Genomic DNA, 70,001 nt, shown 5'->3' with positions numbered 1-70,001 from the left:
ATTTCTTATTTTTATTTCCAACCCAATTCAATTAAAACAACACACTTTATTAAAAAAACACAACATTGAAAAAAATTACAACTTAAACTTAAAAAAAATAAAAAACACACAATTAAAATCCAAAAAAATAAATAAAATACACACAATAAAAAACACACAATTAAACGTGGGAAAATAAAAAACTACTCCGCCGGCTAATCATCCTCCGGAGGCGGTCGAGGTTGAGGGGGAGTCGGAAGGCCAAGTTGTGCTGCCATATGCACAATTCCGTTCCACCAGGCCGAGAATTGGGCGTACGAGAAGCGGGAAGTGTCCGCCATTGTGGCGGTCATGTACGCCACCATAAGTGTGTCCGAGCCTCCCCGCGAGCCCGATCCCGAGGCCGGCTGGCTTGATTCGCCTCGGCCCTTCCTCGCTCTAGCCGCCTTCGCCGCCTTCGTCCCTTGCGGCCGATGGCACCCACGGCTGGATCCCCCGTATTCGTCGGGCGTTGGATACCCCGTACCCCCAAACACCTGCGGTTCACCCTCGCTGGCCTCACCGGTGTCACCAGACGAGTAGTTGCCGGTCGCCGTGTGCTTCGTGCGCTTTGAGGTTGAGCCCGAGCTCGAGCGGACACCGCCGGCCCACCTTTCCTCGTCCTTGACGAGCTGCCAAATATCAACAAATTTGAACTGTTGACCGGTGTCCTGGTGGAAGGCGCGCAAAGCCGCCCTCAGAATGTCGGCGCCCGAAGCTCCGCTTTGGTATTGTGCCGCTTCGGCCGAGTAGATGCCGCAGAATTTTTTGACCTGTACGTCGACTCGGCGAAAGTGAGCACGGAGCATTGTATATTTTCGCTTCCGGGTCCCTTTCGGCTTAGTCTGGTGGTAGACATCACGGACCTTTTCCCAGAAGCACTTGGCGGCTTGTTGATTCCCGACGATGGGATCGTACGAGACCGTGAGCCAGGCGTTGTACACCGCCTTTGTTTCTTCGTTGCTGTACGGCCGACCCAGATCCTCCGGTTCATCCTCCTGCTCCTCGGCCGCCTCAGACGCAGCCCTGGAGCTTCCACCGCCTCGGCCCCCTCCCTGGGTGGGTGCAACGGGGATATCCTCCCGAATCTGGGACAATCCTTGAGAAGACCGCGAGGCGGCGGGTCGAGCGTATGCATCCACATCGAAAGTGGGTGGTTGATACCCACCCGGCGTCGTCGACCCCTGGGTGCCCGGCGTCGACGAACTGGAACCACCAAGTGTGTTGTATATGGTCTCCCAATCGCCGAACGCGTTGAGATCCCACCCACCAGAGCCGCCACCGCCGTAGTTGCCGTCGCCGGACATTTTGTGAAGAGATTGAATATGAAAATTGGAGAGGAAATGAAGTTGATTTAGGAAGAATAGATGTGTAGTTGTGTGTGAAATGAGGATGAATTAGGAGCATTTATAGAATAAGAAAATAAAAATAAAAAAATAAATTAAAAAACGGTATAAAAAAACGGTAATAATACCGTTAAAAATATTTTTTTTATAAACTCGAATTTTTTTTTTAAAAAAATAATTATTGCGTCAGCACGTGACGTCGCCCACTCGCGGGCCGGCGAGTGAGCGACAAGCACGACGCGGGGAGAGCCACGTCGCCGAAGCGCGTGGCGGCACGGACCGTGCCGCGGGTCGTGCCGTCGGCACCCGGCACGGCTTGGGAACGGCTCCTCGACGACACCATGCACCGCAACGCGTTCCGCTGCGAAGTCGTTCCGGCGGAACGGCCGGTGGAACGCCGACTGCCCGCGTTTAGGGTGCTCTAATAGAATTATAGTAAGGAGTAATTATTCAAATGAAGTCTCAAACGTGAATTTAATTGGTCGTTTTTTTTTTGTTTCATTCAAATTTATTCGGCGTGTTTGGTATAATAGATTTTGTTATAATTTCATGAAATAAAATTTAAAATTATAATATTCTAATTAAATTGTATTGGTTAATAAATAATTGAAATTTCCAATTGTTTGCTAAATCAAAAAAATAACCAAGATTTGACATTAAATTTTTTATTTATGTAACACTATGTTTGATGTTATCGCGAAGAAATCACACCCGCAGGGCGTAACTCAATTGGTTCCGGAGGGATAGATTTGCCTCAATGAGCAAGGTTTGAGTCCCGCCGCCTGCAACGTAGGAGCTAATATCGTTTCCCAGGCTCTGATGGTGGGCTCCTTGTAGGTTCATGGGCAACTAACCTCCCCATTACCGCCGCTGAATACCTGATTTACATTCTCTCATATATCTCGTCGGATTGATGTGTAGGGATCTCCATGGGTTGGGGATTCCAACCTTTTGCCCCAATCATAATAAAATCATAACATTATATTATCTCTATTCATAATCAGAAAATCTCTTTCTCCAACATGAATTTTAAGCCGAACATACAAATGTGACCTAAAAAATTAGTAAACTATAAAATCTCATTTAGAAGTTAAATTAAGAAAATATAAAATTGTAAATCTACTTGTCTTATCAATCAAACTATCATACTATATAAACTTCAAATTGGAGGTTCAAATACAAATTCAAAGCCTATAACTCCACTGACCAGTAAATACGAACACGCGTATTGTAGTTACAATTTAGATTTATATTTAAGTCAAATCATAAAGCATTTTCGATTACGATGATAATTAATAATTATACTATCAAAAGAGTGGGAAGTCGGTTGCGACTCATCTTGAAACTGCTCCTATTAAATAATGTTATACTCCATATTTATGAATTATGATCGTCCAGCAAAAAAATAAAAACATACCAGTAAATTTTTGCTCAATTTAGAGTTTGATTTAGGTACTTTACTATATAGCGTCTTAACAATATGGTTAAGTCGTTAATCAAATTGAACCAAAATGTATTTTATGTGGTTTGTTTGATTTATGGTCCATATCAGTCATCATAGTGTCAATATCTTGATTGATTGCAAAATCATAACAAAGTAAAAGTTTAATAATTGAGAGATTTTAAAAACTAATATCCAAAATTTTGCAAAAAGAATTAGAAGTTTGCATCTAATTAATACCCCATATAAAAACAATAGAATAAATAATACTTCGTGCGTCTTAAAAAAATAGACAGATTTATAAATGACACAGATTTTAATGTTCGATTAGTAATTAAAGTAAGAGAGAGATGAGAAAAAGTAACGAAAGAAGGAAAATATAGTGGAAGCAGTGTTAGTGGATTGTGATCCACATTATTAGTGGCATGTAATCAGTCAAAAACTTTACATATTTAGACTTGATCTAATTTTGGGAGACGACTCAAAATGATAAAAGTTGTATGGAAGAAGCTGTAAATATAATTGCATAAAGATAGTTGATGGCTGTGAGAAGTAAAACAATGATCTTCTCTAGAACCCCTCAAGTTCTTCCGAGCAAGGACGGTACGAGAAGTTCTTCCGAGCTTCCATTTAAGATTTAGAAGTTAATGTTTTACAATATTCACTTTGAAGTTTTAGAATCATCTTTCAAAAGTACATAAAAAATTAAAAATCACAAATATAGTAGTGTATAAAATAACAAAGGAAACACGGACAATGCATCAAAGGCCTAGATGGTAAAACAATGTGACTTTGTGTGATATAGAGCTACTTTTTATCTATGAAATGTATTTCATGTTTCTAAACTTGATTTTGTTCAAAATTATGTCTATTTCTGAAATTTTGAGGCAGAATCTCGGTCGTAACAGCGTGTTTGGGGCCGTTAAATCTAGTTTTATGGCAAAAGTGTGAGGTTTGATCAGTCATGCATTCACTCATCTCTAAACTGATGATTTTACTGCCTTTGGATTCACCTGATCTCACCATTCTATAAGGCCATCCACAATGGGGCGGGCGATAGCGCGTCCGATGCACCGGGCGTGCTATCGTCCGCCACTGTGGCACCGCGGACGACGGACGATGCGTCGTCCGCGCCCGACGCTTGGTCCGAGGACGAAGCGCGGACGATAGAGCATCGTCCGGGTCATCGTCTGCCCACTATGGGCGACGCGGACGATGCAACGCGTTTTAGTTCTTTTTTTTTCTTTTTTAAATTAAAAATTTTTGTTATATATATACCCCAGCTTCACTTTTCATTTGTAACGTTTCGATTAACTTTTAAACTCTCAAATTGCGCTATAAAATAGATTCTGGTGGATACTCAAGTCCTAGTAGCCCGATGTTTGGAGATGGCGCACTGTGGCCGGGTACACAACCTGGAGAATATCGGTCGTTCGACGCCAACACGCAGTACGATCCGAACTTCAGTACGGATTCGTACGGTCTCTCCGACATGGAGCCGTCTCCAACTCGCCCTACCGCTGCTTCTCGTCGAGTCGACGCCGCCCCCTCTGTCGCCCCCGCCCCCGCCAGAAAGAAGCGGACCAAGTACCGGGAGCACAAGTTGCCACCTCCGACAACTTGTGAAGAGTACGCCCCCGGTCGTACGAACTACCAGTTGGATGAAACCCTCGTCTTGGCAAGGTGTTGGGTGAATATATCGTAGGACCCGATATTCACGAACAACCAGAAGCAGCTCGCGTACTGGGAACGCATCGTCGAGCGCTACAATGAGGCGAAGCCGCCGAGCGCGTACAAGCGCCAACGGGAGCAGCTCCGCAAGCACTGTGATCAGGTAAAGAAGCAAGTCAACCTATTCGCGGCGGTGTACAAGAAGTGCTCGAGGGATCACGGAAGCGGCGAGAGCTTGAGCGACGTGCGCGATAGAGCGCTGTTGTCGTACCATTCCATAATGTGAATTTTAAGGATTCAAGACACATATGTTTGCCCCGGACTTGCTCTTGTAAATATTTCAATAACCCAAACAAACCCAACAAGAAATGAAACAATAAAAAAGGTGGAAAAGGGAGAAGGTGAAGGTGTTATGATTTAGAAAGATGCTTGGAACCTATGGACCTTCTACAAAACAGTGAAGACAACCCAAGGCAACTTTCACCAAAGCAAGAATCTAATGGCTCCACAAAACTAGCAACACCAGAACTAAAATTGCATACCTTAACATTCAATCTAAGCCCGGCAATAGATTAAAATGCAACCACAAGAGATTTTGATAAATCTTCAAAGATGAAGAGGAATACTCACAATGGAGTCTTTGGTAAGTTTACAAAATGTTCAAAAACTGCTAGCAAAAACCCTAGACATGGGTATTTAAACTAGAGGATAAAAGTTCTAAACAAAAGAGTCAAAAAGAGTTAAAAAACGCAAGTCGGGCAAAAAGCCCGGTCGGGCGTTTTTACTCATACAAAAAGCCCGGTCGGGCGAACTCTGGGGAGTTCGCGACCAAAAATTGTCAGAACGCCTGGTCGGGCGTTTTCCCTTGCAAATCGCCCGGTCGGGCGTTTTCTCTGGAATCCTCCAAAAACACTATCTTCGTCTTTGAAAGGGCTTCGCGTGAGTATCTTGCACGCCCCCGTCGGAGTCCGGATGAGAGAGTTATGGCCATTATACGAAAGGCTCGCAGTGAGGAGCAAATGACTCCATAAGAAACGCTTGGACGGGCATCGCTTCCGTTCCCTCCTCCCACGAGGCCTTGAGCACCATGCTTAGCTTCCGGTTGTTCCCCACTTGAGCATTATCTTCGGAGGAGCTTAATCTACGGATGAATGTGCTTAAGTTATCTTGCATCTTCTTTGTCATTCCCCTCGTCATTGGTCGATGGATGTCCTTGGTGGGGTTGATCAAATGATGTGTGACTTGTGGATTCACATCATCCCCCTCTTCTTGTGAAGAATTTGTCCTCAAATCCGGATCTAATCCTGAGACGTCATAAGGGCTCAAGTCAGAGACATTGAATGTAGAACTAACATTGTACTCACCCGGTAGGTCGATGACATATGCATTGTTGTTAATCCGCTTCTTGACTTGGAACGGCCCATCACATCGTGGTGCAAGTTTGGATTTCACCTTGTTTGGGAAGCGAATCTTTCGGAAGTTCACCCACACCCAATCACCGGGGTTGAAAATTACTTCCTTACGCCCTTTGTTGGTCACTCTCGCATTGTGCTCATTCTTCTTTCGAATATTCTCTTGAACCTTGACATGGAGATCCTTCACAAATTGCGCCTTTTGGGCACCATCTACATCACAAATAAAAGAAGAAGGCATGGCCGATACCGCAAGGTCCATCGGGGTAAGAGGATTAAATCCATACACAACTTCAAAAGGTGAAAAACCGGTAGTAGAGTGTGTTGTGCGGTTGTAAGCAAACTCAGCAATTGGTAAACAAGGTTCCCAAGCTTTCCGATTCTCACCCACTAAAGCTCTAAGCAATTCCCCTATAATGCGATTCACCACTTCGATTTGGCCATCGGTTTGGGGGTGTGCGGTGGTGGAGAACAAGAGCTTTGTACCTAGCTTAGACCAAAGTGTCTTCCAAAAGTAACTTAGGAATTTGACATCCCTATCACTCACTATGGTTCGGGGAACCCCATGGATCCGTACCACTTCCCTAAAGAAAAGACCGGCTATGTGTTTGGCATCATTATTCTTCCTACATGGAATGAAATGAGCCATCTTGGAAAACCTATCCACCACTACAAAGATACTATCATTTCTTGCTTGGGAAGGGGGTAGGCCTAATACAAAATCCATTGACAAATCAACCCATGGGTGTGTAGGGGCAGGAAGTGGAGTGTAAAGACCGAAGTTATTGGTTCTAGACTTAGCTTGTCGACACTCAATGCACCCCCCATAAAACCGTCTCACGTCTCTCCTCATTTTGGGCCAATAGAAATGTTCACTCAAGATCTCATAGGTCTTAGCTACCCCAAAATGACCCATCAATCCCCCAAGGTGGGACTCCCTCACAAGTACCTTCCTCCAAGACCCTTGAGGGACACACAACCGATTTCCCTTGAACAAATACCCCTCATGCTTATAAAATTTCTCAAAAGAACCCTTTGCACAAGCAACAAATGTAGATGCAAAGTCATGATCATGCTCATAGAGTTCCTTAAGACCATCAAAAGCAAAGAATTTAGATGCACATATTGCAAGCATATGACTCCTCAAAACAAGAGCACCACTAACATGCATATCACCACAAAGTATAGCTAAAGTAGGCTTACATGATAAGGCATCGGCAACAACATTCTCATTTCCTTTCTTGTACCTAATGACGTATGGGAAAGTCTCCAAGAAAGCACTCCACTTGGCGTGTCTCTTGTCTAACTTGTGTTGACCACCCAAGAATTTGATGGACTCGTGGTCCATGTGGATGACAAACTCCCTATGCATCAAAAAGTGTTGCCAATTTTCCAAACATCTCACAATGGCATAAAGCTCTTTATCATAAGTGGGATAGTTCAAATGAGTTTGATTGAGTTTTTTCGAAAAATATGCAATAGGTTTCCCTTCTTGCATCAACACTCCCCCAATCCTTACCCCACTAGCATCACATTCAAGCTCAAAAGTTTTCTCAAAATAGGGTAAGGCAAGTAAAGGTGCATGTGTGAGGTCGTGCTTTAAAGTATTAAAAGCATGCTCTTGTTCCTCCCCCCATTTAAAAACAACATTCTTTTTCACAAGATAGTTCAAAGGAGCGGCTTTGGTTGAGAAGTCTTTCACGAACCTTCTATAGAAACTAGCAAGGTCGTGAAAATAACTTCATCAACACAAAACACACACTTAGGCAATTTAGCATACAACTTGTGTTCTCTCAAAAGCAAAAGTGCTTCCCTAAGGTGCCTAGCATGCTCTTCAACATTTGCACTATATATCAAGATATCATCAAAATAAACCACAACAAATTTTCCTATCAAAGGTCTAAGCACATGGTTCATCAACCTCATAAAAGTAGAAGGAGCATTAGATAAACCAAAGGGCATGACTAACCACTCATACAACCCAAATTTAGTTTTGAAAGCCGTTTTCCATTCATCACCTTCTTTCATCCTAATTTGGTGATATCCACTAGCAAGATCAATTTTTGAAAAACAAGTAGCACCACACAAATCCTCAAGCATATCATCAAGCCTAGGTATGAGATGCTTATACTTAATGGTGATTTTATTGATGGCTCTACAATCAACACACATTCTCCAAGAGCCATCCTTTTTAGGCACAAGTATAACCGGCACGGCACATGGAGAGAGAGATTCACGGACCAAACCTTTGGCAAGGAGTTCCTCGACTTGCCTTTGCAATTCCTTGGTCTCGTTCGGATTGGCTTTGTAGGCAGCCCGATTTGGTAGAGAGGAACCCGGCAAGAAATCCATTTGATGCTCAATTCCCCGAATTGAGGGAATCTCGTTGGGGAGCTCACTTGGAAACACATCTTCGAACTCCTGCAAAACAACTTTAACAATATCCGGGACAAGCTCAAGGTTAGTGTTAGTCAAGCAAATCCGCCTTGGAATGGCGAGTAGCAATGGAGAGTGGCTTCGAAGTGCCCACCCAAGTTCGGATTTAGTGGCTATGAGACACTCTTTTCTCTCACGGGGTTTTTGGGTGTCACTCTTGTTGGATTTGGAATTCCTCTCACCACCCCCACACTCACTTGGCTTTTTTCTTTCACTCTCTTGCCTTTTTTCTTTCTTTCACTCTCTACTCAAGTGTTTATGAACTTCTATGATGTCACTAGGGGACAAGGGCTTCAAACGGATCCTCTTCCCATGGGACACATAAGAGTATTCATTAGTGTACCCGTTCTTTGACACCTTGTTGTCATATTCCCAAGGCCTACCAAGAAGTAAGTGGCAAACGGACATGGGAATAACATCACAAAGTACCTCCTCCTCATATTCCCCAATCTTCAATGGTACTTGGACTTGGGCCGATACCTTGAGATCCCCACTTTCACCCAACCATTGAAGTCGGTATGGGTTTGGATGTCTCGTCACCGGCAATTGCAACTTTGCAACCAACCTTTCGCTCACTACGTTGGTGCAACTTCCTCCGTCAATGATCACAAGGCAAGTCTTGGATTGAACTTTACACTTCATATGGAAGATATTGGAACGTTGCTCTACACACTCATCTTGCTTAGGTTGGGCACTTAACGTGCGGAGGACCACAAGATTGGTCACCCTTTCGGTCAACTCGTCTTCACTAGAGAACCCAATATTTGTGTTTGGGCAAGACTTCCTCATCCGCTTCATCTTCCTCCTCACTATAGATTTGGCCATCCGCCCCAATTACCATAACTCGTTGATTGATGCATTCCCTAGCATAGTGGCCAAATCCCTTGCATTTGAAGCATTGAGTTCTTCTTTCACCGATTTGTGGGGCCCCTTTGGTTGGTGGAGGGGCCGTTAGTGCTTTAATTGGAGTTTTTGACAAAGTGCTAGGAGTGGTGGGTGCTTCTCCATTCCTTTGAGGTGTGATCCACTTGCTTCCTCCTCCCCCACCCGAAGTAGGATTAAAGGTCGCCTTCCCCTTGCTCACGGATTTCTCCTTGCCTTGTCGCTCAAACGTCTCGGCAAACCTGAGAACCTCATTCATGGTCAAACCTCTCATGGCTTCAACTTGGACCTTGTGCTTGAGGTGCACATTGAGCCCGTGGATGAAGCGGTCTTGGGTAACCTCTTCGCTCTCCTCGATCCCAACTCTCCCCTTGAGTGCTATCAACTCATAATTGTACTCCATGACGCTCTTACTCCCTTGCTTTAAGTCTTGTAGCTCTCCCCTCAACTTATGATAGTATGACCTAGGCACGAATATAGCCCTCATTAGATCGTTCAACTTGACCCATGTTCTCACCTCCCCTCGCAATGCGGCCCTCCTTTGCCTCATAAGGTCGGACAACCAAGTGTTGGCATGTCCTCAAAACGCGGTGATAGCTAACTTGACCTTATCCTCCTCCGAGTAGTTGTGAAGGGAGAAAATCTTGCCTACTTGAGACTCCCATTCTAGGTACGTGTCGGGTTCAAACTTCCCATGGAACTCAGGAATAGTGTGCTTGAAGTTCCTTGAAGGGTCATCATACCTTGGCACCTCTCCTTCATACCCTTCACGATGGTTTCTCCTTGGCACTCCATTGAATCTATGGTTACCCCGGCCTCCCCCTCTCCCATTTTCGTTTTGGAAAGGCATTCGCCTCAAATATTCTTCATCGGTATATTCATGATGACTCGGATGATGAGAATACCCGGCTTCACTCCCTCCTCTAAGAGTCCGGTAACTCCCGCTACCCTCCCCGGCTCGATGTGTAAGTGGTATTGAGGCGGAGTGGTGTTCGACCCGAACCCGCAATATAGCCACATCCTCATGTAGGACGGTGAATTCCCCTTGCACGACGTTGATGTCGCCTTGCATCTCATTCACTCTTCGATCAATTCCGTCCACCTTATCCAAGAGCATTGTGAGTAGCTCCTTTATAGATCCCTCGGATGACGACGCGAGGACCGGCACATCATCTCCTATAGGCGAGTTTTGCCTAGAGGCTCCATTTCTAGTGATCGGTGGCATCTTGAGTACCTACAAACACAAATTTTGCAAAAGACTAAGGACAAGTCCCTTTTGTTAGTAACACAAAAAAACGCACACACCCGAGAATTGAGGTTTTAGTGAGGAGCTCACTTCCCACAATGAAAATCTCTTTCCCCCAAAACTCACACCCAATGTCACTCGGAAGGCTTAGAAATTTTGGTGGTTATGATACTCTCCCTCACTTGCTCTCAAGATGTTAATCCACAAGGGTAGCACAATTCACAACTAAGATATGCAACTAGGCAAGTAATTACTAGTTCTAGAAGCCAAAAGATAAGTGAAAGTAAGGTGCTAGGCCAATGGGACAAATAAACAAACACTTTGTGTGCACAAATTCACTTAACAACAATAGACCCAACAATTGATGCACTTTTGGTCTACAACTTTGGAATAATCACATCGACATACCCAATGACACATATAACAATTTATAGCTAAAGCCCATGGATATTTTTTTTGTATCTCTATTTTTTTTTCTCTTTTTTTTGATAATTTTCTAACAATTACAAGAACAAGAACCAAGGGCTCTTGATACCAAATAATGTGAATCTTAAGGATTCAAGACACATATATTTGCCCCGGACTTGCTCTTGTAAATATTTCAATAACCCAAACAAACCCAACAAGAAATGAAACGATAAAAAAGGTGGAAAATGGAGAAGGTGAAGGTGTTATGATTTAGATAGATGCTTGGAACCTATGGACCTTCTACAAAACAATGAAGACAACCCAAGACAACTTTCACCAAAGCAAGAATCTAATGGCTCCACAAAACTAGCAACACAAGAACTAGAATTGCATACCTTAACATTCAATCTAAGCCCGGCAATAGATTAAAATACAACCACAAGTTCAAAGATGAAGAGGAATACTCACAATGGAGTCTTTGGTAGGTTTACAAAATGTTCAAAAGCTGCTAGCAAAAACCCTAGACATGGGTATTTAAACTAGAGGATAAAAGTGCTAAACAAAAGAGTTCAAAAACGCAAGTCGGACAAAAAGCCCGGTCGGGCGAACTCTGGGGAGTTCGCGACCAAAAACTGTCAGAACGCCCGGTCGGGCGTTTTCTCTGGAATCCTCCAAAAACACTATCTTCGTCTTCGAAAGGGCTTCGCGTGAGTATCTTGCACGCCCCCATCGGATTTCGGATGAGAGAGTTATGGCCATTATACGAAAGGCGCGCAGTGAGGAGCAAATTACTCCATAAGAAACGCTTGGACGGGCATCACTTCCGTTCCCTCCTCCCACGAGGCCTTGAGCACCATGCTTAGCTTCCGGTTGTTCCCCACTCGAGCATTATCTTCGGAGGAGCTTAATCTACGGATGAATGTGCTTAAGTTGTCTTGCATCTTCTTTGTCATTCCCCTCGTCATTGGTCGATGGATGTCTTTGGTGGGGTTGATCAAATGATGTGTGACTTGTGGATTCGCATCAGTCCATGTACGGCGACTTCAAGTATTTCAACATCTGGGCGCTCTTGAGGGACAAGCAGAAGTTCCAAGGCGGGATTCTGCACACCGGTGCGGCGAAGAGGACGAAGACCACCGACACTAGTGGTTACACGACTAGCGAAAGCTTAACTCGTCCGGTGGACCTCAACCAGACGTGCACGGAGGAAGAGAGTTCCGGCACACCGATGTCCTCCCGGCGGCGTCCCATAGGCGTCAAGGCTGTGAAGACCAAGGGGAAGGCGAAGGCGACATCCTCCTCGGCAGCCGCCCCCCCATCGGCGATCCCGACCCCGACCCCGGCGACACTTGCCTACGCGGATATGGCAACGGCCTCGATGGCGCGGACGTTGTTGGATACACAAAACGACCTTATGAAGTGTACGGATCCGGCCCAAGCCGAGCGCCTCCAGAGGTTGAGCGATGAGTTGAGCCGAAAGTTGGGCTTTTGTAGGATAGTCATTTTTTTTATTTCTAACTCGTGTAACTTTTTTTTTAAATCAATGATTTTTTTGTCGTTCTTTTAGTTAATCGTTGTGTTTTTTAATAAGTTTGCATTTATATATTTGAAAACATTTAAATTAAATAACAAAACAATAGTAAAATGCTTAGGGCGCCTTAGGGCGCCCCACTGCAGGTGGAAGGGCAGGAGGATAAAAATGCTGACGTGGTGATGCATAGGGCGGGCTTTAGGGCGCACCTTAGAGCGCCCCATTGTGGATGGCCTAAAGTTTAGACTATATTTAGGAATTGGATTATCATGCATTTTCACTCAGATGAATTATCTTTGTGTGATTTCAAATCTTGTTACCAACTCGATGTGTGATTTCAAATCTTGTTACCAACTCGATGACTTCTTCACTCTCTTATTTTTTTTCTTTGCAGCTTTCAAATATCTTGTGCAAGTATGTCGTGATAAGTTGATATCCAAAACTTTAGTTGATCTTCTTCTAGCATGCCTCGTGGTAGTTTGCCATTAACACAATATCCAAGGATGAATTGAATCACTTGGTTCAATATAATGTGGAAGACTCACGCCTGGTCATTTTTTCCTTTAGTTTGACAACATATATAGAGACATGAATTTGGATAATACTACCTTCTTCCCATAAAAATAAGGACTTTGGGTACTACAAAAAGTGATTAAAGTATTACTCCCTTCGTTCTGCAATAGTAGAAGTATTTCTTTTTGCCAGGTGATTTAAGAAAAATTGTATTAAGTGAGTTAAGAAGAAAGAATAAAGTAGAATATGAAAAAGGTAGAGGGATGACGAGAGAATAAAGTAAGATGGAGTAAAGTAAGTGAGAAGAAATTTATTGACTTTTACTAAAAATGGAAATGACTCTACTACATGGAACGTATCAAAATGGCAAAATGACTCCACTACGATAGAACAAAGGGATTATTAGTGAATAATGATGCTGAGAAAAGACTTCCCAAAAATAGAAAGGGTCTATTTTTATGGAACGAACTAAAATGAAAAAATAAAACTATATTTATGGGACGGATAGAGTACTATTTAGGAAAGGATTGTTAAGATTTGGATTCGTGAAGAGTTGCTGAAATGGGACTCAACTTTGTAAATTTTGGATGATTTTTGGTTTTGTCACCTTTTTAGGTTTTATTTTAGGCAATGAATTGAACATCCTTGTTTGGATTTAGAATTAGGAGTACCAATTTGGATATTTAAAATTAATTTACAAAATATCCTGCATATTTAAAATAGTGAACTTTAAAAAATGTATAAAATTTAATCAATATTATAAATAACAACACACCACATTATCTATTTTTATTATGCAATCCACTTACTCTGCCTGCTTCTAGGATTAACTTAATTTTTCACTATCACTCGATTCAATTTTGACACTTTCTATTTCAAATTTTAATGCGCATTCCACGTAATTAATGAGTTAAATTAGATGAAATTCCTTTCCAAAACCGCAAAACATGAGAAAGAAAGAATTATCCCTTTTTACTATCTGGATTATCTCTGTTTTAACAACAATTATTTCATAAATTCAGCAATCTGAAAATGAGCTTTTCAGATGGAGCTTCTAAATCGTCTTCCAAGAGTTCGACGAAACCCACTTGTACATTTCTTTAATCTCTCTCACTTTTTTACTGCCAAATCTTCGTCTAATTCGATGCTTTATCAGAATATTGAAAATTGGTGTAAATGATCAATCTGATAACCTCTTAAACAATTTCATACCAGTCTAATTTTTTGATTTTATTCAATAGCATTTCTTTCTTCCCTTCATTTATCATTCACATTTTTTTTCTCTCCAGATTCTAGGTTTACCCAACAAGAACTTCCTGCTTGCAAACCAATCTTAACTCCTGCATTGGTATATCTCCCTATATAATGTTTTTTCCAATTAAAAATTGCTTGACTATATAAATGTTGATTGTGTTTCAGGTTATGACAACCTTCATTATGATTGGCATAACTTTCATACCAATTGGCCTTTCCCACTTGTCTGCTTCAGAGAATGTAATGCTGCAATACATTGCTAAGTCTTCCTTATTTAAGTCACTCTGTTTTTGTAGAAAAACAAATGCACAAATATTTAAAAATTTACACTAATTTATCTTACTCTAATGTATTAGTACTACATAAATTGCAAGAGCTTTATCTATGGATTCCTATTTCCTTTGCAAGATATGGATATGAAGGATTGTGAATACGAAAACGTGTAGGTGGTTGAACTCGTAGATCAGTACGACGAGGTCTGCATTCCTGCGGATTCTCCGGATCCTGATGTTGTATATTCGAAGAGGATAGGATACATTCAGGATGAATCGACGGACAAAACCTGCATTAGGACTTTGATTGTTAGTCTAACTCTGTGATCACAATGCTTTACCTATGTTGTCTTAGTGCCTTTTTAACTTCCTCTAGTTTGCCTTCAATTTTTATTTGGTTTCCTCAGGTTCCAAAGAAGATGAAGCAGCCTATTTTTGTGTACTATCAGCTTGATCAGTTCTATCAAAACCATCGCCGGTTGGTGAAATGAAAATCATTTGCTTAGTTTTCATCTCATTAGTATTTTTTAGATACTATACTATTTTGTTTGCACAATGTAGTAAGTAGTGCTTTATGCTTGTTGTTTGCAAATAATGGCATGTTTTGCAAGCTATAACTTGGAAATGAATGTGGAGACTTTCTTTGAGTTAGAATTGTGTTGTGAATGTATGGTGCAGTTATGTGAAAAGCCAGAATGATGAACAGTACAGGGATCCTTCGGCCAGTGCCAAAACCACCAATTGTGAACCAGAAGCACAGCTTAGTGAAGGCCAGCCTATTGTCCCTTGTGGCCTCATTGCGTGGAGTTTGTTCAACGATACATACACTCTGTCGAGAAATGATGTTGCGCTGCCAATTAACAAAAAAGGAATAGCATGGGAAAGTGACAGAACCCATAAATTTGGGAGCAATGTCTATGCTAAAAATTTCCAAAACCGAAGCTTGATTGGCGGTGGGAAGCTTATTGACAACATTCCTGTAAGCCAGTTAGCTCATTTCTCCGGCACTTATTACTCTTTTCCCAGTTTATGCATATGATTAGGTGTCAATAAAAACCTGTTCATTAAAATGGTAAATGCTTATATGATATCCTCACTACTTTTCTCACTGGTTTGATACATAGAAAATAGGAAGGTAGAAAATTTGATAAATAGTCGCTGTTGTCAAGTCATATATAAATGAATTTGGAAGCTTATCAATGAAGGAGCTAGGCTCAAAACTCTGAATACTCCAGCAATTATAGTTTTGTTTTCTATGTTTATATACCCCGTATTCGCTAATACATTTTTTGGTGTACAACAGCTGAACCAGCAAGAGGATCTTCTTGTTTGGATGAGAACCGCAGCATTACCCAATTTCAGAAAATTATATGGCAGAATAGAAACTGATCTGGAAGTTAATGAAATTATAAAAGTAGTGATACAAAACAATTACAATACTTACAGTTTCAATGGAAAAAAGAAGTTGGTGATATCTACCACCACCTGGATTGGTGGGAAGAATGATTTCCTTGGCATGGTTTATATCATTGTTGGTGGAGTTTGTCTGCTCATCGCCTTAGTTTTTATCACTGTCTATCTCATCAAACCGAGGTAATCTTTTAACTCAATTTTCCTTATATTATCTTTCCAACTACATATGCATGAATGTAACATGCTTTCTACATACTTGAGGAGATGTGTATAGCAACCAAATACAAGGCGCGTTCGTCTTTCAAATTGCATTTCATAAAACCTCTCTGTCTAACCAAAGTTCCCAATTTCTTTGACATAAGTAGTTTATTTTCACCAACCTTGTTCTCTGTTTTAGTTTTTGTACTTGGATCAAAGTTATACACATCTAAAATGATGTTGAATCATATTACAGGCCACTAGGTGATCCATCCTACCTATCCTGGAACAAAAATCCTGCGTCCGTGCAATAGCTTTTCTTTTCTTATTCGAAACGTGCATTGAGCGTACGATGATGAAAACTCAGTTTGCATTGTTTTTCTAGCGATGGCTGTACCTATAACACTATCCTTCTTTGCCATATTCGAAATGAAGTCCTTTCAAGATTATGGTTTTCTTTTGAGTTTCAATCTATGATAATGTGATATTGCAGCTTAATTTATCTATAGCTCTTCGGCCGTTTATTATTTACAGTAAAATTATATTTTCATTGCAAAATAGTACTCCATTTATTATACTCCATATAAATAAAAACCTGCAAATGTTCTCGAGACTTTTAATTTAAGGCATATATTAACCGAAAGGTAGTTAGCATATAGAGCTATTACAAAATTATCATCTTCAACTTTCCTCCGAAAAATGTAAAATCTGTCGAAGCTTAATCTTTTGGGCTTAAACTATATGAGGTCCAAGGTCCAAGTTGACATATATATGTATTGTGTCTAAATTTTATAAGAAAAAACTTGATCAAAATGAGATTTTAATCAACTTTAAAACTTAAAATGTCGTTATTCAACTCCGGATTGAATAGAGAATTCTCACAAATATAGACGTCAATTTCGTGTCTTCCACATCATAGTTTGAGCCCAAAGTACATGTACATGCCATTTTTCAATTATATGAAAATTCAGAACATTTTTTGAAATGTTATGACTATAAAACAAAAACCTTTAATCGAATTAATTAGTTAGGTGTCCTGTAAGAACAATTATATGATGTGACTATTTTTTCATAATTATATAACATACTCCCTCCGTCCACGAAAAATAGGACACATTCTGAATGATATGAGTTTTAATGTGAAATTGGTAAAGTTGAGAGAGGGAAATAAATAAGAGAGAAATAGTGTGAATGGAATGTGGGGGTCCATATTATTAGCAAGAGAGAAGGAAAAAAAGTAAGAGAAAATGGGAAAAAGTATGAGAGAGGTAGTATTAGTTGAATGTGGGGTCCATATATTAGTAATAAGATAGAAGGGAAAAAAAGTAAGAGAGGGGTTGTTGAAAATATTTCTTTTTTAAATGTGCTCTATTTTTTGTTGACAACAAAAAATGGTAAATGTGCTCTATTTTTCATGGACGGAGGGAGCATGTATTATTGCAATTTGCAAACTTCACTCATGATAGATAGGAAAAGAACAAGTTAGTATGTTTTATTGCAATCATCGGCGCATGCACACAAATAGAGTGATTAGGGGATAAAGCTGCTACTATGTCTATCTTTTATCATATAGTAGTAATTTTGAAATTTATGTGAATTATTATGTGAAGAGCTCGTGCCAATGATCCAAACGAATTGAGTTTTGAAATAACCTCTATTAATTAATTTAATTTATTTAGCGTCGGCTCCTAATTGGTAAATTGGTAAATGATGCCATGCCGACTTGTTTTGTTCACATAATTGAAGTATGGAATTCAGTCGAAGCAGCAGCAAAAGCCCAAACTCTGGCACATCTTCATCAACACCATTATGATTTATGAAAATGACTTTTACATTGAATGCAACAAATTTGCGAAACTTCCCTTTACTTTCTCCATAGGCCCATTAAATCTTAACCTGTCATCACTATTTATTTATTTTTATTTGGTTACAAACGATCACACACTATCAATAATAGAAGAAGCTACAATGATTTTGTTATGATTTTCGAACAATTAACATTCTGCGAATTGTTTTAATAATAATATCCACCGAGTAATTGGTTCAGTGTGACTACATAATGTTAATTTCATCATTATTTATACTCCATAATAATAATTTGATTTACGAATTTTTCTCTATACAAGAAAAAGGGTGGGCAAAAATGATTGTACATTTGTACTTGTGCAGACTACAGACACGTAGTAAGAGTGTTTGTATTTTTGTGGGCTGTGTCAATACACCAATATTCTCTTTTTCAAATTAAAAAATAAAACTCTATCATAAAGGGTTTCAAATACTACTACTCCTATTTAAAAGAACCATTCAATTAGTTTCACATGAATATCATTAAAGTTTTTATGTCGTGTCAAATTGTACATCAACTGCAAAAAATAAACTAATTTGTTGGAATGGTTTGCAATTTTCAGTTGATTCATAACATGCCCCTAACATGTTTTGGTTGGAGTTGTTAAGCGAAAGCACGTTCAGAAAGCATATATTCTTAAATAATTAATTAATCTAACTCCAAAATCTATAGCAAATAAGTTAAGCTAATTGGTGTGAAGGCCTAAACTACAAGCAATGTTGAGAATATAGAGCTATCCATATTTGACAGCAACCACATGAATATTATTTTAAAATATTTAAAATGCTTCAAAGATATCGAAAGTTTGCCTTCAGATGGTTTGAATATGCATAACTGAAAATAATTGCATAAATCCACGTTGTCACATTTTCTATATATTAATTTTATAATATAATATAGATATAATAATTTAATAAAATATGAATACTATTTATTTAAAAAATAAAAACAAGGGATATTAGTGCCTAATATTATGAACTTTTTTTAAAATTTGTTTTTCCTACGAACTTTGAACTTGGCATATAATATTACGAACTTGATAGTTGTTGAATTTTTCGCATTGATAAATCCAACTGTATTAAAATGAAATGGATAACCATATCTGACTTTTAGGGACTTTGTAATTACATCATTATCATTTTTCAGTGGTAACCATATCGCGTATGATGTAATAACAAATTAAATGTAGACGGATTTCATTGAAAGTGGAAAAAATTCAACAGCTAATTAAGTTTGTGATATTGTATGTCAAATTTAAAGTTTGTGAGAAAAAGATATATTTTTGAAAAATTTTGTGATATTAGGCATCAATATCACTAAAAATAAATAAGTTTAAATTATGGACGAAATGTAACAATATTTTGTGGAAAGATTGAGTATAAATTTGACGAAATGCTAATAATACACAATATATATTTAAAGTAATGACGTGCATAAGAACTAGAAAGAATAATTATTGTGTATATATGCTAGGATATTATTTGTATATTTATTCATAAAATTATTAGGTCAATCTTAACTACGTCACTAAAATCCTTTTTTCATTTCACTACTCGTGGGCCCAAATTTTATTTATCGCATTATTTGCTGAGAAAGCAATAACACCATTCATTCTCTTAAATATTCAACATCCCACAATCTTTTTCCATTTATATATTATATTTTAATTTATTTACCCAAATTAATTAAAATAGAAAATTCAAATAATTCCTGAATTACAATTTATTGGAAGCTAGAAGTATTCTTCCCAATGTCTGCGCAACAATGGATTCTAGCGCACAAGCAAATGAATACATTCATAACCAAACGTTGATGTTCTTATACTTTTTCAAGTAGTTACAAATGATCTTACACTTTTTATACGCATGTTATGTGAAACAATAATATGTATGTATATATTTATGTTATTCATTCTTATATGTATGTAGGTATATATTCTTAAGACGAGACCTAAAAATATGCTGTTATAAAGGAAAATTCATTTCTAAATGGAGTAGTAGAGCAATAGCAATGGGGCCGATCGCAAGGGCCTAGCGATCGGCCCCCCATAGCCTCTCATAGGCCTCCACTGTGGGGAGGGAGCCTATCTCCCTTCCCTTTCGGCTCTGCCCCAAGGCCTATAGATCGGCCAAGCCGATATCCATTTTTTCTTTTTTCTTTTTGTTTTTAAATTTAATTCAATTTTTAATCCACTATATATACCTCATTCCCCATCCATTCACATTCATCTATTTCCAATCTCAATTTCAATTTTACTTCTCTCCACGATGATATGAACTTCAACAATTTTACATCAATTCACATTTTATCTATCTTTATCTTATTTTTTTATTTTATAATGTAGGATGTTTTATTTTGTTTATAATAAAAATTATTTTTTATCGTATACTACATTGTCTTTAATTTACATCAACAATTAAAAGTGAAATATATAAAAATAGTGATGATGTGAAAATGAGATGGGGCCTGGGATGGGCTCTCATTGCAGGAAGATAGGCTCTAAGATGAGCCTGCTGACGTGACAAGAAAAAATAGAGATAGACTTTGAGATGAACTTCGGAGATAGGCTGTAATTGTGGATGGTCTTAATGTTGCAACATAAAAATTCTAACGAAATGAGATTTGAATGTGGGTGTGATAGATTGGTATTTGAACCGAATGCCTCTCCATCAGCAAATAAAAGTAATATTAATGGTGGACACAATATATAAATCGTGACCATAAACAAAACTGAAATAGTAGATATTGCGATGTGGAGTATAACAAAAAGAAGTAAAATCAAACTAGCACAATCATTTTCATCCGACTCATTAAATGTAATTTTAAAATAATTAAAGTATTAGCCGTGTTTTGATACGGACAAGCATTAGCGGGAGAGCCACGAACCGGGTCCATGTAAACGCAAAATAATCGCCGGCCAAGTGAAATTCCACGTCATCGATTGCCGTGGACGAGATTCCACGTAGGATTTTGTGGGTCCCATGCCGGCGACGATAAAATAATAACGAGAATGGAGGCAGAGAATATACACTGTCACAAAAAGAATTATGCGAATATCCCCCAACATGAAATTACCAAACAGCCCACGCCCCTCCTCATAGTGGGGCCTTCTCTATTCAAATTTCGCACTTTGGATTTACATTTTTGGCCCTCAACACTTTTGAAGGATTAAAATTAAAAAAAGGTGTCAAGTAAGGCGGCCTTCTTTTTCAATTAAAGCATGTTTTCTTACTTCTAAATACTACTACTAGTATTAGTCAATTTTCGCATTAAATTAAGTACCTAAATTGTTCATTTTAAATTGAAGTATCAAATACAGTTGGTTTAACCAACTGGAAATGCAAGGGAGCAAGTTGATACATTTATGACAATATATTTAATCCACTCTTTATTAAATAAATGAAAAAAAAATTGTGGAACATAATATTAGTACTACTATAAATAAAACTAAGTGGAATTCGGAATCTATGATATCACCGGAATCAATATTGGCGGATGCCCACCTAAAAAGGAATCGAAATATTTAATCCACTCATCATTATTAATGTTGTTTGAATTAGAGTTTTATAGCAGCCAGCTGTTCGAATATAAAACTATAAAAACTCAATACATAGTGCTTAAATATCTCATCACACATCCTGAAAAATTAATGATCTCGTCACGCACAATTATTCGAATATTCATGCATATTCGAATTTTTTAGATTGCATTTTCACTTAGATGTAAAGCCACTGCCTACTGGGAAATAGTTAGGTTTCATAAGAATGGAGTTTTGTTTAATACTATCAATCATAATCAAATGAGAGAAATCTAAAGAATAAAATCAATCATATAATCAAATGAAAGAAATCTAGAGAAATCTAGAGAAAATTATAATCGATGTATACAATGCTAAAGTTCAAATTAAATTAAAGATAATGGTCTCGAAATTTACAAACTTCAGTTGAAATTTGGTGTTTGCACACTAACTTAAAATCCAGTCGCTTATATTATAAACTTTGTTGCAAATTTCCAATAGTTTTTTCAAAATATGCCAAATTTCAACGGAGGGACCCAATAACTTTTAACTAGTGACCAAATCATAATGACAATATTAATATTATACTAATATATGTATTGTGTAATCAAATTGGCCACTGTTGATTTGTAACTAGTGCTCAGGAAATTTAGAGTATGATTAAGTTGTCCACATAGTTACAGACAAGTGTCATGTAAATGATTATTTTTTTCAAGCATTTACCGACGTGTGTGCCACATTAAACATTATTCATTGATGGTCTCGTTGCAATGCTTTCCACGCCATTTTTGTTTTTGTTCAATGAGGTTGCTTGATATGCATTTTATAATATAAATATAGATGATAATTGTTGGGATTAAGGCCGCCCCTCACAATAAAAATTAGAGTGAACTGCCTAAAAAATTTCAAATTTTTCTGGTTGTGACACCACATATCTTTAACAAAAAAACATAACGCCAGAAGATCTTAACGTTAAATACAATTATGAATCATGTTTTTTCGGACTAAAACACCCTCAGACCCTAAAAGGGCATTTTTTTGTCACTTCATTATATTGTTGACATGTGATTCCCGTCACATTTTTGTCAACAACTTCTTATATAATTTTATAATAAGTTCTGGTACTTCATACGTAATTAAAATTTTGTCAATATTTACACTTTCTAATTTTTTATAATATACATATTTATCATTATATGCATTAATTAATATGAAAATAATAAAATGAGACCATTTCTTCCTTATAAAACTCATTTTCTGGTATTTTTTGATGTTTTCTATTTCCCCTAATTTTTATTTGTTTTTTACCTTGATTTATCGATCGATTTTATTTATTATGAAAGTATCTCAATTTTGCAGTATTAATTTATAAATTTACGTTGTCTTAATTTCAGTTACTATTATTGATAAAAAAAATCTCCAAGGATTAAATAGCTAATGTCACATGCTTGAATATTTTCCAAATATTATACATGTTTCAATTTTTTCATGAATGACAAGAAACTATGTAAAATTATAAATAAAGATTGAATATTCATATGATGTTAAAATTTTCAGTTTGAGCTAAATTAAAATTCTTAATAAAATATCAACAAATATAAAATCGTCTTAAAGTTAGGCTTAGATTAACAAATTAGTTCGATGATATATAATAAAATAATATTTTAAATGTCAGTGTTTTCAAGAAAATAATTATTATATTATTTAATTAAATATGAAATATTTTTTATTCTATCTATTATTGATTCAAATTTTATTTCATAAATAACTTTACTTTTCTATATTTTTTGTTATTTCTTAATGAATTTCCTACATGATATAACTAGTATATTGGTACTATTAACTAGAAATAGAGGAATAGAATAAGTTTTTTTTTGTGTACAAATATTGACAAAACTTTAATCAAGTATGAAGTACCAGAACTTATTAGGATATTACATAAGAAGTTGCTGACAGAAATGTGACAAAATTCATATGTCAGTGAATTTAGGGATTGCCAAAAATGCCCTTCAAACTATTTGTGCAATTTCGTCCGAAAAGTGGTTAAAAATACTCGATTCGTGATTATGTTTAACGTTAAGGTCCTCTGACGATATTTTTTGTTAGGGACCTGTGATGTCACAACCCGAAAAGTTAGGGACTTTTGATGCATGAGCAACAAACTATCAAACTTCTAAACTCAGGGCTTCTTTTTTAATATAATTATTTTTTCATATTTAAAATTGAAATATTCATTAAATAATTTAAATTTATTGTACAATATTAATTAACTAACATTTTTTATCCAAGAATGGGCAAGTTGAAGAATATTATTTATTTTTCATTAAATAAATTTCGATCGGTCGAGTTTATAGAATAATAAAACTTTTTCTACAAACCTCTTGATGAAATTATCAAATTGGACTCTCTTATGACACGATTCAGTGCAATAACAATCCTCGCACCACTAGACATTATTCATCATTGTACAAGATATCAGGATACATAAATTACGAAAAACTCACAGTTTTTGAAAAACCAAAACATGACATAATTATTGTCGTATGGTCAATGTTATATACAAAGACTAAGAAATATAATAATTACCAAGACCTCATTTTTCAGAAAATAGACAGGAATGACATATCTCACCATTAGATTCATTCAGTGTTATACCACACTAGTTTCGTTAGTTCACAAGACATGGAAACTTTCATACGGAAAGCCTATCTAAATTAGAAATTATGTGTTACTTGCAAGAGATTGACTGAGTTACTTACTGTGATGACTTGTTCCACTATTCAATCTACAATGCAGATGTTTTAGTCTGGTTTGCTTTTAGACATTCAATGCTTGGAAAACATATTTGTTAAATGAATAAGTAAACACAACATGGCAAAAATTATTTTGCTTCTTTTCACAACATGCAAATGTATACAAGCAACCATTCAACTCGAAACATGCTTTTTCAGTATAACAACCCTAACAAGGATACGGATCAAGAAGATGTGGTTACACTGAAGTTGTTAATCTCTAAGTCTATTAGAATATAAAGGCTTATGTATTTAAGGCCCAATTGTTTCCTTAGAATGCATTTCTTAACAATATGTTTCTAATGATGACCACTGACCAAGAAAATGGTTTTCTATATTGCTAATATATGCTCCCTTCGTCTCTAAAGAATATGCACTATTTCATTTTCCGTTCGTCCTCAAAGAGTATAAACATTTCAATTTTGGAAATTCTCTTCTCTCTAATGAGGTGAGACTCATTCTCCACTAGCAATACTTAAAAAACTTCCTCTATCTATCTTTCTCTTACTTTACCAATAATGCATTAAAATCCGTGCTGAACCCAAAATTCATACTCTTTGGGGACGGAAGGAGGGAGTATGTTTTTCTTTCATTGTAAATCGTTCCAACCAAAAGTTATATGATGAATCGCTGGTTGTGCCAAGCATCGGCAGAGATGTAAATACATATAGTAACAAATTTGGTAAACAATATCTGTGTTTATCTGTGTTCCAACAAAGAGTTTAATTATTTAAGTAGTGGAGTAGTATTTAATTTCAATTACTTCCTCCATTTCCAAAGAATATACATTTTGGGGTCGACACGAGTTTTAATGTAAAATTGATAAAGTAAAAGAAAGATAGAGATAAAAGGTAAATAAAGTATTGTTAGTGGAGAATGAGTCTCACCTCATTAGAGAGAAAAAAAACTTTCCAATATTAAAAAGTGCATATTCTTGTGAGACGGACTAAAAATGAAATAGTGCATATTCTTGTGAGACGGAGGGAGTATTATTTAGGATTAATTATGTATTTTTTTATTTTAATTAAGTATATTTGAAATTTATTTATTTGATTCTAAAATAATCACACTTTAAATAAAATATACTTCATGAAAATAGATAATTAAAAGCTGATTTGTGGCACATTATTCTATAAATAAATAATATTTGACCTAATTTGTGGCATAATTGTCATGGATATTTGGGGTATGACGTAAAATGTTAATTTCACATAAATAGTACTCATAGATCTAACTCAGTGAGGGCCATCCACGATGGGGCGCCCTAAGGCGCGCCCTAAAGCCCGCCCTATGCATCACCACGTCAGTATTATATCCTCATGCCCTTCCACCTGCAGTGGGGCGCTCTAAGGCACGCCCTAAGTATTTTACTATTGTTTTGTTATTTAATTTAAATGTTTTCAAATATATAAATGCAAACTTATTAAAAAACACAACGCTTAACTAAAAGAACGGCAAAAAATTCATTGATTTAAAAAAGAGTTACACGAGTTAGAAATAAAAAAATGACTATCCTACAAAAGCCCCAACTTCCGGCTCAACTCATCGCTCAACCTCTGGAAGCGCTCGGCTTGGGGTATATATATATATATATATATATAACAAAATTCGGACTTGAGTATCCACCAGAATTCATTTTATAGCGTAATTTGAGAGTTTAAAAGTTAATCGAAAAGTTACAAATGAAAAGTGAAGCTGGGGTATATATATAACAAAATTTTCAAATTAAAAGAAAAAAAAACTAAAACACGTTGCATCGTCCGCGCCATCGTCCACGTCGCCCACAGTGGGCGGACGATGCCCTATCGTCCGCGCTTCGTCCGCGGGCTAAGCGTCAGGCGCGGACGACGTATCGTCCATCGTCCGCGGTGCCACAGTGCATCGGGCGCGCTATCGTCCGCCCCATTGTGGATAGCCTGATTGAAACGTCAAAACATACGTTGTTGTAACATGAGCATTAAAGATTGATACTTGAAATTTCAGTTTTGGCAAAAAGGTTAAAAATTATAATTTAATTTAATTTAATTTAATTTAATTTAATTTAATTTAATTTAATTTAATTTAATTTAATTTAATTTAATTTAATTTAATTTAATTTAATTTAATTTAATTTAATTGCAATGAATAAAAAGGAGAATAGAAGTCGGTTTGTTGGTCCAAGTAGTATAAGTGGAATCTGGTTGGGATATACCCCTATAAACGGGTGGCGTCGGTTACGACTTACGACTAGTCTAGAATAATACACAGCACACGCTCAGTGGCAAAATGGTCATTTTCAGCTCACCAGTAAGAGGCAGTTGTCCAAGGGCATTGTCGGGACTTCAAATTTAGCTGCTGCAAATAAATAAACCCCTCTCTTTGCAGTTGCTCTTCACACCAACGTCACCACCATTTGTTCCTCCATAAACGACCTGCACTCAAACAGGAGACTGAAACCATCATTCATAGAGAGAGAGAGAGACGCCCAGGCATAAACACTCCGCCACAGCACAGCATTGGCTCGAACAATCTCGGGTAAACCAGTCTCATCGATTTTCTTATTCAAGATTTTTCTCTTATTTAATGTTATTTCGTGTTATCCGGTCATCTGTATTGATTTTTGATCGCCCGGAGCTGTACGAACACTCATCCTTTCCTGTAATTTCTGAATTCAATCTGTCTCCGTTATTCAGAATCATTTTTTTTCTCTCTGCTCTTGCTACCTGTGCAGATAATTTTTTTTTATTTAAGGCTGATGCTCAATTAAAGAAATGATTTTGGGAAATTTATTGGCTGCTTGTCTTTCGATTATGAGTTCTGTTTTTTTACGCTCTAAGTAATTTCTATTTTAGGTGAAACATGTTCTCTTTTGTGTTTATGAGTGGAACAGATGCGCTGTTCGTTAATCCAATCAGTTTCCTGGATCGATGGGAAATCTGTTGATTTTAATATGTGTTTTAAAACGTTATTTTGAGCTAAGTTTCTACAGTTATTCGCTGAAAAAGCACAAACTTAATCTGTACTCATTATGAGAGTTTGAATTTCATATGCATCTTTTGATCTGAATGGTTTCGATGATTGAATGGCGTTAGAAAACTAGCTATTAGCATTTTCAATTGCCAATTTGATGAGATTTATGTGGAAATAATCTATCTCGAATGATCCTATAATCTAATTGATGATCTTGTTATCGTAAATTCAGGTTTCTAATTCTTTATTCCATTGAAGGGTGGGGACTTTATAAGCCGTAATGGGATTAACTGGAGAGCCTGCTGGAGAGATAAGATACCGCAAGGCCCTAGGATTACGATTCGTTGAATATGTCAAAGGATCAGCCATCTCGTACAAAACTCATCAAGCCATTGTCCTTATCATAACATTCTTTGCATACATGGCCTACCACGCTACAAGGAAAACTACCAGTGTGGTGAAAAGTGCTCTTGATCCACAATCTCCAGATGTAGACTTGCAATCTATCTTCTTTTGGAGACGAGTGCCGCTGCAAGGAACTAGAAATTCGGCTCTTGGAGCTGGTTGGGCGCCCTTCAGCGGTTCTGATGGAACTGCATTGCTTGGGGAGCTTGATGTGGCTTTTCTCTTTGTATATGCTATAGGGATGTTTTTTTCTGGACATGTGGGGGATAGGATGGATCTTAGGATATTTCTAACCATAGGTATGGTTGGAACCGGATTGTTTACTGCCCTTTATGGAGTTGGATACTGGGCAAATATACACACTTTCTATTACTATTTGATTGTCCAGATGCTTGCTGGACTATTCCAATCAACTGGATGGCCTTCAGTGGTTGCAGTTGTTGGAAATTGGTTTGGGAAAAAGAAGAGGGGACTTATAATGGGTATCTGGAATTCTCATACTTCTCTTGGTAACATTACAGGCTGTGTAGTTGCTTCGGTGTTGTTAAAGCATGGGTGGGGGTGGTCCATGGTTATTCCTGGTTTTGGTATTGTGTTTGTAGGCTTGGTGCTGTTCTTTTTCTTACCGGTTAGCCCGGATTCTGTTGGAGCTAATATTGATGATGATGAAGAAGTGTCATCTCCCAGGAAAGAAGGGGATGAATTAGCAGTACCATTGTTGAGCATGAACTCAGATCATAGAAGTGCTGTGGGATTCCTGGAAGCATGGAGAATTCCTGGGGTTGCTTCTTTTTCCCTTTGCCTTTTCTTTTCGAAATTGGTGGCCTACACGTTCCTCTACTGGCTCCCGTTTTACATTAGCCATACAGGTACATGAACTTCATTTTTGCATTATTTTGAATGTACTCTAATATTTTGTGCAATTACTTCCAATGTTACTAAAAGCTAATTGTCTTCATTCTGAATGTTGCAGCCATTGAAGGGAGGTACTTATCAAATGAGGAGTCCGGTAACTTGTCTACATTGTTCGACGTTGGAGGTGTGGTTGGAGGGATCCTGGCTGGCCACATTTCTGATCGTTTAGATGCAAGAGCCATAACAGCAGCAAGTTTCATGTACTGTGCCATACCGGCTCTCTTCTTTTACAGAAGCTACGGGCACGTGTCCATGACCCTAAACATCATACTCATGCTGATCACTGGAATGTTTGTGAACGGGCCATACGCTCTTATAACAACGGCAGTGTCTGCTGATCTGGGAACACACAGTTCGTTGAAGGGAAATGCACGGGCTCTAGCCACGGTTACTGCTATAATTGATGGAACAGGATCAATAGGTGCTGCTGTTGGGCCACTGCTAACAGGATACATATCAACTAGTAGCTGGAGTGCAGTTTTCACAATGCTTATGGGTGCAGCTCTCATAGCTGGACTGCTTCTAACGAAGCTCGTTATGGCTGAGGTGGCTTCGAAGATTCAAGATGCTAGGACGCACGAACTTCCTAGGTCAACACCTTCGCACTTGGAGGTATGATTGCTCTGCAACACCGAGAAGATTTTCTGCTTCGTTGTGCATACATGCGTCGTTGTATACTAATCTAGCTTCTTGGGGTAGCTCCTCAATTGAAAAATGGTTGTTAGAAGAATTCGAGTTTGAAATCTAGATACAAGCTTTTGCCTATCCTCCATTGCTTGAAATTGCCATGGGCAGAGGTGGTGATTTTTGTGTACATATTGGTTGAATTGGGATGATGCATTGCCCTCCCAAGAAAAAAGCTAGAGGAATTTAGTCATCCTCAAGAAAATGTAGATTTTTCCTGTTATATGTAATATATATGAAAAAGGTTCTTTTAATTTTTTTAATCAATGACCTTTTTCTGTTGTTCCGTTTCCTTGTGATTGATTTTCATTTGAGATTGTTGCTGCAAAATTATCAATGGCCCCTTGTATTAAATAGAAAAACACCCAAGTTCAAAGAATACAAAGGCATGTTAGGCGATAAAAACAAGGTTCTCAAAGTGGTGGAATGCAAAAGATAAGGTTGGTTATAAAGTGCAAAGGAATTTGAATTCACAAAATAGAAGAAAATTATGTTAAGAGATGGGATATATTGTAGACCAAGATATGTACTAGTAGTATGTTCCGTCTGAAAAAGTGCCACTCATTATTTCAATTATTATTATAGGTGTGTTAAAATGCTAATTTTTTTTAGATTATTAAATTGCTAACTTATTAACGTAGTGTATTAAAAATGTCAACACAGTCACGCTAAAATGTCAACATATATTTGTGTTGACATTTTAATAAAATGTGTTGACATTTAAATATCAATGTCCACATAATGTATTAAAATATCAACTTAAGTTTATGTTGACATTTCAGTATCATCATATTGATATTTTTAATACATTGTATTGATGAGTTAACAAGTTAAGAAAAGTTAGCAACAGATCATATCTGATAATTATAATTAAAATGTACTGTATCTATATAATCTTTATAATCGGAAATGATAGTTTCTCAAAGGACAAGTTGACAGTGATACATAATTTTTCCATGATTACAAATGAGAACAATTGCTTTGATCACATTACGTGAGATCCACTGAAAACTGAAGTGGCCTCTGAGAAAACGAGGTTTGCTTCCTTTTCTAGTTTAATGCTACTACTAGTATGATTCAATTGGATTTGGGGCTGCCATCAACCTTTTTAGATCAATTTCATCGAACATGACATATTTAGTGAAATTTATGTTTCGTATATCAAATGATTTCAACATATTAAAAGAAAACTTAACATCACAAAATTTCTATTTTGTAATAATAGTAGAAAAGAGATTTAATGAGTGGCTGTTACATAATGTATGTTTGTGGCCAGATTGCAAGGCCCACGTGTAAGGAATGTGCCAACCCTAGGTTGGTATTGGTGAGAAGTAGGTTTGGCCTTTCAAAGAGTGATGAGCCTTTTCTTGCTTTAAACCAATGGGTGATTTTTCCTAATTACCATCAACCTTGCGACCCCACGTGCGATAGCAACTTTGTTTGTGTCTGTTTCCCTAAAATATTAGTATTTAAAAATAAAAGGAATAGGAAAATAATTATGTGTGGCCCGTACCAACTGTCATGCAAAAATAAAAGGAATAGGAAAACAATCATGCAAAAGTTTAATTCACAAAATTCACACTGTTTCTTTCGTAATCAACTATCCGAGAGCGATAAACGGACAAATTTTATAAAAGAAGATGTGACGAATTGAAAAGGAATGAATTAAGTGTCAGCCTTTGCGATTCCTAAAATATTTATTCTATAGGTATAATTATATTTGAGGTATTTTTTTCTATTTTGACCTATTTGTAAAACTTGATTTTTCATAATTTATTAGAAAACATTATATACTCCATATCATATAGTTAGTCATTCATTATTATTTTTTAATTAAATTCATAAAATATACTACTCCCTCCATCCCCAAAGAATATGCACTTGGTAAAGTAAGAGAGATGTAGAGAGAAAAATGTAATTAAAGTATTGTTAGTGGAGAATGAGACTCACCTCAATAGAAATTTTTGTTCCAAAATTAGAAAATGTATATTATTGTGGGACGGACTAAAAAAATCATGCATATTCCTATGGGACGGAGGTAGTAGTAATAAATAATAGATGAAACCAAGTGTTTCATGTTAAACCACGAAGCATATGGAATGGAGTATGTGGCAGACTAGTTCATCGTCTCTCCAGTGATAAAGAAAAATATTCACCTTTGACACAAGAGATGCATGCCACCTCCTAGCGAACTACTCCTACTAGTTTCTAGGTTTGGTAAAACTCATACCAGGTCACTGGCTTATACAGTCAATTTGTTGATGACCTCAATACAGATGACACATGTTTTGTACATTTCTGTGCATGCCAATTGCCATATCTTTTTCACTACTACTCCAGTCTCCAAGAAATTCGAATGACCATGCTTTATGACAATATTATGTACCTCATTAAATAATTCACTATAATAATTGTATTGAATCTCTAATTAACTTTATTTATTATAAGAAGATAAATAATGGAGTATATTTATTGTGAACGATAAAAGAGCATTTCTTTATAAAAATTATTTTTAAAATTTATAGTACTATAATTTCATAATGGCCATACTTTTTAATTTCACAATGGCCTAAATTTTGCAATGACCAAACTTTTTAAATAAAATAGTCTAGACCCAAATAAATTAATACTAGCATTATAAATTCGCAAATTTTATTCTACTCAAATAGGTTCGATTGCACCCGTACAAATCAGTTTTTACAATTAGCACATAAACAACTTTCAGCAAAAAAAAAATTATAAGTATAGAAACAAATGCAATCAGCAAAGAAGCATGAATAGTTGAACATTTGATATTTCCAAGACCAAAATCATCCACTAGTTATACTCCCAGTCCCATCTACATGCATCGAATTGTGTGTATTCAATATTCTTCCAAATTCTAACCTTCTAACCAAGAATTTAAATTATTAAACTGAGCTGAGATGATCACTGCTCGATCAGGATCATTAAGGCATACTATATGAAAAGCCCACTACCCCTCTAAATTCAACAGTACGTAACTTTCAACCATTAAGTCTCCAGGAAAAGCATTGGGCATAAGGGCCACTACACTTACACCACCAAAAGAAAGTGAGAGTGTTATTCGTCTTCAAGTGCTGCAATCTCATACCTGACCTCTTCCAAGTATTCGTTTATAGAAGTGACTGCATCTTGAATGCCTTGAACAGCTTCCTTGAGGGCATTATCGTATTCAGAATCAGCCTCAGCTTCCTCGGTTCCAGATTCCTCAGTTATTTGCTGGATGTGCATGCATTCGTGTCCCGTCGACTGAGTAAATCTGCAATTCTCATGGCTTACCAAGCGTTCCGAGGGTCGACCAGCCTTCTTCAGCACTTGAATTGTAGCTGTCTGAGAGAAAAAGGAGCACAAAAAATGAAACAGAACATGTATCAGATATGGTCAACATAGATATACCATCAAGGGATACTCAAACACAACAGACCTTTGAGCAAGGAAATACAAAAGTATGAAGAACTACAGAAACATGGAACTAAATAAAGCTACAACCTTTGTCATTTGAGATTTTATTTTTCTTTTCTTCTCTGATATCGATTCAAGGCTAACAGGCGCATTCTTTTGCATGCTGTGCAGATAGTAATGTCAATCAAAATTCCCGGTCAAACATTCTTCATTTTTCAAGCACTTCTATTTACCAATAATTTTGACATTTAATTTCTAGTAAGGATACATAAAAAAATTGCGGTTTCTAGAAACTAATTGAAAGATGAAAGAGCACAGTGCATTTAGTGATACAAGCTTTTTTTTTAACTTACGAGTTCTAGTATCTATTAGGTGTATTTAAATTTCTCTTAGGAATTATTTCTACCACGACAGTCAATGATCTCATTTCTAGCAATAGATAAATTGTCAGACACTTTCAAGAAAATATCCAATCTGTCTCTTGCTGCAAAACGGAACTGCTCATTATGCTTCCCAAGTGTTCTAAAAGGTGCATGGGCGCCATACTGGGGGTTAGACCTAGGCAAGGCCTGGGATGGGTAGATGGCACTCCCATGACATGGTCCAAAATAAAATGAAGTTAATGGTCACTGTTTTCATCAAATATCTCCCTGCCCCCTCCAAAAAATTTGAAATGATTATCGTTGTGACTTCCCTTTCAATTGGGATACTGTCTTCTAGATTGTTAACAAGGAGACAGAAGCCACAAAAAAACTTTTAACAAGTATAAAATATCTAATTAAAAAGGATGTACTAGTGTCATAAATACAAGTATGAAATATCCCATTAAAAAGGATGTACTAGTTTGCATGAGATCCCAACTCTTAAAAATGCCATAGAAAACCTAGATGTTTATGAGCATGCACATACCATAGAATGGAATAATCCCATTATACTTGTCCTGGAAGTTCATAACCGTGAATTCCTAAATAATGTTTCCATCATAACAGACTGTGCAATCATGCAAGTCATGGCTCAGGAAGCTTGATAGGACTACACTAGACATTGAAGTAATTCAGAAATATCCCATGATTGCCAGATAAATAATAAGGCATTGAAAAGAGGATGACATACTAAATTCAATTTCTCCTTTTCTTTGACTTGAACTGATCTCAGCAAGCCAGCCAGATCCTCTCTGCAATAAGCAGGACTTGCAAATATCGATTCCATTTCAAGCACCTTCATCAGAACACACGTTTCACATAAGAAAATGCAGCAGGCAATTGAAGAAACCAAGATATCCAAAAGCACCCAAAACACTCAAGGACATCAAGATTGTCTTCCACCATTGTTTGAAATTATTATTCCCAGTATTAACCTAAGAATCATGATCACTTTCAATAGTATCATGATTCAGAGAGACTGACCTGCTTTGAACAATCATTAAACTCGAGAGTAATCTCACTGCAAAGCTGCTGAAAAGCTAATTCACCTCCCGAGATCCTATAATCTTCAAAACCCCTGCGTACAAAACAAAGAATTTGAGACGAAATCGAAATGCCATAAACAACCGGAGCAAACCAAAGCATATTCACTTCTGATCCACACTATAATCAGGAAAGTTCCGGACTCTATAACAATACAGAAACAGAAATTGGAAATAATAAGAGCTCAATTTCTTTCCCAGACACACAACGACTCATCCAGCCCCAGGGATGTATGGATTCCTTCAGAGTACAGTATACCATTTGCGAGGACACAAACTGCGTGCAATCAAGGAGAAATTGGGGAGAGAGAAAGAATACCGTTTGAGGCGGGCATAAGCGAGGGCGCGGCGCTGCTGAACAGCGAGGAATCTGCGGAGCAACCCTAGAATTGCTTCGTTGGTGGTGTTGATTTTTGAGCCTTTTTCTTGTTTCTCTTCAGCTTGATTCTCCATATTTATGGTCTCTGGTTCTGATATGGACACCTTCTTCGCAAAATCCTCCATTCCTTTTGCGAATTACTACTCCACTTCTACTCCATAGCTTACTTCTGATCAGCTGAAAAGTTTTTCTAATTTTTTACCTATAAATTTCATTTTTTTCGTCGACGATATTTATTAATATCAATTAATTTGAAATTAAAATTAGTCAAAATGCCAAATAAATTAAAATATCAATCTCATATTTCCAGAAACTGAATTATTATTACTCTAGAGCAGTTTGAGTGATTGATATGGTTTGCAAAAGAAAACTAGCACATAAAATAAATTTAGAGAACGAAATCTGTTTAGATGATTAATTCATTCATGGAGCATCACACGACATGGGAACATTAGGGCGCATCCTTAATTAGAGTGCTAACGTACATCCAATCACATACTACCACGTGGCACGAAAAATGCAATATTGTACACAGAAAAATGCAATATACATTTGTCAAGCTATAAATGCATTTTTGTAGATTGCATTTTAATTATATGCAAATTGCATTTTATATTGTTGAGTTTTGCATGTTAACATAAATTGTCTACAATGCAAAATAAATTATATATAAATGCAATCCGTCTATATATAAAATACAAATAAATAACCTATATCTAAAATATAAAACTCAACAATAAAAAATGCAATCCGCCGAAATTCATCTATAGCTTCTACAAATGTATATTGCATTTTTCTATATATAATATTGCATTTTTCGTGCCACATGGCAGCACATGATTTGATGTGCATTAACACTTTAAAATTAGTTAGCATATTAGTATATCCCTCACTCAATATATAATAAACGCAGTTAATTAATGAAAATATAAATCATAAATCATGAATTCAGCTTGTTAGAATTAATTACGATTAATAGTTCTCCAAATAATCGAAGATGATCTGCGACTTTTGCACAAGATAATTGTTCGTAGTCAACCGTAGATCGTCTGATCTAAACCCGAGTTCAAATATACTCACCATGTTCCATAGTAAATGTCATTTTTTCTGCCTATAGGAGCAAGGCGGACCTTTGTGAGGGTATGGAACCCCCACCCATTTTGATATTTACTATATTATGTATAATTAGACAACATTTTTCAAGTACTATTAGTTAGCTCAGGTGGTTGGCGATTTGGTCTTGTAACCACTTTTTTACTTTCCCTCTTATACTTCATCTATTTTGCCTCTCCTCTCTCTTACTTTCGTCTACAAATGAAACTAGTATTTTTTATGGACGAAGGGTATATAAAATGTATCGGAGAAGAGAAAATGTAACTGATAAATACGAAGCAGCACATAAGAGGAGAAAAATGCATCTCAAACTATTCATCTCTCTCGTAGCTTCGTAATGTCTCGGGTTGTTTCTATAATTGTTGACACTAAAAAATATGCAACTATCGTTAACATAATTTGGACCCCCAGTATAAAAATCTTACGTTCGCCACTGTATAAGAGCACTGCAATTAGTTTCAGAGAGATAGAGTTACAAGAGTGGGCAAGTAGCATTCTCACTACTACCATGTGATATCACAAAGGCTTCAAGGTTGCCAACTTAGAATAAATTTTTACCAAAATATCTTATTTAGATATGATTGAAAAATAATAAATAAAATATAAAATTTGTGATATTTTAAATTTGTATTAAAGTTCATGGAAAATACAGGACTAAAATGTTAGTACTATAATTTTAAAGACTAATATCCTTTAATCATCCAAAAATTAAATATTTAGATGTTTTTGTGGGCACATATTACACAAATTCATTTAGTTGGATTGTAGTAGTACTTGAACTTCGACTATAATTTACTCTAGTAAATAAAAAATGGCTGCAATTGTAAATTAAAAAACATACTCGTACTTATACAGTAAAAAATTAATTTTGAAAAGAGAATCTAGTCAGCAAATCCCAATTCACTCTTCACCTTCAATTCTACCGGCAATCCTTCCGCCGATCACCGCCACTGCCTCTGCCTCCGCCTCCGCCTCCCAGCTCCCTCCGCACCAGGCCGCCAAATCCTGCCTGTTCGACGCAATGCCTCACGCGCCGACTTCATCCAGTACATAAATGATCTGCTCTCAAAATAGAATTGAGTGAGCATCCCTCCGTTCTATCGGAAGATGAGAGGCCTCAGAAAGCCCTCCGTGAGGAGACCGGCAATTCTACATCTTCTCTCCGCCGCCGCTATTCTCTCTCTCTTCGTTTTCGCCCTCCGCTCTTCCTTCCCCGCCGCAGGTACCGTCACTCCTCCTTCTACTCTTTCTTTTTAACTTGCCTCATTACTCAACCTGCTTTCATCTCTTTCCAGGAAACCAGCGAATTCCTAAAATTAACCGACGTGATCTTCGGATATTGTCTGATTTCCAATCCACCGTCCAACAATGCGTCGTAAGTTGCTGTTTCTCCCACTTAGATCTCTACTGCTTACCTATTATTTCTCCTTTCCATAGTTCAGATTTTATTTAAGTTACCAGATGCGCTCCAAGGTTTTCAAAGATCGGCTTTTTATTAGCATTGGTTTATGCGTGTAGGCAAACAGAGGCCTTGGACTCACTGCTCAGATTATAGATCACTGTAATCTGGTTCTCAAGTTTCCAGAAGGGACTAACAGCACCTGGGTTGGTCTTTATTATTTTGCCCAGATTTTTTAGCAAATAATAATGCCAGCTGCGTTTCACTCATAGCTCTATCACTCTGTTTGCAGTACAATGCACAATTTAAGATCTTTGAGCCCTTGGAATACAAGTATGATGTATGCGAGGCAATACTGTTGTGGGAACAGGTTACAAGTTTTTCCTTGTTTGGGAATTTAGCTTATGCTGTTTTTGTTTGGCCTGACACCTAAATCAAGCATTGGTTATCTGAAATGCAGTATCGCAATATGACTACAGTATTGACGAGAGAGTATTTAGATGCTCGTCCTGATGGGTGGGTGGATTATGCTCCAAAGAGGATAGCACAGTTGTATGTCGATAACCTTCTTCTTCTTCTTCTTCTTCTTCTTCTTCTTATTACATATATTATGCTGATTGAGTTTGACAACTTTACTTCACCGTTCACTTATCTTTATTCTCCCCACATTTTGCATTACTATTGTAGAGGAACAGATAAATGCTACAATAAGACCCTCTGTGAGGAACATCTTAATGTGCTTCTTCCAGCAAAGCCACCCTTCCACCCTCGCCAGTTTCGAACTTGTGCTGTTGTTGGAAATTCAGGAGATCTCTTAAAGACAGAATTTGGAGAGGAAATTGACAGCCATGATGCAGTGATAAGAGATAATGAGGCGCCTGTTAATGAGGTCAATGAGTTTACTCTAGCTGGTTTTGTGCCGCACATGCTTGGGGTCTAACTATATGCAGAGCATGAATTGTCATTTGCTTTGCTATAACAAATGTGTTTTGCTACCTATCTAACTATTTGATTGTTATTTTCATAGCATTAATTCAGGATGGGGATTTCAATAATTTTATTAAAATTTGTTTTTCCCTTATAACAGAAATATGCCAAATATGTTGGTTTGAAAAGAGATTTTCGCCTGGTAGTTAGAGGTGCTGCACGAAACATGATTCCAATTCTCAATGGATCAGGTAACATATAGCATTAAAAATGGTTTGAATGCTTAGTTACTGCTACTCCAGTACCCCATATAGTTCATTTTGTGTTCTTTTTGTCTTTTGGTTTGTTATTCCAGTAATGTTTAGCAAAATCCACATGACACTGGAGCCAGGCATATGAGCTCTAGGAACTTAATAGGGTTGATACTTGAGGCCACTTCTGAACAAATAACATACTCCCTCCGTCCCACGATAGGAGTCCTAATTGGTTTGGGCACGGGTCTTAAGAGATGTAAAGAAAAGTGGATTGAATAAGTTAGTGAATGTGGGTATTAGTTTTATAATAAAATGTGAGTGGAATAAGTTGGTGGAATGTGGGGCTTACTTACTATTTATGGTAAAAATGAAATAGGACTCTTATTGTGGGACGGAAGGAGTAATTGCTTATGCTAGTTTGTTTTCAGCATCATTGGGCATAGATAGTAGATACTGTTCAATGATAAATAAAATAATTATTTTCTGTGGCAGATGATGAAGTGCTGATTATCAAAAGTCTTACCCACAAAAGTATCAATGATATGATAAAGGTAGGTGCATTCGAAAATCATTAACTATTCAAAATGTTTGATGGATGATTATGAACTTTGATTCCTTGAAATAGTTATGGGCTTCTATGATGGGTGAGGTTGGTGATCTTTATATGTTCCCCTGAACTGAGATTTACTGTATATTCTCTTCCAATCAATGCAGAAAATCCCAAATCCAGTTTACCTATTCCAAGGTATTGTTCTTCGTAGGGGTGCAAAAGGGACTGGAATGAAATCAATAGAACTTGCACTTTCCATGTGCGACATTGTTGACATATACGGTTTCACAGTTGATCCTGGATATACCGAGTGGTTAGTCCAAAAAATCTCTCTTAATTTTGTGGTGTGCTTGTAAGCCTTAAACTTGTGCCATGATTCAGGACCCGGTACTTCTCAACACCTAGGAAAGGGCACAATCCACTTCAAGGAAGAGCTTATTACCAGCTTCTGGAATGCCTTGGTGTAAGTATACACTTTTTTTTTGCTGTTGCTGTAATGTCTCTTGTCTAGTTCAGTTTATGTGCTTATCATGATACGAAAGCCTACCAGGTCATTAGGATCCATTCTCCTATGAGAGCTGAAAGGAAGCAAGACTGGTCTGACATACCAAGTCGAGCAGCAATAAGTAAAGCTCACTCCACTGCTGTACGCTTGAAGAAGAGTCAAGATGACCAAAGCAGCAACATGGGACAATTCCGCAATTGTAAAGTGTGGGGCAATTCTGGGGCATATGGCAGCGGACCAGTATCTGGATCACCAGATATGAGCGACGTGAGGAAGAATTCCAATTACAACAAGTGGGAGGTGATGCCGTTCAAGAAATTAAGGAAAGCTGCAAGAGATCAGTACACACAAATGGAGAGGGTGTCTATGTATAAAATGGATGGTAATAAACTAGATGATCTAGTGTGTGTGAGGCATTCCTTGAAACCTTAAGTGTGATCTGCTTAATTACCCCCATTGGAATCAATCTACTGCGATAACCTTTGCATATACAGAGTTGACCGAAGCCACAAGAAGCCATGCTTTGATCATGGACTAATCCAAGGATAGGCTCTATATCAGATCCATATGATACACTGTATTCTTTGGCCACATGTTTCTTAAATTTTTATTTATCTTGTCACAGCATTTCTTTCATTTGTCAGAAGGGAAATTTCATGATTCGATCCGAGAAGCGTTTTTGTAACCATAGTCTCCTTTTATGTTATTCTTTTTTATATACTCCATTACCATTACTGTTGATGCTTTTATTTTGGATTGTTTAGTAAAGATTAAATTTGTTGAACAAATTAAATATATTCAACCATATGAGAACTCAATGACTACTGTTATGATGAAAAGTCCTAAAAAAGTAATGACGCTATTAATGTTATTAACAAAAAAGTCAGTGTCTAGAACTTCATGTAAGTGAATTCATAACATCAAATTCACAAAGCATAAATCAACAGTATTCTTAACCCTTAAATGAAGATTGGACCATGTTTGAATGCCCAAAAAATCAACTTAGGTGGTGTTCGGTTTCCAAGATAAAATAATATCATGATATAATCTAGGATTGAGTTATGAGATTATTTTAGTCATAAGGGGTTAGCTATGACTAATTATCCCATGATTATCCATCTAAGATTGAGTTGTGGGATTCAATCTCATAAACCAAACACATTACAAATTTAGTTCGGGATATAATCTTGCAAACTGAACATCCCCTTAGAATATTTTTGCTACACTACCAAATTTTTGTTGCTTAATTGTTACCGTATGATATAACGTTAGAGCATTTTTGCATATTTTCACTAATCATTTGCTGCTGAAAAATTCTCGAGAACATGTCAATGAAAGCATTCTGCATGTGTAAGAGCATCTCCAATAACCGGCATCACCACCGCGACGCCGATTTTTCGCCGACGCCGGTTTGATGCCAAACCATTGGAACCGGCGTCGGCGAAATCGGCGTCAAAATCGGCGTCGCCATGCCGATTCCCGCGCTGACGCCGGTTCCAACGCCGATCCTCACGGGCGCCATTGTGCGTCCCGGATCGGCGCCAAACCGGCGTCGGATTTAAATTTTTTTTTTAATTCGAATTTTAAAAATTCGAATTTAAAAAAAAATTTAAAATACTATTTATTTATAAAAATTGTTTTTAATATTTAAAAACAATTTTTACAAATAAATTTATACAAGAAATTCGTAATAGCCCATATATATTTAATGGGCTTGCGAATTATGAAACCATTCTAGGTTGTCTCTCTTTTATAGAGACATCCTTGAATGTTTTATGTTCCACATTCGATGTGGGACAAAAACCACTCTAGGTAGTCTCTATTTTATAGAGACATCCTTGAATGTTTTATGTTCCACATTCGATGTGGGACAAAAACCACTCTAGGTAGTCTCTCTTTTATAGAGACATCCTTGAATGTTTTATGTTTCACATTCGATGTGGGACAAAAATCATTCTAGGTTGTCTCTCTTTTATAGAGACATCTTTGAATGTTTTATGTTTCACATTCGATGTGGGACAAAAATCATTCTAGGTTGTCTCTCTTTTATAGAGACATCCTTGAATGTTTTATGTTTCCATATAGAAATATTGTACTTTTTTAATTGTACTTTTTAATTTTTGTACTTTTTTTAAATTATTGTACTTTTTTTTAAAAATTAATGTACTTTCTAAATTTTAATAGTATTATTCGAATTTCCCGTATTTGTCTCGTAAATTAAATTCCGTATGTTGATACGAGTGTAAATTAAATTATATAATTGTTATTAGTGATGTGGATAGGTAGTGTGAAGGCTATGTGAGGGATATTTGATGTCCAGTTGATGTGGCAAGCTGATGTGGCAGGAGAATTGTAGTGCTGATGATGTGGCAGTGTGAAGGCTATTTGATGGCTATTTGACGTCCAGTGCTATTGGAGATGCTCTAAGTAAAGATATAATCGTAAGTTTGTTTCCAATACATATGACAGCGGGGAAACTGATATTTACAAGCAAATGGCCAAAAACACATTGAGCAGATTTTTCAAATAATATTGTTATATACTAGTATCATGAATAAAAATAAGTATAGTCTGTCAAATTATCACATCCTGCAAATAATAGACCCCATGTTGTGAAACAATTTTCACCCCATTTTTAGTTCTTGATGGATAGCAACCAAAATCAGAGAAAAAGAATCATGAAACTCAGAAAATCTACCGAGTGAAAATGAAAGAGTTTCATACATTTAAGGATCATCAAAGCACCCTCCTCCACTTTACCTTTCATATCAGTTAAACTAGAATCAGATACAGACAAATGTGATTTATTCAATATTTCAGGGTTTGGGGGTCTCAGAACATTCGATTGCACTTCCACTATCATGCTGTCAAGTTTGTTTCTCTTGACGAAGGGGAGATCAACAGCACCATTTCATCAACTGCTTCGCTGGACATGCTTTGCTACCCTCTAACGGGAGGACAATGTTACCTGCAATAGAATTTCATTGGAGACATGGTATCAAGATTCCGCATATCCCTCTCAGAAGAGACTAGTGCAAAAATATTGTACACTGCATGAGTGATGCTTGACCTGGATAAAACTGCCCTTGTCCATCCATGTGCTATATCTACTGTGATCTTTAACCCTGCGGCAGGAGTTGAAAAGGAGAACAATTAATTTGGGGATTACTTTTATAAAATAAATAGGGACTACTGGAGGGCAACTGCACACTGAAAAGATTGAAAACAAGAGTTTGAACATCAAAACATTTGATGGTAAAAATTGTGAAAATGTTGAAGCATATATAGATTATGAAATAGAAAAGAAAAGGGGTAAGTGCTGTCAAACAAGCCCATAGACCGTATATCAAAAGCCACATTCATGAAGTTAAGTAGTACTACCATTTAAAATTTAAGGTATGCACACAGATTCAAATTTAACGAAATCACTATCACGTGAATTATGTTTCCAAAGAATGCTGATCAATGTGTAGTTGCTTTACTAATTATGGAGTAGTTCCATCCACTAAGTCAAAGTATACTGTGAAGGAGGGATGGTGGAGTTGGTTTCGTTTGAGGTTTATGTCCCGATCTTCTTGCTCATGATAGTGCTTGGCATATACAAGCCTATAAATTGAATCTTATGTTGTTTTGATAGATGGTGTTTGCAGAGTGTCCTGCAACTAAAAGTAAAGCCATATTTCTCATAGAAAAGCCCAAGTCTCCATAATTCTTGAGTGCATTGTCCCAACTCCCAATGGTTTGGTATATTGCTTTAAGGCATCTATACATCTTTTCGTATGTCCAGAAAACAAACCGCACATAAACATTTCAATCACAAAAAGCTAGAAGGCATGGGCTTATGAAGGGCATGTTATATCGGCAAGTGTTAAACGACATAGATGTCAGTGCAATAAGAGATTAAAGAGACTTCTTTGTTAAACAAATCTAATCTCGAGCAGTGATTACGATATACGCAAAACCCACTCGAAAAATGGGCTGTGATAGTTCTACTCTTGGGATGGCTCATAGTAATACTATCTAACAAAATAGAAAATGAATGTCATTCTGCAAATACTCGCTTTTTCCACAACCAATAGTCATGTTTTTCCATTCTGGGTCATCCATAAAAATTAGTCACTTTTTTGGTAAGGTTCTCTCTAATGAGGTGGGGCTAATTCTTCATTAACAATACTTCAATCTCTCTCTCTCTCTCTCTCTCTCTCTCTCTTATTTTACAAATTTTGCATTAAAACATGAGCCGTCTACTACCAAAACTATTGATAGTGGTCGGAGGGAGTATTGAACATAAGCAAAAAGCATAAAAGATAAGTGACTTCACATTTTCAACTTACATATGTATATCTTCTTGATTAAGTTCCGGAAACAAATTGATGTAAAAGCGAAACCCATCAGGACTGACATCTCTACAAAGCAATCCTGCATTTGGAAAGCTGGTCAGACAGCAACCAGACCAGTATTAAGCCTCTGAAAACAATAATCAATATCATGCCTTTTACTTCAGCAGCAAGAAGATATTCCTTAGCCACAGCTGGAGCAACCCCGAGAGTCCTTGAAGCATCACCAGCACTAATCCCATTTGTTAAGGCCTCTGGCTTCATAACCAATGACGTAATCCTGGCAAATATCTGGGCATGAAAAAAGGTAAGAATAGTAATTACAAAATCAAGCACAATTGAGTAATTAAATCCCATTCAGAGACAAACAATGTTGATATCACTAAGCTATTTATGCTAATCCTATTTTATGATAAATAACAGAAAGCAAATGGTATACTTTTTTTGAACAAAAGCAACTTCTTTAACCCTTGACATTACAGCAACAACCATTTTTAGTGCATCTGTTAGTTAGAACAGTTTTTTTTGCCTCATATTCCACATTCCGTACTTTTCTTATGATTCTAATTTCTACATAACTTTGATCTAATTAGTCATCAAGTAGGTTGATCCAAATTGATGATCGAGGTTTCTTCAATAGAAAAATGGAAGCAATTTATGATTATCTCAAAAGGTTTAAACACATGAAATTTCAGACAACACAACTATCTCTATAGGATCTAATGTTTACTCCAAAAAATTAGCACGATTTTTATAGTTCCAAAGAAGACCAAAAACTATTGGGTGGAAACTCATTTCACATCGGTTATCAAGAGAAATTGGAAACAAAAACAAATCTTTATCAGTGCTTCCAAACGCCAATTAGTTTGAGGCCTTTGGTGAGTGACCAAAATTCAAATCTGTGCGGGCTTGTCCCAAAGCGAGCAATATCAAACTAATGAGAAGTTCTCGAATAATAGCAGTTCATTAATCAATATACTTTTTCATTTTGCATCTTTTTCTGTTCTATGTAAGTAATAAGGATAGTAAGTGAGGGCATCAAAATATATTCGCTTCCATTTATTCAACAAGGCATGCCTCATTCAACTATTTTCACTCAATAACCAGATATGTCCCCAAATATATAAGGGATGAGAAATAAACTTCGCCATCATGAAGTGCAAAGAAACTATAACTAGTCATATGAGATGATAGGATGAAAAACTGAAAAGAAATCATATCCATAATCAAACGTCTGAAAGGGAAATTACCTCTTCATCACTGTGACTTTTACTCTGGATCACCATGACGCCACTGTCAAATTTACGAAGCATAACTGGCCTGTTCAGACAAGATAAGATATGGAATCATCAATTAGCAGAGACAAACAATGTCCACAGGAGGCTTAGAGCACTGATTTTATATAACACGGCTATTAATTATCTTTCGTTGTTGCAAAAGAATGGGTCAAACTTCAAAACTAAAAGACACGCACACATCAAACTTTTCCCAGAGAGAGCATGCTCGCAGTAGATCATCAGGAGATATCAACTCTGTGAAAATACAAAATGCAAGCCATATTATAGATTCAGCAAAAGACATGCAGAAAAATTGTATCTCAGTAATAAGCTTCAAAATAAATTATTAACAGCCGTGAAGACAATAAGAAAACTAAGTATCACCTGTGCCACGGGCTCGGTTGAACAGGCAATAGACATCTATCAGATTAATCATTCCTCCAGCTCTCTCTAATGGTATCTTGATGAAATCTGCCAACTAACAAGAGAATATCCTTAGTGACCAGGAGCTACAATGCCACATATGGGTAAAGTTACACAGCTGCAGAACACAGGTGCCACCACCGGCACCATTGTATTAAATTAAACAAAAGACATTTTTATGACCCAAGAAAAAAACAGCTAAGAAGAAACTCTATCCAGCTTATCTTTACATCAATCATTTTCCTTGACTGATTGAGGTTGACCATGCACAGCTGACATGTAAATAATTACAGAAAAAACAAAAACCAAATACAGATACCAAACAGATATCCCACACTTAGCTGTAAACATTAAGTGTCAAGATCATCTGAAATCATGCAACAAGAGAATAAGAACAAATAAAATATATTGTCATGATACCAGTAGACAATCGGTACGGGTGGCATCATCAGATATAAAAAAAAGTCACATGGAAAAAAAACCATTAAATGAAAGAGAAGCCTAAAGTGCAGAAAGAGCTTAAACAAAATACAAAGCTATGCCAAAAAAATATTCAAACACTAATAGCTTTTGATAAATTTAATTGGATCTTTCGCATGTGGTATGACAAGCATTGATCAACAATTTCAACTCAGACGGTCAAACACAAATAGAATGTGAGGGCAGTTTTTAACTTTATTGCCAGTATAACTCTACAACAGGATGAAAAGGTACTATAAATGGTTCTTTGTGAAAATAACAAAAAATAAGGTAATAAATTATTTACCACTTTTTCCTATCACAATCCTAAATAATCTCAATTGCCTTCTTCCACGATGCAGAGTAAGGATTTAGAAAAGAACTAACTGCAGAACACACCTGACGAGAAAGTTGTTGATGATACAAAGCACCAGCTGACTCCTTTGTAACAGGAGATACAATACCAACACTCAACAGCCAATCTTGCATCTCCTTAGTACCCATCTCCTCATCCTCAGCCCCACTAGCTTGATTATTTGACCCTGAGAGAAGCTTTGATCTCATTTTCTCAGCTAGCGTCACCATCTCTTGTGCCTTGCTCTGTTTTAAACATAGACACGAAAAATTCTGTAAGGCAAGAAAAGTGGATCATCATCTATGAAAGAACCATGTTTCTCATATCCTTATCCACAACATTCCATGTTGTTCATTTCGCTCAATTTTCTTTCAACATAGCCACAGAACACTTTATAAGGGAACAAAAGTGGATCATTATATTGTCAGAAGAAGATAACACTCTTTTAGACCATCTAATTGGTCTGGTTATACATCCAGACTCCATAAAAATTGGCCCTTGAGACTAATATCTTCAGTAGCTTCCACAAGTCAACTATCTTCAAAGACTAGATGTTAACAAACTTAACAAACATATACTGCCAAGACAATGTTTTTGTGCTATTCATATGCAAAATTGGTTTCTAACTAATATCACATGATAATGGAATTAACATAACTCACTTATCGAACAATGAGGTTGTTGGAGATATCATTTCCCATGTGCACTTAATTGGGACAATACTGTTAACCAAGTTATCACTAACGTTATGTTTCTTAAAAAAACAAACAAAATTTTGGATTAGTGCTGATATTATTATAAAGGGATCAACCAACTTCATCATCATTAATTAAACCCAAACTTCAAACGGCAATAAATGTGAAATATGTTGCAACTATTTAACCAATAAAACATATGGTTATCTCAAACATCAAACAGAAGATTTGCATAAGCCCACTTACAGACCATGAGAGCATTCAAATCCTGAAAAGCATCCTGCAAGCTCTTATCAGTACTCTCCCACATCTCCTGCTCCTTCCTCAGTATCCCCGCGAGCCCAACCACCGGCATTCGCACCGCCAGCGAGCCCGACCCAGAGCTTGACCCTTCCCCATCCCCCAAACCCGACCCGGTGGCCACCCACGCCCTCGCTCTCCAAGCATCCCAAAATTTCCCCAAAAACGAATCCGGATCGGTCTTCCCTCTCACAACCAAGGTTATAACCAATGACCTAGAGGCGCCGTTCTCGGCCACGACCCCCTGCGGAGTGGCGGCGACCTGGAAGCGAATCCTGGGGCTTTGGAACATGGATTTGATCGATTTCTTGGCGGAGAGTATGTTTTGGAGGGAGGAGAGAGGGATGAAGCAACAAGTGTTGGCGTAGGAGATGTTTTCGGGAGGGATCCAGAGGAGGCGGTGAGTGGTGAGGATGACGACGCCAGACTTGAGCTGAGGGAAGGAGGGCGTGTCTTCCGAGAGGAGGTCAACGGTGGAGAGAAGAGAGCACTCTATTTCACCGGGTTTTAACACGGGGCGGCCGCTTGCCGTCAACTCCGCCGACGGGAGGAACGCTCCGGCCATTTACTCTCTCAACTGTAAAGCAAAAAGGAAAATCTCATAAATTATTGCTCTTTACTCATTCACTGTTAATCAACAAAACTTAAAATAGTACTATTAAATAAATTGAGTCAAAACCATTTATGGGAATAAAAGAACATCTTTTGGATAAATAGATGACTACTCTCTTTACAGGGGAATCAGAAACCTATAAACTATGCTGATATTTGAAAGAGTCGAAGATAATGAAAATGCTGATATTTGTACTGCAAAATACTATGTAGATGGTGACGGTGTAGGTGAAAGTAGCTTTTATACATGCTGAATCTCGTTTAATAAAAATGCTTTTGTTTGTGTGCACTACAACCCTGACCCAGTGTTATACTGTATTTGTCGATAGTTTTGTCCTCCTCATCCAATATTCTGAAATTGTTAATCCGACTGTTCCATCTTGTAAGATATATATAGATCACAACTAACATCTTGTACATCTAATTTCGACTCCAAATCTATGCTTCATCCAAGGAGCTAAACACCGGTACGTGGAAGAGCTGTGGAATCTCAACTGATTTTTAGGCTTATTTGTCGCTACACAATGATAAATCTAGATAAAAATAATAATAGGTAGGATAGGAGTAGTATAAACTAAAAAATACGGATTAAAACTTGCGTAAGATCATATAAACAAAGATATTTGTTTGCTAGGACCATCTCCGACCAATTCCATACACCAAAAATAAGTTTTAATTCTCAAACTATTCACCAAATCCAAACCCATTCTCATTTTTAGGTTTTTCTATTGAGAAATACCAAATTTTACTCCTAAAAATTTAAGGAACATTTAAAAAATTGGTATAAAATTTGAATTTAGCGTAAATGGTTAAAGTAAAATTAATTTTTGGTGTGACATATACTCAAAAATGAATTTGAGTTTGGTGTAAATAATTAGAAATGGTGTAACAATTGCAAACAGACTTTTCTGCTGGTGATCAACATGTTACCAATAAGAAACGAAAAAAAAACATTTGGGACTGCAATATCTCTCCGGGTGAAAAAAAATAAGAAGGTAAAAACATTACATGAACAGGAAAATTTACTACTCTTAATTAACTGCCAAAGCTGCATGACAGTAATTTCTGAGTATGATTATAACCTCAGAAATCAAAGTTAACAAGATGTGCATAGCATAGCAGTCAGAATTTGGACCAAAATAATTTCATTTTGATGTTTCATACACCATCTGAGCAATTCATAGCGAAGTAAAACTTCTTTCAACCAGAACTCCAACTATGAATCAAACTGCTAAAACAGATGGCAAACAACAAACTCTGGATTCCAATATGAAAACAGAGATCCAAGAGCATCATATAAGCTGAATAAAATCAGGAACATAATCCAATATAGAGGCCCAAAATCCTGTATAGATTAGTATTAAAAAAATTATAATCATATGGAGTAATTAGTACCTACGCGAATAAGATCTGACTAAACTTATCCCCCAAAAATGATTTCTGAAGAACAAAAAAGGAGATCCAGAGAGAGATTGAATTGCGCCTATTTAATCAGAAAACTGAGATCTTCTGACAATCCATAAAACTCACAAGCCTATTTCATCAGATCTCATCTTCCTCTTGGCCGCCTTCTTATTGCTGCTAACTGTCTTCTTAATCCCGCTCCCTTTCCTGCCGAAGACGAAGGCGTCGAATTCAATCCTACCGGTCCTCCTCCTCCTCCTGATGGAGACGCGGCGCTGGATGTAAGGCACGCCGACAACCGATCCAGCATCTACTTGGTGGATCGCTTTGACGAGCAAATCGAGACCGCGGCAGCGCGGTAATACCGCCATGGGAGGCGGATGAGATTGACAAGAGTTGGAGGAACCTTGGGAAGAAGCAAAGGAATGCGCGGCGGTGATCGATGAAGACGATGATGAAGAAACAGAGCAATCTGGGGCGGGTTTGCGGTCACGCATTCTCATTGAAAGGCGATCAAGATCGATGCACCAAAATTTTCTGTGTGTTTGCTCATCTACCAAACCACTTTGCGCGTATATATACTGTCCCACTAGAAGTTCACATGATAATTTTCTTAATAATTTTCTTGAAAAAATTGAGAATAATGTCAAAGCTGATATAATTGTTTTTTTTAATGTTAAATTTATCACCATAGTTCAGGAACTTTTTGCCACTTGTCTTTTTTTAATAAAAAAACTTGTGTGATTTATAAATTAACATTAAGAGAATCAGATCAATAATAGCCTATCTATCACATGATGGCTAAACTTCCGATCTATTAGTTGAAGCTCTTAACAAGTGAACAGGAGTAGTTTTTTTTAAGGGTTCCCTCAAAATTAACGATATGTTAAACTGGTCGATTATTCAATTTATCCAATAATTTATTCAGTTCAATTACTATTCCTTTAAGTAAGACAGAATTAAATAGGGAAAGTAATGAAATGGTGGTACACCAAACTCTAGGACAAAGAATACCATCCAGTTGGGGACTCATTCCTGCCACAAATTTTACTTGGCATCCTATGGAGACTAAAGTATTAAACCAGACCAAAATTACAGAGATATGAAAATTCACACATAAAAACAAACCATCAACAATGATAATGGTATATATAATCTCATTTACAAGATTTCCCATACACACCATCAGTATTTCCCTAGTCCACTTCATATACCGCTCTCTTTCAACCTGCCCTCAATCAATGTCTGCACAAATTTATGTAATTACTCTTTCAAGACACAAAATAACAGTCGGAATATATTTCTCTGCCTGTGGTTGCAAAAGCACCAGGATGATGACCTCCTAATTATTGCAATACATTATATCAAGAAGGATTATCATGTTTTGCGATGCCAATTTGCAAAAAGTTTGATTTATGTCCCTCTTTACATAAATCAACGACGGAACAATGAGTGTTGTTAGCTCACCATATTCTTAGGTATATTATAAATTAATGTTGTGTTCCCAACTTTCAAGTGTTCCCTTTCTAAACAACTCTAAGCTTTGGGAAAAGCTTGCTTTTTATGTCCCCTTTGCTGGGGATATTTGAGAAAACAATTGACAGTTGGGCCACAAAACATACTAATCAAAAAATAAATCACCAAAATTAAACTATCATAGACTTATGCATTTGGCGAGCTCTCATCATTCTGTCGCTAGTTTATGTCAAGTGGGAAAAGATTGCAGCAAAGTTGGGGGGTTTTGAAAAGGAAACGTAAATTGGAGAAAATTGTTTGGAAAACGCTTCAGTGTTGGAGACACAATGTGATTAATCCTTTAAAGAATGTACTATCTCAAGTAAAGAAAACAGCTCACCTTGTAAACATGAGGAACACGTATCCTTGGGAGGGGAGATGGTCCTCTGATGTCACTGTTGCAAACCACTTCTGTCCATGTGGAATTGGAAAGAATGATTTGATTAATTGACTTGATTATTAACTACAAGCATCCATAGATAAACAAAATACTTACTCAAGTATATTTCCAAATGTTCTTTGTTGGTAGATGCAGGTTTTTTATGTTGTAAGTTGCAAATCATTGGCCTTGTTTATTTGTTTCTCAGAACCCAATCCAGGAAACTGCCCTATATCATGTCCTTTGAGAGGTTGAAATTCGTCGTTCAAACCTAAAGCAAACTCATCTGGGCTTGTTCCACCACTTTGGCAGTAGTCAGCAATCTGCGTTGAAACTGTAATTGAGTTGGAGCAATATATGAAATATTACATACAATAAACGTGAAACACTAAGAAAACACCCAGCATAATGCTATAAACGAATGAAATAAGCAAAGGAAACATATCAAATTTATACATTTTCCCACGGTCCCACCTAAGATAATTAGCCATCCCTTGAGTGTCAAGTTTAAGTAGTACTGATTTATATATTGTACTCCACATAAATAAACTAGAAAACCATGTTCACGTGGTTAAAAAAGCAAAGTATGAATCTTCAATAACAAATGATGAAAAAATAACTGAAACTAAAGTCATGATTTTCGAAGTGTAGAGCAAAAATTTAGGGTATTATGCTAAACTATGTGTGCAGAAAGCCAGAAACTCATGAAGAGAAACAGAGGAAGAAGTAAAAGACTTGCATGATTAGCAAGAGCCATGCCACTTAACGCTGCAGCTTCTAAGCTTGACCCCAATAGCCAATCACCACATATGCCTGCTCTTCCACGAGGATCAAAGATGCAGGGGATGCCCGGTGAATTCGTGGGAAGCGCTGCACCCCTGTTAATTTACAAACAATTGATTCAAGCTACTCTAACCAGCAACGATAGATAGAAACTACTTCTACAATCTCAGGTTCCTTTACACTCGGTGAATGTATTGAAGTGATGGAAAATGGCATGAGACTCAAGCAAAGATCCATGGACTTAAATGCATATACATGAGTAGATGTATTATCACATACCATAATTGCAGTCGGCTATAGAAAGGACTTTTAAGTGAGTTTTCGGGTAGTCCTATGGCAAGCTCAACACCTTCAAGCATGGCTTTCTTAACCTTTTCAGCTGTACTAGAAGGAATACTTTCCTGATGAGAAAATGTATCATTTTAGAAAGTTTATTTAGCTTAATACATCTGAACTAATTTTCAGCTCAATATAATGCATATCGATATTGACTTCTAAGTAAAAACTTAGTATGATTGGTTTCATAGCTCCACTACAGTGCATTACTACTGTATGGAGTCAGACTAACTTTCCATGAAACCTAGTATCCATCGATCTTCTTCTACTGAATGGCTTTACAAATATTAACCATAGTGAAGGGGATAGTCAATTGGACAACAGGTGCCCATTTCATAAATTTTGCATTTCAAATTCAACAGTTACCTCAACAATTTGAGGTTGAAGTCATCATGATGACATTCATATTATGGTTTGCTTCTAAATAAAATTCATTATTCAGATACTTCACAAGGATAGGTTTTCCACACAAGAAGTCAGACAACTGATCTATGGCACAGTGCTGTCATAAGCTTGTACATAATAAAGCCTCAAAAACTTTCAACTTGGACTTTGTTGTTAATTTCGTTTTGACTTAAATAAGTCTGCTATTACACACTCAATTAGAAAACTTGATGTTCAGAAAAATATATTCATTTTGGCAACAGTCAAGCAGGACACCTGTAGTTATTAGCTAACCTGAGGAACTTTATTCTGCTTTCCGAAAGCTGCTGTGCTGAAAAAGGTCCAACAGTGAGGCCTACTAGTTTGGGAGCCAAAAAGTTTAGTTGTATTGTTTGCCATCCATGAGAGAGAATCAATTCCTTCAACAAAGGCTCCTTCAAGAGGGATCCCTGATGCAGTGGAAGGGACAGGAAGAGGATCCTCAAATGCTGCCAGAAGGGCCCATATAGAACTCAAATCAAGTCTCTGTACACAATGGGGTGTTAGCAAAACGAAGAAAATGAAAAATCCATTTGAGGTCAGTATTAAAGTACCTTCATTTGCCTAGCAATTAGTGGTAACCCAGATGAAGCAAGCAATCGATTTGCACATTTTCCTGGTTACATATACAGTAAGATACAAACACCAAAAACAAGTAATGAAGTATACTATACAACTGATCAAGCATCGCACTGGCATTAAGTATCCAAGGTACTCCTACATACTGGGCAAAGAAAAGAACGGGCACCCATTTGATTTTACTGAGGTCAGGGGGTTAAAGCTCATATGCATAGAAAAGTGGATCACTTTTTAAACAAATGGCTTCCACAAACCCTAAACCCTAAATCAAAGTGTCACAGGTAATACATGAAATAATTAAATAGTCTAACATACTCACCATTATGTGCAATTACAATTACATCAAAGTGTCCGCAAGGCTTCCCATTTTCACTCAAGTACCATTTTCCATTATAAGGCTCCAGTTTACTAACCCAGCAAGGACGCACCACATTCATCATAGATGTCTGCAACATTCATTTTCGTAAAGGTAAACCAGTTATGAATAAAAATGATAAACATTACATTACATGATAGGAAAAACTAAAAGGTTAACAGACCTTTACTCCTTTAGTATTTATTAGCAAAGGATGACATAGAAGAAGCTCAAAGCAGTGATAATGTTGCACATTTTTAATAGAACAGTCAACAGAATAATATCAGGTGACGGCTTTAGTACGTACAAAAGACCATGTAAATCATGTTACTACTATTCCAGGCAACTTCTAGAATCTTTTTAAATAGCTGTTCTAAGATTTAACAAAAAAAAGATGTAGTTATTCAAGAGAATGAAAAATCAGACAATCAAAACCCCTGAATGGAATTGGAAAATCATAAGGATCTTCCTTATCAATCTAAAGGTGAAATAGAACAGTATTCTCAGTACGATAATCTAAGTTCCATGATGATAATTAGTCCAAATCATGCAAATGACCAAAGGATAGCAATAAAATAATATTTCGAAAAGATTAACATGTACAAAAGGAAAGGACAAGTGTAATTAGTTTCTGGACACGGTATTACTAACATTTAGGCCGACACAGCAGATGCACAGGCAGTTTTATTGGCAGGATATGTAAACCCAGAAGAAGAAGCACCTCAGAAATTATAGATTCAGCAAGAGGTCGCATCCCATTAACACCAATATATCTTGGAGGTGAAGGAGGAAGTGGATTGAAATTCCCACCAGACTGAAGCTCTCCAATTGCACCATCCCATTGTCGGACAAGACCATTCTTAGACCACAGGTCAACCATTTCAGCAAAGTTAGGATCACTGACTGTGAAGAACTGGGCAGCGTGATCAAATGTTAAGGCTTCAGGACCAACAATTCTGGTTCCCATTCTTCCTCCTAACCCATGAATTCCCTGATGATGATAAGCATAATAAGAAAAAGTACATGAAAATTTTTATTACATCATGCACAAAGTATACTTTAAGAAAAGTTATTGGCTAGGATTTTTAACCCTGATTTTGAACTCTAATTCTGAAGATGGCTGCTTAACATGTATGCAATTATCATGAATTCTTTTTATTGCAATTATCATGAATTCTTTTTATTACACTTTGGTAATTCAAGAGTCAAGACAATGGGGATTAGCATGACAGCAAAGAACTAATTTGGTGTTTTTGTTGTGTCTCATATACTATCTATATAGGTCATAGAATGTTCTCTTGAAAAACATGGATACAATGAAACATGTCCATGCGTAGCGCATAGCGAGTTTACAATATGAAGGTAATGTTAATTTTCATGCCAAATAGCCGGAAAAAAAACTCGAACCCATTGTGTCACTTCGCTACCATTGCCGTCGGTGAACTGGATGCAATTTAGGCCAACTTGTCAAGACATATGATATTATAACGATAAGAGCATAGAGTTGCTTCCTCAGTTGAGATAAAGATATTCCTACTGGTTTATCAAATGCATCTTAAAATGACTATGTTTAGAAATGAATTCTTATGTGATCTATGGAACATGTCGAAAGCAATGCAACAAGGTAAAAAAAGGTTCCAGCATGTTATGCACATAAGTTCCCTGCAGAAAGCAATCAAATTTCGACATGCAAAAACCAACCGCAGCAGCAACTTGATTTCATGACTACACATTATAACGGCATTCCATCCCCAAATCGAAATTGAGAAAATTCCTAACCCTAAAAATGAGAAGGCAAAAAAAAACAATTGCAAATTCAAGGAGAATTAGCAACGAACCGTGTCAAAAACAGTGGACTCAATGCCTCTCTTCTGGAGATAGAGAGCACAGAGAAGGCCAGACATACCACCGCCAATAATTCCAACCACCGGGTCGGTCGAAATCGGAACCGTGAAGTCGACCTGTTCCTGAGTGAAGCTCTTCTTGAGAACAGAACGCCTGGAAGCGCCATAAGAAGGTTTCCTTCTTGGGCTATTCATGGGCTTTCTCCGCGGCACTTTGCTTTTATCATCATTGTTGCAGTAGATTAGGGTCCTCGGGGAGGTGGATTTTGGAGAGAGGAAAGAGGGGAAAGGAGTGAGAGTGATGGAGCGATATAGTAAGGTCATTGCCTACTGTGAAGAGGATAATTTCAATGGCTTTTCTTCTTTTGCGTTAACAAGGAAGGCAGGTGAAGGTAGCGGTTAAATTAGGTTATACGTATAGCAAATCAGTACACTTAATTAGATAGAGATATGAAAAATACTAGTACTACTAATTAAAGGTCAAATGGATATTACAAAAAATAAACAGGCGCCAATAAAATTGTGTCTGTGTTCTCCACCTGGTCGACGAGCTTGTGACTTTGTGAGGCCAACTTTATTATTTATTTATTTTTTAAAATCCATCATTGATGAGAGAGTTAAAAGAAGGTTTTTACAACATTTATCGGATCAACTATGTCTATAACATCTCTTATTATACACAAATATAAATGATAGATTCAACCATCACTTATTATGTTGGTGTGTAGTAGGAGATATAGTAGAAGTTGTTATAGGCCATCTCTCTGGTGTCATTCATGTCAAGATAGTTTGTAATTTCTTGTTTTCCATAATACTACTCCCTCAATCCCTGAAAAATGTGAACATTTAGTTTGACACAAGTTTTAATGCATGATTGGTAAAGTAACAGAGATAAAGGTAATGTAAATAGTGTTAGTAGAGAGTAAACTTTCCATCGTTAATAGTGTAGCGTTAGTGGTATAAATTATAAATAATATGATATATACGGGTGAGTGATGTGTTGTTTAATTATTTCAAAATTAAAAAATTCAGGACAGATTAAAAAATAGTTAATACTTTTCAAGGACGAACGTAATATTAGTTAGGAGTATGTGAGAAGTCGGATGTCAAACCATCAGCGAGGAATGGTAATCGTTTGCTACGCTTTAATTGTGGACAACACAAATAAGACGATATACCTTGGTGACCAATATTTTCTTTTACGGCTATAAGTCCAACTAATCAAAAGCTCTGTTGCAACACAAATGTCATCCAGCAGAAATTTAAATTAGTTCAAAACTTCAAATACATTCTGATTCTACATAGCATACTAACTCAAGCAAGACATAATAACCCTAGAGCAAAACCACAAGTTATACAGATAATAAGCAAAATGTGTTGTTTGTAAGAGCATACGACGCTATAAATTACACAAAATATACAACTCGGGATTCAGACATCACCTTTGGCAAGTCACTGCAGGTAACAAAGTTGCCTTGCACAATCATATGGAAACTCGAGAGAATTTTCCAGGCGAAGGTAAAACTACAACTACCAGTAAAACTTCAAGATTGAACTGCAATATCTGCATTCCCCTGCTCTTTTGCTCGAGAATTTTCGCTCTTCTCTTTAGATTGTTTCGTGGGAATCTTGGCTTTGTTAGATCCATTTAACTTCCACTCATTAGTTTGATCCTTACTTTTAGGGGTTATAGGTGAGGCCTTTTTCAGAAGAGGAGAAGCTCGGCCTTCTCTATAGACACCTACACTGTGACGAGATGCTCGTCCACAAGATACCTTTTCCTCAGGAATCGATTTGACTGCATCACCACAGCTCTTTCTCCTGGTTAGATTTGGTGATTTGGCACGGGTGACAGGCAGCTGTATATAAACCAATTTAGTACACAATGATACTAACATGCAAGAAAATAAATGATTTACCATGGCATAATATATTCTACTTCGAATGCATTTGAATCAGTCAGGTTATGTAGAACAAGCTGCATATAATAGGAAAACGTAAACCTTTTTTAGCTCGACTTTTGGTGGAGGACCTTCGCGGTAGAAACTAGGGACAGGATTTGCTTTGTACATCATGTTCCTCCTAAGCTGCTTTATTGCTGCTTGTTCTTCTTCCTGCATATTGAGATGTAGGTTAAGATATAAATTTTGAAATAATCCCAAATAAGAAGGAAGGAGAGAAGGAATATAGAGGTCAGACAAAATCGGTAAGTTGCAAGAGGTGGTAATTATGAAAACCAAGCAAGGCAATACCTTGGTTCTAGCTTCGTAGTCATGTTTTTCTTTCTCCAAGGCTTTGTGCTTCTCTTCCAACTTAGTGTAGAACTAAGAAAGAAAGATCAGGAGAAATGATAAGAGTGTGAAGAATTTGAAAACACTGCGATTGGACTTCATTCTGCATGAAACGTACCTCCTTACGCCTCTCTAAACGGTTTCCACAATTGAATCTTGGAGCAACTGGAACTGTGACTCTCATCCGTACAGAAGTTGCAGTACTACAAATACTAAGGAAGTAACATACAAACAAGAGACCAAGAGCACAGCAGATGTACTACTACTAAACTGGAAGGGGGGCAGCAAGGAAAATAAAGTGGGGGTGGGGAAGTGCAAAAGAGATAATGCACAAAGAAAGACGCAGCTAGAGGATACGAGGAAGCCAAGGACCAATTATCTTCTTCATCGTTATAATTTTTGCAATGAGGCGCCTGCAGCTTCTTTGAAGACAAATGTGCGATTGGCTGGAACAGGAACAGCCATCATCAGCAACAAAGTTGTGTCTACACTATCAATATTGTACTTACACAGCATATATCTAACACGGCCCAATCAGTTATACTTGCTACAGACTATAAGCCATATCAAAATGAGTAGCATGTCAATTACAATGCCAAAAATCTTGACTCACTTGATTTACTATAGACATCTTCCATAGCAAAATGACGTGGATGGAGTTTATAAAATACAATGTATATGGCAAAGTCCAAAGAAAGGACTGGGAAGAGATACAAACTGACACGATGCTTAGAGGAAATGACTCACCTGCAATTTCTTTGCTGATCCAGGAGAAGGTGAATCACGAGACTTGGGCAAATTTTCTGTGCCAGAATCATTGCTTTCAGACCCATTAGAATGGTTTACATGCGCGTTTTGTCTATCATCCTCTAAACTAGGAGTTAGGGGCTCTAATGGATCTGCATCAGTTATCCCATTAACAGTAGACCCCGATGCAGGTTTTGCTGGCGAGTTTGACTTTTTTTCAGGAGACTTCTGAGCCTCAGCATTGATAATCTTCTCCTCAGGTTGGTGATTGTTGCTTTTCAACCATAGCACATCTTGTTTCTTATCGTAGTCATCCGGAACTCTAGCATTCGTGTCATTGTCATTCATCTCATTATCATTTTTTCCAGATTTCTCTTGTACAGCTTTTGGAGCAACACGGATGGTGCCATTTGATTTATCATTGACCATGTTGGACTTTTTATCAATACGAAGACCTACAACATCTCTCCCCATCTGCCTGCATTAAAATAAAGACAAGGTGTCAGCCAAATACCTGTTTTTCTACAGATACTTTTCTATCACAACTGAATAAGATGACTGACAGGCTGAAGCCCGAAAACCCCTCCAAGAAAAAAGAACTCTTTAGATTTAGAAAGGAATATGCACAAGGAAAATAAATTGAACAACCATAGTTGGTTAGGAAATTGCTTAACAATGCTATTAAAACATTTTCTTATCTTACTATAATAAGTATAATTTAGGTATGCACTTCAACATCTCACTTGAGATGTATCAGAAAAGAAAACAAAAGGGAAGGAATGGAAAGAACTGCAATGTGCTCCATCCCGTTCAAACTAATGATGGTCAACATAGACTCTCAAGCAAGCATGGCTTAAGCTGAAAAGCGAGGAAAAGCATATAGTTTCAGAGAGAATTGTTGATACAGGATAAGTGTTTTTATGCTAGTGGTAGCTCAAGTTGAAACAAATTATAGCTTCAGAGTTATAATCAATAGTAAAAATGTAAGAAAGGGCATCAAGTTCTTTTCATCGCAGAGATTTAAAGGAAATGAAACAGTTCTAATCATTTTTGAATCTCCCTTCAACTACTTGTATTAATTCGTTCAGTGGAAATATTTTCAACGTTAAACATCGACAAACTTTTAAACACTATACAGTAAAGAATACTGTTTTGCAGAACCGGTCTAATATTGAGGCTGAAATACTGCCCTTAAGTTTAAAGAGTAGTTGTTCAAAAGTTCTGTTTTAAGACCTAAAATTTTAAAATTAAACATGATTTGCCTTTTTCAGCAAAACATGAAAAGGCTATAACAAAAAAAAAAACGAGAAAAATGAGATGTATTAAGGGAGGCATACGAGATTCTCAGTGAATTACTGAAAATGTGGATAAGAGGATCAGTTGGAAGCACGAAACCATCAAATAAAATATACTACTAATAATGAAAAGGCATCTGGAAACTGAAACAGAAAATTAATCACACATCGTAACCTTATCGGCGAAAACAATCAGTTCAAAAGCTAAATTGCCATGAAATTCAAACGTCACAGTTAATACTACCCTCATCTATCACTCGAGAAATCATCGCTGCCCGAATCCCAGCCTCAACTATTATCCACACGTTATTAGTTTTTTTGAAAAGAAATAAAGCCTCAGCTATAAAAAAATATAAATGAAAAGAAAAGAAATTGCATATATGTGGTAGAAAGCTAAAAATACCTAAATCTTAACACAAATTTCACGGACACAGCTTAGTGAAAGATAAAATAGAAAAACTTAAATCCTAAAAAAAGAAAGCAGCTGAGGAATAAGCAGCAGCCAGAAACACCAGATTACTAACAAACAACATGCAGATCGAACCAAACATTTGAAGACAAATGATTCTCAAACAAATAGAGCTAATATTTGTTTAGAAACGAAAGAGATTCCTCACAAATGGGATTTTGTTTCCTCCTCCCTTCTGCTCCCGATCTGAGCGACAAGATCTTCAAATAAATTGGGTGACAAAACAAGGCCTCAAACGCTACCACAGCCTGCGACGAGCAAACGTGAGCGCAACTCGCTGCTCTCTCTCTCTCTCTCTCTCTCCGAACCCACTGCTCTCTCTCTCTTTCTGAACCAAACGGAGGTTTTGTGCGGTCTCTCTCTTCAATTCAACCTTGCCCATTTCTTTTTCCCTTTTATCAGTATTTTTCTGTTATTTTTAATTTCATTTTTATTTAAATTTGTTAGTAGTAGTTTATTTGTTTTTCCGAATTCACTCAAGTCTCGTAACCGCTGATTTGTTTTATTTGCTTGATTATTTTGTCTCTTTTAGTACTCCATAATTTTACTTTTGGGAATATTTCTTTTTTTGCAAAAGACAGGAATATAGTGGTGGTACTTAATTACTCAATTTTCAATAAGTGCCTTGTTATTGTTTTATTCTCTCCCTAATACTCAGAATTAGAAAGAAAAAAAAAGCTCTATCAATGTTTAATTCAGAAAATAATTAAAATCACAAAATATAAAGAAGTTCATGGCAAATGATTGATAGCTCAAGCCTCAATTGATGTGACGAAATCCTTCCACCAATAGATTGGAGGTGGGGAGAAATTTAAAAAATGCGAAATATAAATATGAAATTGACATATATTAATTAGTGCTACATAAGTATACTAATTTATGAGTGATGCTAAATGGCCATAATGTGGCCGGCCATAAAAAGTTAATTTAGTCCATTTACATGTATAAAAAAATTAAAATTACCGATATAAACTTATATGTGTGTGAATGGACTTGTGAGTTGATACTTATCTTTGAATTCCATTACGTAAAACACATTAATATCACGAATTACTGTATACGTTGAGCAACAATCAAGAAATGACAGTAGTAATAAGTTGAGCAAAAACTACGAAAGAACAACACTAACATGTTGAGCAACATATAATGAAGATGATATAAAAGTAAAATCAAATAGTATTAAACCAAAAATTTGAAAAAAAATCAATTTTTTTTGTTATTTACTTAATTTATGGTTGGCCATAATGTGGCCGCATAGCATTATTCCTAATTTATACCAATAGAATGCAAAACACCTGAATTTCCGGTGGGAAATTCTGCCGCTATATAAATGCTGTCCATAAATAGTTCTTAAATTAATACTCCTATATTGCATTAATTGCATTGTTTTAAGTTCTACCAAAAATAAAGTAAGCCGTTAATACTAACATACAACTGAATTGGTGCTACATAATCTAACCTTTTGTTAGTTCAACAGCAAACAAAGAAATACTAAGAGCATCCACTACGTTGTCCCCCCACCGTCCCTTAAACTACTATTTAATGGCTTCATTGTACTTTATTCCCCCATCCTTTAACTAAGGGATGGAACCTGCAACGCTCCGTCCCTTATTCCGTCCCTTAAATTACTATTCATTCAATTTCATTTTTTATTTTTTTCCAACCCAATTCAATTAAAACAAACACACTTTATTAAAAAACAAACATCATTAAAATTAAAACAACATTAAAATTCAAAAAATTAGAAAAAAGACATAATTAAAATCCTAAAAAAATAAAAATGACATAATTTAATTTTCTCCGCCAAAGTTTTCCCAAATGTGCTCAATTAGATCCTCTTGGAGTTGGGTGTGGGCGCTAGAGTCGCGTGTCCTTGCCCGAATAGACAACTGTTCTTGTATTGACGGATGCGCTCCACTTCGCGGCGGACTACTTGCGGTTGAGCTTCCGGGGGATTCGGGGTCGAACCAATTTCCCGCCTCGGGTCCTTCGTCTTGGACAATCATGTTGTGCAAGATTATGCATGTATACATGATGTCGACCATGCTCTCCATGAACCACGAACGAGCCGGGGCTTTGATGATGTTGAAGCGTGCTTGGAGAACCCCGAACGTCCTCTCCACATCCTTGCGAGCAGCCTCCTGCTTCTGCGCAAAAAGAGCCTGTTTTGGGTTCGCATGCCTGCTGCACGTCTTCACGAAGGTCGGCCACTTCGGGTAGATGCCGTTGGCGATATAGTACCCCATTTTATACAGCCGGTTGTTGGCGACGAAGTTGATGGCCGGCGCTTTACCATCCAAAACTTCGGTAAAGAGGTCGGACTGGTGGAGCACGTTTATGTCGTTGTTCGAGCCAGTGACCCCGAAGTACGCGTGCCAGATCCAAAGCCAGTAGTCGGCAACGGCCTCGAGTACAACGGTTGGGTGGGTGCCTTTGTGGCCGCTCGTGTAGGACCCCCTCCAAGCCACCGGGCAATTCTTCCATTGCCAGTGCATGCAATCGACACTGCCAAGCATCCCGGGGAATCCGTGCACTTGTTCGTGCAGGTCGAGGAGGAACTGACAATCGGTCGTGCTTGCCCTCCGGAGAAATTCGTCGGTAAAGGCTGCTCGGACGCCTTTGCAGAATTTGAGCAAGCACATGCGCCCATTGGTGTCTCCGATGTGGAGGTATTAGTTGACGCATTTGCTCAAAAGGATCCATTTGTTTGAGTTGATTTAAGATGAAATTGGAGTGGTTTATAGAGAGGATTTGAGAGAAATAGGTGTTTGTGTGTGAAATGAGTATGAAATAGGATTATTTATAGAGTAAATAAATCAAAAAAATAAAAATAAAAATTTAACGGTAACATTGTCGTTTGAAAAAAATTTATTAAAATTCGAATTTAAAAAAAAATAATTATTGCGTCATCCGTGACGACGCCCACTCGCGGGCCAGCGAGTGGGCGTCACTCATGCATTGGGCGGGCGACACGTCGTCCGGGCGCGTGTCGGGACGGCGCGTCCCTTGTCTCGCGGCTACGGGCTACGGGACGGGCTGGAGACGGGCTCGGGACGGGACGAATGTTGCAACGCGTCCCGCGGCGAAACAGTCCCTACGGGACGGAACGCGGGACGCGTAGTGGATGCTCTAACATTTGTGTGCTTTTCGTATTAATTTCAATTTTTTATTGTTAATACTACAAAAAGGCGGCTTAAATTGTTTGAATAAAATCGAATTACTTTCTGTGATTCTCAACGGCGTCAAGCCGTCAAGTAACGTAGAGGAGGCTGAAGGTTTTGAATTTTCAAACATCAATATACGAAAATAAAATTAAAAAAAAAAAGTAAAAAAGGTGGAGATTTGGAATTTGAATTGATTAAGTGGTGGGAGTGTTTGAAATTGAGAGAGGGCCGTTTTTTGCACTCCAACTTTTCATACTCAGTGGGCCCGTCTTCAATTAAGTCATACTACTACTATTATTATTAACTCAGCAGGTGAAGTAGATTGTTGCTTTTACTTTTAGTTGCCCCGATTTTTACTACTCCACTACTATTATTAGCTTTTCTTTTAATTGCCATCATATCTAGAGTTGGATGATTCCATAACCTAAAATACCATCAGAATCACATTTTGTTATTTCAATTTGTCTTACAATAAATGTCATATTTCATTTTTATTATAAATATTAAGTAGGTCTTATGAGACAGACTCACTTCACTCACATTTATTTATAAATAAAAATAATATAAAAGTGAGTCTCATATTCCATTAATTTTTTCAAACTCATTATTATTTATATTTCTTAAAACTTATGCTCACGCCAAATATGACTCTATATGGTACGGAAGAAGTACTATAATGTTTGCATCATTTTCGGTTTTATGGACATCTCTTGGTTATATGGCAACTTTCAACTAGATATTTGTAATAATAATGTTTTTTTTATAATGTGAAAATTAGTTTTACAAAAGGTTAAGAAATTATAAGTGTGTATCAAAATGGGTATCAAACAAAATTTCGTATGAACATATGTACTCCATTCAACTTTTATTTTCTTTCCAATATGCCTATTTTGTATAGCAATTACTATTAAAATTTTATCAATTTCGTTGATGAATCTTTTGTTATTTTCATAGTATAAGAATTGATAAACATTTAATCAGACTGCACGTACATAGATTCAGAGTCAGTTGGATTATTTTATTAGTGTCATAAATGTGCCGTATGTATTAATTTGCAAGCTACTAGATAAATTTATATTGTTGAAATGATAACATTGATAAAAGTCCAAACTTCATGTAACAAACATTATTTTTCTTTTGGATTGTACAAATGAGCAAGAATCAATCAGCACCATACACAAGTACGAATTAAACAGATCGTAGATAAAATTTGTTGAAATGGTGTTTTTGGATTATAATAGTAAAAGTTCAAACTTCATGAATCACATTAAATTATAAGCATGCATTAAGATTGATAGGATTTATAAAGTGAAACAAAGTCGTAACTGAAAAGTAATCACTTGGGAGTTTCGAATTTATCCTATTGTTTTTATTTGTTTTCTATAGAAAAGTTCACCTTCATCATTATCTACCACCATATATTAATTCTTTTAAACAAATGTCTTAAATCGTTTTTAATGTTATAGTCTCTCATTATATAATTGAACGAATGCAAATGTTTTTCTTATTTCACCATATACATGAACTAATGAACTAATTGGTGATTGGAAATCATTTTTAACTTTTCTAATTCAATTGATATCAGAGTCAAATTTATCAAATCCTTAGTATCTTATCACCAATTTATGTACCAAAGGAGGTGTATTGTGTTTTCCGCTTCCTTTTTAGTATCTTTATTAATTTGTAATCATTAAAAACAAATTATTACAACGGGTATGTTAGGCAAATTAGGTTTTATAGTCGTTCGAAATTAATTTGTCTATCGATTTACATTGAAGAATAGAAAGAAAAGAAGACATAATGATTCGATGAAAGATAAAAACAATTATGGATTATAGTTGGTTTTATTCGAACTCCAATCACATCATCGTAGAATATAGTATATTAAATTCATGGTAGTGCAAATTGAGTCATACATACGTAGACTATGAATAATTTATACTATTCTAGTTCTTGGATCACTATGAACGATTTATACTAACTAGTATTATAAGTTCTTGGATCAAAATAAAGCAAGTTGCGTGCTTTACATTCCTCTTTGTCAATATATTAGTAGTAGTATTTATTAATTAAAGTTCTTTATGGATACAATTAATTACTCAATATAATATTCATATTAATTAAAGGTCGTTATTTTCAATCTAATAAAATTAAGTTATAATCAATTAAATGGAGTGCATAAATTACACCCCGGTGGATCATTTGAGATAATTATGTTTATGTCATCTCTAAATCCATTTTTGCAATTGATGGATCCGCGAATTTTTGATGTTAGCAAATGCTGGTAGAGAATGAAAATACAGACACAAAGAATTTACGTGGTTCGATTTACTGAAGTAAATCTACGTCCACGGGAAAAAGGGAGGGCAAGATTGTATTGCTTGATCTGTTTTCTACAGCTTACAAATACAAACTTGCTATTTGCTATATGGTGTTTTATCTCTAGAGAGCTTCTAACCTCTTCTATCAGATCTAAGTTCTATTTATATAATGAACTCAGATCATGGCTTGCATCACCACCCTAAGTCGTGGATGTCGTGTAGGTTATGGCCTAAGATCGTGGGTGAAGCGTAGGTCATGGCCTACGATCGTGGCCTGAACTGACATCACGTGGTAGTGGGTGTGTTGGACATCCTGTATGGGTCCACTAACTCCTTGTTCGGCCGAATACCGAGACCGAACTGCTTTGGTTGCCGATCTGAGAGTAGAGCTTGATGCCGACCTGAGAGCAGAGCTTGATTGGTTGGCTTTTACCGAGCTGTAGGCTGAGGCCGAACTCTTTGGTAATGCCGAACTGAACTCTTGGGCTGGCCGAGCTGTCACTGCTATTGGGCTTGTTTAGTACGTACCCCATCACTACCCCCCCCCGAAAAGCGAAGTGATTCACTTCGGCGAAGCGAGTCACTTCGGCATTCTGGAAAAGGGTACGGGGGAGGCTGAAGTCAGGGGACGTGCCCTGCGCGTGACTGCATTAAATGCGGCATTAAATGCGACAGTAAAATCCGGCCGTTGAATCCTGAAAAGGTGGGATATGAAACGGTGCGATGATTTGAAATCTTTTCCAAATCTGATAAATACCGTCTTTCTTCATCATTTGAACACCTTTGCTATTGGCTTCTTCTGCACTCTCTATCTTCTGCGTGAAAAATTTCCTTCCGCTTTCAAAAATTTCTTCAGACTACCTTCACCTTCAAAAAGTAAGAAAAATGTCTTCTTCTTCTTCTTCGGAGTCGGGTAGCGTTAGGAAAGGGGGTAGGGGGTCTTCTAGCCGGAAAGAATCCGGGGAGAAGACCGTAGAGTATTTTCACAGTATCTTGAGTAAGGATACTGTGATATCCCTTTACGAAAAATACTCTTTTCCTGGGGGGAAGGCGGTGGTACCTGACGGTGATCACAGGGCTGACTCCCCGCCGGAGGGTTACGTCACCGTGTACGAGGCCTGCTTAGAATGCGGGCTTCGTTTCCCCCTCCCTTCTGCCTTTATAGATTTACTAGATTTTTTTCAGCTTCCTTTAGGCCAGGTGACTCCGAACTCTTGGAGGCACTTGTCGGCCTTCGCTGCCGAACTCCGTAGGTTAGGAAGGGATTTGTCTTTGAAGGCGATCCTTAAATTCTTTCAATTTAAGAGGAAGGGGTCTTGGTTTTACTTGATCCCTTTACAGCCCTTTAGGGCCTTTTGTAAAACGAAGTGACCGAAGTGGCAAAATCGCTTCTTCTACTATGATAGGACCGCGGCTCCTAGTTTTCTCTGGAGAGGGCCGGAGTCCGTTATCCGTCACCCTCGGCCTGAACCGTTGGACGAGCTCGATGGCGAGCTCAACAAGATTCCCATAGTTAGGAAACAATACACGGAGTCTGAGCTCGTCAAGGGCGACGTCGTGTTCGACATCTCGTCTTCGGACGAAGAGGCCGAGGGTGAGGATTTCTCTTTATCTTTATGCTCTACTGCTTTAACGAAGAAAATCTGACTTTGCTTTCTTGCTTTTTGGCAGTGTTCATGTTGAATAAGGCTATTAGAAAGTCCTCCGAGCTTGTGGAGCCGGAGAGAGAGAAGGCTACCAGCTCGGCGCTTGATGCCGAGAAGAATCCGAAGAGGCAAAAGACCTCTTCGGGTCCAAAGAAGCCGGAGTCGACTTCGGCAAGCAAGAAGGGGAAGACCCAGAAGCCCCCAAGGGCGCCAGAGAAAGACGTGGTCTTGGCGCCTCCTTCGGAGCATATCTGTGAGCCATTTTTATGGCCCACGGACTTCGCCGAGGTGAATTGTTTTCTTGATTCCTTGGCTTGGCTTCTGTCTTGTATTTTTGGTGCCCTCTGTTAACTTTTTTCCTTATCCATTTTCAGAGGAATGATATGCTCTCCAAGCTCGTCGCCGTCGAACTCTCCAAAGCGTCCAACGACTATGCCGAGATGCAGAGGAAATTGGCGGCTGCTTGTCACCGGGCCGAGCAGGCTGAGGCAAACTTTGAGAAAGCCAGGGCTGCTAGGATTTCGGCCCAGGATGAAGCTCAGTTTGCCAAAAACCAGCTCGTCATCCAGCGAGAGCAGACGAAACGGAGGGATGCTGCCGCCGTGGTTGCCCAAGGAGAGGGTCTCCGTGCCTACACGGAGAGACTCTTTTTGAGCAGCCAGTTCTCGGCCTTTGTCGGTAGTCTGGTAAGGCTAATTGCCGATAAGGGCGAGCAGGGGCCCGACGTCGTGTTGCCTCTGTACAGCCGAGAGATAGCTGCTCGGCTTCAGAATCTGCCGCTCCTTGAGGAGCTCGCTTCATCCTCGGTCCTGCTTTCGGCAGACCGAGTCCGGAGTTGTCGAGCTGATCGGGACGAGAACCTGGAGGCTATCTTTGCCTCCGTGGGACCCGTTTCACCCGCTTCGACTTACAACGGAGAGGGTGAGGCCGAGCCGCTGGAGCCGGAGGCCGAAGTCGAGCGGGCCGGGCATCCGGAGGAGGAGGCCGATCAGGAGGCGGAGGCGAGGCCGGCAGGAGGCGAGGCCGAGGCTGAGGTAGCCCAGGAGAAGGAAGCTGTACCAGACCGAGGAGCCGGAGACGAAGCAGGCGGAGTATGATTTCGTCTCCCTTCTCTTAGTCTAGTTTCTTCCTTGTAAAATGGCCTTGAAGCCCTAGTGTAAAAAATTTTCCTTGTGAATGAAAAATTCTCTACATTTGTCTTCGTATAGCTTTTCGTACTCGCCTTTATTCCTGTTGTATTTTACTATCTGCTCGGTATAGCTGCCGAACTAATATAGCTGCTTTGTACCCAAGGAGATGGAGATACTTCACTGGAAACGGCTGTACTCTTCGGCTTTGGACGAAGCTGAGAGAAGAGCTATAGCCGATCAGACGAAGAATGACGAGCTTCTGGCTCGTTTAGTGAAGCTGGAGGCCGATATCAAGGACTTGGAGTCCGATAAGAAAGATCTGGAGGCCGAGCTGAATACGGCCATTGCTGAGAGGACTGCGTATGAGGATTACATCCGTGTGCGCGGGGGAATGACCATATCAGAAGTTCAGGAACGAGTTGACGAACTGTGGGAGGAGTATAATGTACTCCGGAGGAACAATGCGCTGGAGAGCTCGGCTTGCCAACAAGTCGTGAAATCATTGCGGCGCTGGGCTTCTCGGTACGACATTGTTCTTTCCCGGCGTCCCTCCATCGAGAGATTCCTCCGGCATATCGCGCCAACAGATGCTCGCACTCCAGATCAAACCTCTGGTTCTCTTGTTCAAAATCCTACTCCCAGCCAACAACGAACTCCGGAACAGCCGGAAACGTCAAGACGAGAACGGGCTCAGGAGCAACCGGAATCGTCAAGACGGGGACGGACTGAAATTCGCCGAGGAGTTGTGACTATGAGCGAGCAAGATCAGCAGATGCTTATTGCAGAGACTCTTCATCGCCGAGGTGTTAGGACTTCTCGGGCTCGGGGAAGAGGCGTTGGGTCGAGGATAGCATCTCGTCGACCTGCTTATTCTTCATCTGCTCGGAACAACCGAACTCGGCTTCCAGAGGATTTTGCAGATAGGTGGCTTAACTTCAGCAACCCTGGACAGTAGAATAGTCCTTTGTAATAGCGTAACGCCATTTTGTAGGGTAGCGGAGTTGTATGCTGAACAAGATTTGATAAATGAAATTTTGTTTTCGCTTCTAACACTGTATTTACAGCTTAGCGAAAAAATTTCATCGTACTTGTCCTCGGTCTTATGAAGTAAATTTCTTTGACCGGACTTGGTCCTTGGTCTGATGAAATAAACATCTTTGACCGGACTCGTCTTTGGTCTGATGAAATAAACATCTTCGACCGGACTCGTCTTTGGTCTGATGAAATAAACATCTTTGACCGGACTTGGTTTGTGTTCTAATTTGGCGATTTTTGTCGCCGGGATCGAACTTTCCCTTGTCCTAATTCGGCGAGTTTTATCGCGTGGATCGGACTTTCCCAGATAACCGAAGTGGTCTTATGCAGTAAACCTCTTTGACTAGACATGGTCGTCCCCGGTCTTATGAGGTAAACTTCTTTGACCGAACTTGGTCGTCCTAATTCGGCGAGGTTTATCGCGTGGATCGGACTTTCCCTAATTGCAGTTCGTTTCAGACGAAGTGCTTATTAAGCTGAATTGCGGTCTTGTATCCTCCTTGGAAGCTTGGACTCACAATCGTTGGCTTATTGCAGTTCGTTTCAGACGGACTGCTTGTTAAGCTGAATTGTGGTCTTATATCCTCCTTAGAAGCTTGGACTCACAATAGTCTTTAATAATCGATCTAAAAAGGGGATCAGTCTTTAAAGAACGATATACCT

The 70,001-nt window shown here is 37.6% G+C and overlaps 7 protein-coding genes across 14 annotated transcripts; 3 read left to right on the top strand and 4 right to left on the bottom strand.

The window, feature by feature from the left end:
* Positions 1 to 13,758: 13,758 nt before the first annotated feature.
* Positions 13,759 to 16,545, top strand: LOC121743082 (ALA-interacting subunit 3-like). Of its 3 annotated transcripts, none has more exons than XM_042136269.1 (8): positions 13,759 to 13,994; positions 14,194 to 14,252; positions 14,324 to 14,398; positions 14,605 to 14,739; positions 14,838 to 14,908; positions 15,109 to 15,409; positions 15,734 to 16,023; positions 16,298 to 16,545. In XM_042136269.1, exons 1-8 carry the CDS (start codon positions 13,937 to 13,939, stop codon positions 16,353 to 16,355), a joined length of 1,047 nt encoding a protein of 348 aa, XP_041992203.1. In that variant the 5' UTR covers positions 13,759 to 13,936; the 3' UTR covers positions 16,356 to 16,545. The 3 variants fall into 3 exon arrangements, with proteins under 3 accessions (XP_041992203.1, XP_041992206.1, XP_041992204.1); XM_042136270.1 differs by lacking the exon at positions 13,759 to 13,994 and adding an exon at positions 14,028 to 14,076; XM_042136272.1 differs by lacking the exon at positions 14,605 to 14,739.
* Positions 16,546 to 26,577: 10,032 nt separating this feature from the next.
* Positions 26,578 to 29,435, top strand: LOC121745537 (putative glycerol-3-phosphate transporter 1). 2 transcript variants are annotated; one of them, XM_042139487.1, is made up of 3 exons: positions 26,578 to 26,710; positions 27,378 to 28,419; positions 28,524 to 29,435. In XM_042139487.1, exons 2-3 carry the CDS (start codon positions 27,426 to 27,428, stop codon positions 29,081 to 29,083), a joined length of 1,554 nt encoding a protein of 517 aa, XP_041995421.1. In that variant the 5' UTR covers positions 26,578 to 26,710; positions 27,378 to 27,425; the 3' UTR covers positions 29,084 to 29,435. The 2 variants fall into 2 exon arrangements, with proteins under 2 accessions (XP_041995421.1, XP_041995420.1); XM_042139486.1 differs by having other exon boundaries at positions 26,584 to 26,710; positions 27,404 to 28,419.
* Positions 29,436 to 31,927: 2,492 nt separating this feature from the next.
* On the bottom strand, positions 31,928 to 34,748 carry LOC121746168. Its single transcript, XM_042140076.1, has 4 exons — positions 34,357 to 34,748; positions 33,979 to 34,072; positions 33,686 to 33,790; positions 31,928 to 32,500 (listed from the first exon to the last, which is right to left on the bottom strand). Exons 1-4 carry the CDS (start codon positions 34,539 to 34,541, stop codon positions 32,231 to 32,233), a joined length of 654 nt encoding a protein of 217 aa, XP_041996010.1. The 5' UTR covers positions 34,542 to 34,748; the 3' UTR covers positions 31,928 to 32,230.
* A 1,649-nt stretch (positions 34,749 to 36,397) lies between these two features.
* On the top strand, positions 36,398 to 39,870 carry LOC121745346 (sialyltransferase-like protein 1). The gene is made up of 11 exons (XM_042139209.1): positions 36,398 to 36,751; positions 36,825 to 36,904; positions 37,048 to 37,134; positions 37,221 to 37,298; positions 37,389 to 37,480; positions 37,616 to 37,817; positions 38,016 to 38,106; positions 38,602 to 38,660; positions 38,824 to 38,972; positions 39,041 to 39,122; positions 39,210 to 39,870. Exons 1-11 carry the CDS (start codon positions 36,637 to 36,639, stop codon positions 39,594 to 39,596), a joined length of 1,422 nt encoding a protein of 473 aa, XP_041995143.1. The 5' UTR covers positions 36,398 to 36,636; the 3' UTR covers positions 39,597 to 39,870.
* A 1,970-nt stretch (positions 39,871 to 41,840) lies between these two features.
* Positions 41,841 to 47,850, bottom strand: LOC121744155 (vacuolar protein sorting-associated protein 36-like). 2 transcript variants are annotated; one of them, XM_042137602.1, is made up of 10 exons: positions 47,690 to 47,850; positions 46,961 to 47,587; positions 46,060 to 46,260; positions 45,163 to 45,256; positions 44,976 to 45,033; positions 44,752 to 44,821; positions 43,657 to 43,792; positions 43,499 to 43,583; positions 42,235 to 42,289; positions 41,841 to 42,132 (listed from the first exon to the last, which is right to left on the bottom strand). In XM_042137602.1, the coding sequence occupies exons 2-10, from the start codon at positions 47,573 to 47,575 to the stop codon at positions 42,112 to 42,114; spliced, it is 1,335 nt and encodes a 444-aa protein (XP_041993536.1). In that variant the 5' UTR covers positions 47,576 to 47,587; positions 47,690 to 47,850; the 3' UTR covers positions 41,841 to 42,111. The 2 variants fall into 2 exon arrangements, with proteins under 2 accessions (XP_041993536.1, XP_041993537.1); XM_042137603.1 differs by lacking the exon at positions 47,690 to 47,850 and having other exon boundaries at positions 46,961 to 47,657.
* Positions 47,851 to 49,021: 1,171 nt separating this feature from the next.
* LOC121744154 (renalase-like) lies at positions 49,022 to 55,640 on the bottom strand. 4 transcript variants are annotated; one of them, XR_006038500.1, is made up of 10 exons: positions 55,235 to 55,640; positions 54,118 to 54,387; positions 53,361 to 53,487; positions 53,017 to 53,078; positions 52,718 to 52,948; positions 51,983 to 52,104; positions 51,660 to 51,798; positions 51,038 to 51,243; positions 50,882 to 50,952; positions 49,022 to 49,615 (listed from the first exon to the last, which is right to left on the bottom strand). XR_006038500.1 is itself a non-coding variant. In XM_042137601.1 (9 exons), the coding sequence occupies exons 1-8, from the start codon at positions 55,562 to 55,564 to the stop codon at positions 51,082 to 51,084; spliced, it is 1,443 nt and encodes a 480-aa protein (XP_041993535.1). In that variant the 5' UTR covers positions 55,565 to 55,640; the 3' UTR covers positions 50,136 to 50,952; positions 51,038 to 51,081. The 4 variants fall into 4 exon arrangements, 1 of the variants encoding a protein (XP_041993535.1); XR_006038499.1 differs by lacking the exon at positions 49,022 to 49,615 and adding an exon at positions 50,136 to 50,368; XR_006038498.1 differs by lacking the exon at positions 49,022 to 49,615 and adding an exon at positions 50,136 to 50,271.
* An 845-nt stretch (positions 55,641 to 56,485) lies between these two features.
* Positions 56,486 to 60,424, bottom strand: LOC121743477 (protein WVD2-like 2). Its single transcript, XM_042136780.1, has 7 exons — positions 60,191 to 60,424; positions 58,279 to 58,756; positions 57,889 to 57,977; positions 57,650 to 57,734; positions 57,493 to 57,564; positions 57,244 to 57,354; positions 56,486 to 57,099 (listed from the first exon to the last, which is right to left on the bottom strand). The coding sequence occupies exons 2-7, from the start codon at positions 58,750 to 58,752 to the stop codon at positions 56,785 to 56,787; spliced, it is 1,146 nt and encodes a 381-aa protein (XP_041992714.1). The 5' UTR covers positions 58,753 to 58,756; positions 60,191 to 60,424; the 3' UTR covers positions 56,486 to 56,784.
* Positions 60,425 to 70,001: the final 9,577 nt, after the last annotated feature.

Source organism: Salvia splendens, chromosome 8 (assembly GCF_004379255.2).
Source record: "Salvia splendens isolate huo1 chromosome 8, SspV2, whole genome shotgun sequence".
NCBI classification, from domain to species: domain Eukaryota; kingdom Viridiplantae; phylum Streptophyta; class Magnoliopsida; order Lamiales; family Lamiaceae; genus Salvia; species Salvia splendens.
Note: the sequence above shows the minus strand (reverse complement) of the source record. Positions and strands in the feature narration are given on the sequence as shown.

Bases quoted from the DNA above. Each gene is read 5' to 3' on its own strand.
- LOC121743082 (XM_042136269.1), top strand. From the start codon at position 13,937: ATGAGCTTTTCAGATGGAGCTTCTAAATCGTCTTCCAAGAGTTCGACG. The intron at 13,995-14,193 runs GTACATTTCTTT...TTTTCTCTCCAG, and splicing joins GAGTTCGACGAAACCCACTT to ATTCTAGGTTTACCCAACAA. The intron at 14,909-15,108 runs GTTGGTGAAATG...TGTATGGTGCAG, and splicing joins TTCTATCAAAACCATCGCCG to TTATGTGAAAAGCCAGAATG.
- LOC121745537 (XM_042139487.1), top strand. From the start codon at position 27,426: ATGGGATTAACTGGAGAGCCTGCTGGAGAGATAAGATACCGCAAGGCC. The intron at 28,420-28,523 runs GTACATGAACTT...TGAATGTTGCAG, and splicing joins GTTTTACATTAGCCATACAG to CCATTGAAGGGAGGTACTTA.
- LOC121746168 (XM_042140076.1), bottom strand. From the start codon at position 34,541: ATGGAGGATTTTGCGAAGAAGGTGTCCATATCAGAACCAGAGACCATA. The intron at 34,073-34,356 runs GTATTCTTTCTC...TTTTGTACGCAG, and splicing joins GCTTATGCCCGCCTCAAACG to GGGTTTTGAAGATTATAGGA. The intron at 32,501-33,685 runs GTATGTCATCCT...TTTTTCTCTCAG, and splicing joins AAAAGGAGAAATTGAATTTA to ACAGCTACAATTCAAGTGCT.
- LOC121745346 (XM_042139209.1), top strand. From the start codon at position 36,637: ATGAGAGGCCTCAGAAAGCCCTCCGTGAGGAGACCGGCAATTCTACAT. The intron at 38,661-38,823 runs GTAGGTGCATTC...CAATCAATGCAG, and splicing joins GTATCAATGATATGATAAAG to AAAATCCCAAATCCAGTTTA. The intron at 38,973-39,040 runs GTTAGTCCAAAA...GCCATGATTCAG, and splicing joins GATCCTGGATATACCGAGTG to GACCCGGTACTTCTCAACAC.
- LOC121744155 (XM_042137602.1), bottom strand. From the start codon at position 47,575: ATGGCCGGAGCGTTCCTCCCGTCGGCGGAGTTGACGGCAAGCGGCCGC. The intron at 46,261-46,960 runs GTCTGTAAGTGG...TGTTTAAAACAG, and splicing joins AGGATTTGAATGCTCTCATG to AGCAAGGCACAAGAGATGGT. The intron at 45,257-46,059 runs GTGTGTTCTGCA...TTCTCTTGTTAG, and splicing joins ATCAACAACTTTCTCGTCAG to TTGGCAGATTTCATCAAGAT.
- LOC121744154 (XM_042137601.1), bottom strand. From the start codon at position 55,564: ATGACCTTACTATATCGCTCCATCACTCTCACTCCTTTCCCCTCTTTC. The intron at 52,949-53,016 runs GTACTTTAATAC...CATTGTGTACAG, and splicing joins TAATTGCTAGGCAAATGAAG to AGACTTGATTTGAGTTCTAT. The intron at 51,244-51,659 runs GCAAGTCTTTTA...GTTTCAACGCAG, and splicing joins GCATGGCTCTTGCTAATCAT to ATTGCTGACTACTGCCAAAG.
- LOC121743477 (XM_042136780.1), bottom strand. From the start codon at position 58,752: ATGGGGAGAGATGTTGTAGGTCTTCGTATTGATAAAAAGTCCAACATG. The intron at 57,978-58,278 runs GTGAGTCATTTC...TTCCTGTTCCAG, and splicing joins GATCAGCAAAGAAATTGCAG to CCAATCGCACATTTGTCTTC. The intron at 57,735-57,888 runs GTATCCTCTAGC...TAGTATTTGTAG, and splicing joins AATTGGTCCTTGGCTTCCTC to TACTGCAACTTCTGTACGGA.